At 44.5% G+C, this 72,089-nt stretch overlaps 2 protein-coding genes and 5 non-coding genes across 10 annotated transcripts; 3 read left to right on the top strand and 4 right to left on the bottom strand.

The window, feature by feature from the left end:
• Positions 1-31,920: 31,920 nt before the first annotated feature.
• Positions 31,921-49,625, top strand: KAT5 (lysine acetyltransferase 5). Of its 4 annotated transcripts, none has more exons than XM_088468345.1 (14): positions 31,921-32,022; positions 34,367-34,433; positions 34,714-34,782; positions 34,926-35,062; positions 36,797-36,868; positions 36,995-37,075; positions 37,796-37,876; positions 39,220-39,468; positions 39,558-39,647; positions 46,578-46,718; positions 47,966-48,059; positions 48,158-48,317; positions 48,410-48,491; positions 48,609-49,625. In XM_088468345.1, the coding sequence occupies exons 1-14, from the start codon at positions 31,954-31,956 to the stop codon at positions 48,741-48,743; spliced, it is 1,527 nt and encodes a 508-aa protein (XP_088324471.1). In that variant the 5' UTR covers positions 31,921-31,953; the 3' UTR covers positions 48,744-49,625. The 4 variants fall into 4 exon arrangements, with proteins under 4 accessions (XP_088324471.1, XP_088324470.1, XP_088324469.1 ...); XM_088468344.1 differs by having other exon boundaries at positions 36,992-37,075; XM_088468343.1 differs by having other exon boundaries at positions 34,926-35,104.
• A 1,844-nt stretch (positions 49,626-51,469) lies between these two features.
• Positions 51,470-59,787, bottom strand: RNASEH2C (ribonuclease H2 subunit C). The gene is made up of 5 exons (XM_088468341.1): positions 59,685-59,787; positions 59,445-59,606; positions 55,122-55,234; positions 54,812-54,931; positions 51,470-52,170 (listed from the first exon to the last, which is right to left on the bottom strand). The coding sequence occupies exons 2-5, from the start codon at positions 59,602-59,604 to the stop codon at positions 52,150-52,152; spliced, it is 414 nt and encodes a 137-aa protein (XP_088324467.1). The 5' UTR covers positions 59,605-59,606; positions 59,685-59,787; the 3' UTR covers positions 51,470-52,149.
• Positions 59,788-59,960: 173 nt separating this feature from the next.
• TRNAL-CAG (transfer RNA leucine (anticodon CAG)) lies at positions 59,961-60,043 on the bottom strand. Its single transcript has one exon. It is a non-coding gene; the product is annotated as a tRNA-Leu (tRNA).
• Positions 60,044-61,272: 1,229 nt separating this feature from the next.
• Positions 61,273-61,379, top strand: TRNAL-CAA (transfer RNA leucine (anticodon CAA)). The gene is made up of 2 exons: positions 61,273-61,310; positions 61,334-61,379. It is a non-coding gene; the product is annotated as a tRNA-Leu (tRNA).
• Positions 61,380-61,770: 391 nt separating this feature from the next.
• On the top strand, positions 61,771-61,842 carry TRNAD-GUC (transfer RNA aspartic acid (anticodon GUC)). The gene has a single exon. It is a non-coding gene; the product is annotated as a tRNA-Asp (tRNA).
• A 373-nt stretch (positions 61,843-62,215) lies between these two features.
• Positions 62,216-62,287, bottom strand: TRNAQ-UUG (transfer RNA glutamine (anticodon UUG)). The gene has a single exon. It is a non-coding gene; the product is annotated as a tRNA-Gln (tRNA).
• A 2,400-nt stretch (positions 62,288-64,687) lies between these two features.
• On the bottom strand, positions 64,688-64,769 carry TRNAS-UGA (transfer RNA serine (anticodon UGA)). The gene has a single exon. It is a non-coding gene; the product is annotated as a tRNA-Ser (tRNA).
• Between the last annotated feature and the right edge of the window lie 7,320 nt (positions 64,770-72,089).

The raw sequence follows: 72,089 nt of genomic DNA, 5'->3' as shown, positions 1-72,089 counted from the left end.
GCTAATGGCGAACACTTTCAACACTTGCTATGACTTTTTCATGTTTCTCATAGGCCAAGGTATGTCTGTGTCAAATTTCACTAAATTACTATAATTACTTTAAATGTTATAAGAAAAACTTTGGGGCTAATAGCGAGTGAAACACCCTGTATAAATCCCCTGGATCATGGATGGAGACCATCTTGCCTTCACGAAGAACTTAGGGTCTGATTCAGAGATGGACGGATTTACACAGCCGCACACAAGCGACTGTTACAAATCCATCTATCTCCCATGCAAATGCAGAAGGAGGTGTCAGGCACCTCTTTGCTGCATTTGCGATCCCAGCACTGCGACCGACGTCACAAGCTGGGATCACCATCGTGACCGATGGTCGCAATGGTTGCTCCTTCAGTCAGGCTGCATGAGCTGAAGCCTCCAGCAGCCTGGCTAGTGCCTGGTCTCGCAGGAGGCCAGGAATCTGCGTTCACTGACGCAGACCCTGGCCACCTCCCCCCCAGAAAACGAAGGCGACACGCCTCCGTTTCCAGAAACGGCGTCCAGGCATGCCCCCTCTTCACCCCCTAAACGCTGCAGCATTTCAATCATGATGCTGCTTGGGGGGTCTGCAGGCGAGATTGCAGGACTTGTTCTGCAGATACGCAGAACGGGTCCTGCTCAGACGCAAACCTTTCTACATCGGAGATGTGCGTTCATCCTTGGATGAACATACATCTCTGAATCAGCCCCTTAATCCCGTCTCCATAGATCCTCTGTTAAAGGCAATGCAACCATACAGTTACAGAACCAAATACACAAGTAGGTACCTTACCAACAGCCTACCTTTAACAGGGGCCTGACTGCGGGACATTCAAGAACTTCTATAGCTAACCTTTAATGGGAGCCTGGCTGTGGGACTTACAGTGATTTACCAACAGCCTACAGTACCTTTCATGGGGGCTGGACTGATTAACCAATGAAGCCTGTAAGCCTATGATTAATACCACCCAACAATATGTTCCCTAAAGGGCCTAGTGCCCTCTATGGCTCTGCCTAATGCTACCTACGATGGGGCCAGAGCAAATCCTCTATAGGGCCTAATACCCTTCCTGCACAATCAGACCTAGCTCTCACCTAACATGTTGTTGACGGGACCCACTGCCTCGGCAGTCGTGGTTCATTCAGATCCCAGCTTGCCACCATATCCTGGGCTTCCTCCTAGCCCTGCTACAGGACATCCAGTTAGGGGAGGTGGTATGAGGGTCCAAACTGGAGGGCAGGAACCGGCTGGTACACGACCAATAGGCTCCACTGGAAGGTATCTTAGCCCTTACAGCTGCCAACTATAGTATACTCTATACTATATAGCACAAAGAACAATTCGCTATCTATACAGCAGAAAGCTTATGTTTTTGCTTAGAATTCTAGAAATAAGAGATGCAGTTAAGAATGAAGTTAGACGAGAAAGTCAGTAACCGCTTGTTCTACATATTTTATAGAAATATGAAAGAACAGGAGACGCTTCTGTACCCCTACAGCAATTACATGCCGCAAAATCCCTATCTATGTCTATTAAAATCTACCAGTGAGGTGTGGATTATTCCTTGCTTCTATGTCTGAAAGAGAATGGATGATATAAAGCAAGCATCTCTAATCCACAAGCCAAAAGAATAGAATTAGGTAAGGTGGTGGGCGGATGAGAACAGGTTACTCCTATATCTACACACCCCAGACAAGAGATGAAGAATGACTGCTAGTTTCACCTTGACAGGTGGGAAAGAGGAATGGGGCAGAGAGCCAGTTACTTCCATATATTTCATATACAATGGGAATGAGGGAGGTGGCAGTTACATGTAGTTCTGAAAAGCTGATAAATTTCAGGATAACAAAAAGGTGAGGTTGGTAGGGGGGCGTGGTAGCCCAAGGGGTAAAGGGTGTAGTGACTTGCGGAGGATGGAGCCGGTAATACCAGGACAGTGAAAGGGGGAGGTAGACATGTTAAAGAGAGCAAAGAAGAGGAATATACAAGAAATAATTTGTGAAATGCCGATGTCACACTGATTTTAGGAAAACACACAGGGTTGGGGTAAAATCTTTTCCACCTGAGGTAGGGGATGTGTCATTTAACAAAGTGATTTGTAATGAATTAGGCACACTGTAAATGTTTCTGCCTGTAAGTTAGGTAAAACAGTTATACAAAACAACTCTCACTTCTGTAAATAAAGTCTCATTTTCAGTATTTTCAGTTATAGATTCTGGTTGGAAACAAAGTGGACTGTCCTAGGAAAATTATGACGCATGGGATTCCCATCTGAGAGAGTATGCTTGCCTGGTCTCTGTGCTGACACTCCTTAGTGCTGACATGGGCAATACTGAAACCTTACAAAGCATCTCCAATCTATTCCCCAACTGTCTATCTACTAACTTGGCTCCTGATCTACAGTTTCACTTATTTTGTGTCCGTACTGTGGGCCTGATTCAGCAGCGGACGCAATTCTGTGATCTACGCAGATAGGGTGATTATTTGCCATTGCGCATGCATGTAATACGCATGTCATGATCGCTTTGCCATAACGTACGCACATAGGAATATTTCACACAGTAAATGTCATGTGGTCAGCGTTTTCGGGAGGTAACTGGGGATTATTAGGTGAACTCAGGCGTGTCTGACCGTTTAAACGCCGTTCCATGGGCGTGCATAAATTAGCCATTGCGATTGCTTTCGCAGCATGAGACCTCTCTGAGTGCGAGGATAGCTGCAGTATTAGAGACAGGACAGACCTGCCACAATGGGCGCATGGCTGTAAGATCTGTGTCGATGTTACCAATGTTTACGCAGGTACGCGATGTCAGATGCAGATGAGAAAGCAGCAGTGGGTGTCCCTATGTCTGGGTAAGCTTTTCAACTATTAGCATATTTTCGCAGCTGCATTCCGTGTGAAATCGCAGCTGCGATCGCATTAGCGTCCTTTAAGGAATCAGGCCCTGTACTCGTAAACAATCTATTGCAAAAGCTGAAACCTTACATGTAAATGTATGTGTCCCACACAGGGGTTGAAGTGGGCCGGAACGAGGCGGAACCGCATTCCATCAGTTCTATTTGTAGACGGCTCCAGCCCACCTTACCCGGCCAGTTAGCCCTATGCCGCAAGGAGTTGCCGGATGCCCGCTTAGATTTTGTTACCAGTGGGCGCCCGGCTCCTTCCCTACAGCGTCAGCCAGAGGCTGTAGTTTACTCCTGAGCTCCATCTTCTGGCTCCCACAGTGGGCACTATGTGAGAGACGTCATGACGTCATTCTCATAGTTCCGAGGAGCAGCCAGTCGGAGGCAGCGGACGTAGGAGCAGGGCCGTAGATAGTCTGGCCGGGCTCGGGTAAAGGAAGGGGTGTGGCCTAATCGCGGGAGCATGACCACGCCCCCTTAAAAATGAAAAAATATAACTTTTGCAGCGGCGCAGCCCCCCAGCCCTTCGCTAAGCAGGGGGGGCGCGATCAGCGTGATCGCTCCCCCCCACAGTCATAAGAGACTGCTACGGCAGCAGCCGCGACCAGTCACACAGCAGACCAGCACAAGCTATGTGCTGAGCTGCTGTGAGGGAGGGGGGGGCGACGCCAGACCCGGGCCTCTCTAACAAGCCCAGGCCCGGATAAACTGTACCTGCTCCCCCTCCCTTTCGGCGCCCATGCGTAGGAGTGGGGCTTAAGGTTATTTTGTGTAAGGGGCACTACTACTGGGGGCATTACTACTGGGGGCCTTACTACTGGGGGCATTACTGCTGGGAGAACTACTACTGGGGGCCTTATTACCAGGGGCATTATTACTGGGAGCACTACTAGTGGGGGCATTACTAGTGGGGCCATTACTAATGGGAGCACTACTACTGGGGGCATTACTACTAGAGGCCTTACTACCAGGGGCATTACTACTGGGGACATTACTACTGGGAGCACTACTACTGAGAGCACTACTACTGGGGGCACTACTACCGGGGGCACTACTACTGGGAGCACTACTACGGGGGGCACTAGGAGACATTACTACTGGAGGCATTACTATAGGGAGCACTACTACTATGGGCCTTACTACTGGGGACATTACTAGAGGGGGCACTACTACTGGGGGCACTAGGGGGAATTACTACTGGGGGCACTACTACTGGGGCATCACTACTGGTGGCACTACTACTAGGAGCCTTACTACTGGGGGCATTACTACAGGGGGCACTACTACTGGGGGCACTACTACAGGGGGCATTAGGGGGTGCTACTACTGGGGGTACTACTACTGGGGCATCACTACTGGGGGCACTAGGATGCACTACTACTGGGGGCACTACTAACAAGGGCATTACTACTGAGGGCACTACTAATGGGAGCATTACCACTGGGGACACTACTAATGGGGGCACTACCACTGTGGGCACTGCATAAGGGGCACTACTGCTGTGGGCATTGTATAAGGGGCACTAGTACTGTGGGCATTATGTGTATTAGGGGCACTACTACTGTGGGCATTATGTATAAGGGGCACTAATGCGGGATTTGTGTAAAAGGGATATAAACATAGTTTGTTTCCTTGCAGACTGGATGACAATGTTCTGTTGTGGGGTGTGCCGCAGGTAGGTGAGAGGTGCCTAATTCCTCAGTATAATCCGAAAAAATTAAGAACTTGCCGCGATCAACCCCTATATATAGTGTGTGGTGGTATATGTATTAACAGGCTAACCTAGTAATTGGGTAAATATCTATTAAATGGTTAAGCACAGTGTTAACCTTAAAATAAGTATTACAGGGTTAAATTACAGTATCTGACATATAATTACACTGTCGAAATGTGGCAACATAAGGCACAGGTTATACATACAGGGTGAAAACTACTGCCCAGTACTAAGGTATATGTGCTGATACAGTTAGAGATAACTAGTAAATTCAACAAAGTCCAGTATTATAGGGGGGATGATGAGTCCATGTGTGTGTAGCATCCTAAACAGTGCATATAAGAGTCAATCACAGAGAGCGGCGTCCCGCTGTCCTGCTTTAGGTTCCGTTTAGTAGACAGTGTTGGGCAAGAAAAAAGAGAAAAAATATATATCTAGATCGTCCACAGACACTTCAGTCTATGTCGTGATTTTGGTTTGACAGTACTAATAAATGTGAAAGTCACATTATACAATATAATGTAATGAAGTGTCCTATACATAAAAGAGAATAATATGCTGACAGTGTTATTAATAAATGCGAAAGTTGTATTTTCCATATAAAATTAGACACCCATGCATCTGTCTTTATGAATCTGATTCTAAATTGGGAGCAAAGCAAAAAAAAAAAAAAGCAAGTAACTTTGTACCTGGACAAAACATATTACAATGTAAGGGGTGCAAATACATTTTCTTTTTATGTATGCAGTGTAAATACTGGCTTCCGTTGCATGCACCCCACAAATGCTGGAAACTTTTATTTTTACACTGCAATTTAGAATTGATTTTAGACATGCCCCTCTAAATCTAAATTTCACTGCACTTTTAAATCTCTCCCACCTGCAGTGCAATATGGTTTGGCCTATATCAGGCAGGGGGTACAATGGGGACACTTGTATGGGGCCCCGAGCTTCAGAGGGGCCCTGCTCCACAGGAATCTCGAGAGTCCAGTTCACCAGTCCACTCTGGACCATTCAGGCTGTTGTCAGCCTGGCATCTAGCGCAGTAAAGATTTTCTTTTAGTTCTTGGCACAATGTGCAAGTTGACATTGCGTTGCTGGATGGCAGAGGAGCCATGAAGAGGAGCAGGCAGAAGAAAGTAAGTGTGGTCTGGAGAGTCACAGAGAGGGTGGCTAGAAAGACGTGGGGAGGGAGTCTGTAGGGATGCAAGACTGGAGTAACACAGGATGGAGCCTGGAGATGCAGAGACACAATGGTTGATGGTGCTGAAGACACTGGGCTAGAGAGATACAGGGGAATGGGGCTGAAAAACACGGGGGGATGGGGCTGGGAGACATGGGCGGGATGTGCTGGAAAGACATGGGGAGATGTGCTAGAAAGACACAGGTGGATGAGGTTGAGTGTCATGGGGTGAATGAGGCTGAAAGACACAAGGGATGGATGAAGCTGAAAGACACAGGGGGTGGATAAGGCTGTCAGACAGGGTGCTGGTGGAGGAGCCTGAGAGACACAGGGGGTAGATAAGACTGAAAGACACAGGGAGGGAGATGAGACTGAGAGACACATGGGAGGTTGAGAGACATTGGGGGGAGGGGGTTGAGCCATTGGCTGGAAATGGAGAGACATGGGGGATGAGTGACATAAGTTTATACCAGGTGCCCGGGGGCAGAATAGACAGTGGTGTCCTTTCCCTTCTGTTTCTCCAGTCTCCCAGTGTCTCTCCAATTCCAGTCAGCCCCCCAGTGTCTCTCAAACCAGTCCCTCCTGTCTCTCCAGCCCCCCCAGCGTCTCTACAATCAGCCTTCTTCTATATCTCCAGCACCCCAGTGTCTCTCCAGCTCCATCCAGCCCTGCAGTGTCTCTCCAGCCCCTGCATCCATCCGACTTCAGCCCACAGACACTTACTTTCTTCTGGGTCTTCTGGCTGCTCTTGTTCATACCACAACTCCTCTGCCTTTCAGTGGTACAGTGCCCCCTGAAAGCTGGAGCATGGAGACCAATGTCTCCACTGCCGCTAGGAGCTCCACCACTGATGATTCTGAAAACACAGGGCCGGAAAGACATGGCAGGGATGGTGCTGGAGAGACACAGTTGGGAAGGTCCTGGAAAGAAACAGCGAGGATAGTGCTGGATAGACACAAGCAAGGATGAGGCTAGAAAGACACAGTGGAAATCATGCTGGAGAGACAGCGAGAATAGTGCTGGAAAGACACAGCTGGGATAGTGCTGGAAAGACACAGCAGGGATAGTACTGGATATACACCGGTGAGGATGAGGATAAAGAGACACAGGTAAGGATGAGGCTAGAGAGACACAGCGGGGATCGTGCTGAAAAGACACAGGTCCTGATTCAGAGCCGGACGCTCTTTCAGAGCGCTCGCTCTGAATCAGTGCCCTCCCTCTCCTTTTTTAAAGCGGCCTCCTGGCCGCTCGCATTGCTGTGGGTGACCGCCCACAGCTATAGCGAGCGGCCAAAAAGATGGTCGCGATGGTCAAGACCATCGTGACCATCAGGCTTGCGACGAGACCCTTGTGCCGCAAGCCCTGCAGTGCTTTTGGCTCTATCAGAGCCAAAAGCACTCCCATTGACATCATTTGTGATGTCAGTGGGGCCGGCCCCAGACGGTAGGCGTTCCCATGGGAACGCCTTCGTCTGGGCAGCAACGCCCCCGCACGCCCACCAAAGGGGGCGTGCTGTCACTCAACATCGACAGCACGCCCCCTTTGTTGCGAGACCCATAGCGACGGCTTGCCCGTCGCTATGCGGATCTCGCGCATGCGTACGACGGAGCCGGCTCCCTCATGCACATGCGCACTTGGCCAACATCGACCCGCTTGCGAGCGCTCGCGAGCGGGTCTGAATCAGGCCCACAGTGGGGATAGTGCTGGAGAGACACCTCTGGGATAATGCTGGAGAGACACAGCGGGGATAATGCTGGAGAGACACAGGGGAAGATGAAGCTGAAAAGACCCAAGCAAGGATGAGGCTTGAGAAACACGGCGGGTGGTGTATACTCAAATCTAAATATAGATGCAATTTGATATTTATGTACAGGACAGAATTGCTTGTATACTGTAGATATTCATGCTCCACAAATGGCCTTTCAATGAATTCTGGGGTATTTAGTGAATAAAATCAAGTGTTTCACTGCATATTCAAATCATTCAAATTTTTCCATGTACTCACTGTTAGCTAAAGAGGTATGCAGCCTCATAATTATTCACATAATGTAAAATTAGATGGGCAAAGACATTGGGGGACAGTTATGAAGATTTAGGTAAAGGAAAAATTGTGTGTGTTACCCATACCAACCAACCAGTGTAGTATTAAAAATTACATCAAATGCGCGCAGCATCCATTCAGACTCTGGGATCCACCCACCGCCGCACAGCTGCGGCGGTGGGGGTTCCCAACTTCCCGATTTGACCACCTGCGGGCCACTTTGGGATGTTGGGGAGTGGTGCGCCCCTTTTCGACCACACCTGCAAGGGACTCTGGGCCTGATTCATCTTTGGGAATAGAGTGAGAAAGAGCACGTGACTGTGAACCAGGACAAACCATGTTGCAATGCAAAGGGTGTAAATACATACATTTTATTTTGCATGTAGGGTAAATACTGGCTGCTTTTGCATGTAGCCCACAAATACTGCACAGCTTTATTATTACTCTACAATTTAGATGTCAGTTTACATCTGCCCCACCTGCAGTGCAGCATGGTTTCACCAAGATGATCAGTTACGTGCTGTTTCTCACTCTGGGGCCTATTCATCATACCTAAACTTTCTCTGGAGGTAATTAGGTTTAGAACCTGCATGGAGTTCTACCTAATTACCAGAGGAATTCATCATTGCTCCTTTCCATAACTATCTATTTAGAAAAGCTGTCAGTTTTGCGATGACAGCTTTTCAGGAAATAGATAGTTTTCCCTATCTACTCTATCTTACCGCAGCTGTAATCTGTGCTGTGCATGCGCTGTTACATTCATTAACCCAGCGCATGTGCAGCACTACCTACAGCTGTGGTAACCTCCGCTCACCTCTCCCCCATCCCCGACTTACTTGCTCGCGCAGCAGCCTAAGGCTCCGTCTGCTATGCTGTCATGTGTTCTCCCCAGCAGAACTCAGTAGTTTAGAAAAAAAAAAAAACTTTTTTTTTTTTCTAAACTTTATTGTGTTCTGCTGGGGAGAACACAACACAGCATAGCAGACGGAGCCAGAGGAGAGTCCAGAGCGATGGAGGAAGACGCCGGGGGACATGCCCAGCTGAAAGCAGGTGTTACCTACTATATGCCACCTCACAGTGGCGTATGGTAATACCATCAAATTCCGAAAATACATAATTTTCAGAATTTGATGAATAGCCTAATTTCCATGCATGTGGAAATGAACGCAGGAGGACTTAGCAAGGAGATATCAGTGATATCCCCTGTGTTAAGTATCTTCATGAATACTAAAATAACGTTAATTAAGGAAAATGTCCTTAAAAACGTTATTTTAGTGTTGATGAATAGAACCCTCTATTCCCAAAGCTGAATCAGGTCATCTGTGAGCAACACACTGCAACTTGTGGACACTCTGGGCAGTATTTTACTACGAAGAGTCATCACCCCCCCATCATGACATCACAGGTTTAGAGGCCAGGCCGACACTGGGCGCACTGCCGCCCTGTTACGGCATTGGGCAACACCACCCCACCGTAGCAATGTTACCTACACACTGACATTCTTACTGATCAGTACCAGTTACTCTGCATCAAAGTTGTGCTGTTCCATGCTCCAAAGCAAATGCCATAAGAGATTGCAGGCGTGTGTGTATCTAGCACTTGAGACTTTTTACGACAGCAATGGTGGAACAGGGGAGGGAAGGGGCAAAATGATGTAGACTGAGAAAAATATAGACGAGTTCACACAAATGCGGCTCATGCAGACTTACAGTAACACATTTTTAAACACACTTTTAAGTCTTCTAGGAAGTCAATGACTACTCTCCCAGAAGTTTCAGGAGGCTCTCGAATTTTTGGGTAGCCCCCCCGCACACCTGGAGGAGTGTCCCGATCTCCCGTATCCCACCCACTTCCTAGTGAATTGGGGAGATAATTGCCAGAAATCACAGCTCCGTATGGAGGAGGTGGGGCTAAATGCAGCGAAACCGCGTCATTTAGCTTTGTCCCTTCTCATGGCCTCACGATTCGTGGAAGCTAGCCGTGATGGGAGTGGGGCCTAATAACATATGAGTCCAGCCCCCACCCCCCGAAGTGGCCAAATGTGTCTCCTCTCCGGAGATTTCTTCTGGAGAGGACATATAAAAGTTGGCACGTATGCTTGGAGTATTTGAGCAGAAAGACACTACAGGCATGATACAGAGGTGGGTGCATTTGCAGCGGTGACGGCGTCTTTTGCCGTAGCTATAACTGCGTCTTTATGCTAATGCCACGGCCGATGGTCTTCCTACTGAGACGCCCACTGGCTGTGGCACTAATCCACCAATATGGGTTTTAAGACACATCACCATTTGCAACACTTAAGATTGCACCAGCCCTATGGAGGCACGGAATCTCCATCTGAACATGGACGCCTGTGTCATTGCAACTGCATCCTTAGACTCCTGTTACCACCCAGAAACACCCACTGAAAATCACTCTCTTTGCGTCCAAATTTGTCTCAGAGAGGTAGCCATGAGGACGCATGCACAGCGTGATTCAGATGCATGCGCAGACATAAAACATCGTCTGTAACAGCGCATCCACCAGTGGTCAATGGTTGCGATGGTTATACCAGCCTGCGAACCTCCGTCGTAGTGCTGGGATCGCAAATACAGCAGGGGGTGTCATACACTTCCTGCTGCGTTTGCATATCTGCAAGGACGTAATTACAAAGCTGCCTGAGTGCGATCCTTGCTGAATCAGGCCCTTTGTTTCCAAGGACAAAAGACACCGTGGACAAAACTTTAAAATTTTAAAAATAACCTTTATAATATGGATTGTGCCTGTATTATAATCTATACAATTAATTTAACTCTACTATTGCTGGCCATACACGCTACAATTATCGCCCCGATAATTGTAGCATGTGTGCGGGCGACCGAGGGTTAAATATTGCTCGGTCATGCATGCCGGATTGTCCAGCATGCCCGTCCGATTCGATATTTCCCAGTAAACTGTCGGCCGCATCGGGCAGTGTATGCCCAGCCGCGGCCGACAGACAGACATTTCCTGTGTTCCTTCCTACGGAAGGAACAGGGAAATGTCTCCTCCCCCGGGGGCGGAGCGCAAATGTCGGGCTAATACACTATAAGAAATCTGACAGTGTATGCCGTGAACATCTGCGGCTGGCAGGCTGCCACATAAAATGTCTGTCGGTCTGACACGCATTTTATCTGGACGTGTATTCCCAGCTTTAGTCATTGCAAATAGTTGAGCCAGAGCTATATAAATCACAGACATAAATGTGAGCTTTAGCTGATAGATTGGATAAATGAATTGACTACAGTAAGTATATGGTAGACAGAAAATCAACGTTCTATCTAGAATTAATCACAGTGGTAAAATAATGGATCCTGGAATTTGATGGTCTATGATGCATCAGTGGAGCACGCTATTTACAATACCACTTTCAGCAACACGCTAGCAACACTCCAAAAACACACCCATACTACACAGGGGCGTCACAAAGCGGGTGAGAGGGGTGCGGGCTGAACCTGGATGTCACACCCCCAGGTCCGGCCTGAGCGGATATAGATTTTGGCGCCCTTCAGTGGACCTTCATCTCAGCTCACTCATTCCCCCCCCATGGAGCCCCTCACAGCCCAGCACCACTCATCACAGCCCCTCACAGCACTCCCCATCATAGCACCCCTCATCACAGCTCCTCGCCACAGCCCCAGTCATCACAGCACCCCTCACCACAGCCCCCCACACTCCCCTCATTACAGCCCTTAATATCCCCCTCATCACAGCCCCTCCATCACAGCCCCTCATATCCCCTCTTCCCAGGCCCTCAATCATAGCTCCTCTCACTCCCCCTCATCATATCCCCTCCATCATAGCCCCTCTCACTCCCCCTCATCATAGCCCCTCTCACTCCCCCTCATCATAGTCACCTCCATCACAGCCCCCTACTCAGATTTACCTGCTGGCTCCAGGCTGTCCTTAACAGCGGCAGCAGAGCACTGGAGGCAGGGGACTGGTCTGGCAGCGACATCGGCGAGCGCCCTCCTGAGCACTGCGTCGCGCCTGTGCAGGCAGCTGTGTCAGTGACACATTCTGCCCGGAGGTCGCTTTGCATGTCACTGACCGCGGCCGGGTCAGGGTGCCCTCCTCTATGTGGCGCCCTACTCTGCTGCGTAACCAGCTTATATGTAAATTGTAAAACTGGCCCTGCACACGCCGAGGGTGATACCAAAATGCAGACTCCTCAGTGACAGGAGCCGGGTGCTGCACTGTAGGATTACGTACAATACTCGGCTCCTGACACAGTGAGGGAGCAGGCACTGCACACAGATCCGTCACCGGGGGCAGTCCGCACCTCTTGGACCCCCGGAGTGATTACATTGGGGGTTAGGGCTGTGAGGCTATGCCCCCTACACTCCCCCAACCTTGAAATTATTGCAAAAAAATACAAAATAGCAATTACCATTGAAAAAATGAACATTCTGTCTGGCATTGATTTGTTAGTGGTTAGCAGCTGGTGTGACTTTATGGTGAACATCACACCAAACCCGCTGCAGCATACTACATCATGTACGGTAAATACGTATCATTTTCTTCTATAGATTTATATAGGCCATCTATATAAGAAAAATATAAATATTGTAACACGACCGGATTAGGGTTCCCTCTCCTGGGGTAGATGGACTCCCTCTTCACACACACAGCAGCCGGAAAAATAGTACACCAGTCTGGGGTCTCGTACTAGCTGGACGGCACCAGTCTTTATTGTGCAACGTAAAGGAAAACAAAACATAAAAGTAAACGCTAGCCCATCTAGGCGCTAACTAGACAAGAGATTCCCTCTCTAAAGAAATAGTGGGGCCTACTGCCTCCACCATCAACACAAGCGTATGCACAAGACTAAAGCTGCATACACACACAACGATTTTGTTACCAACGATTTTATGAACGATTATCTGTCAGATTTTTTAAAGTGTAATGAACAATTTTTTTGAACTACAAACTATTTTTGCATATTAACTTAATGAAAATCGTTGAGTTAACAAGTCTGACTGAACTACAAACTAGAACGCGCATGAACGATAATCGTTCATCGTTTGACTCAGAAAGTGAACGATTTTTTCAAACGATTATCGTTAAACTATCGTTTAACGATAATCGTTCAGAAAAAAATCGTTTTGTGTGTATGCAGCTTTACAGGTAGTTTTCACTAAGTGTCTCTGAGCCAGCCAGTCTGCTTGCTCTCCCAGGTATGAGACACTAGCTTAAAATCACACACAGCCTATATCAGCCAGTTCCAGGTGCAGACCCTAATGAGCCTGCTAACAGGCCAAAAAGGCCAACACCTGGAGTGGGTTGTGGATGGAGCCCTCCCTCTCCTCACATCCACACCCCCAAGACCCAAACCGGCTTTTCAAAAAGCCGACACTCAAATCTGCTTCACTGCAGACTTTTCTCCTGGGGTTTTTTAGGACATAGGTCAAAAACCTAGGACAAATGTATCTACCACTGACCACTTTACCAGTGTTCCTATCACAATATATATAAAGAGAGAGAGTGTGAGAGAGAGAGAGTAGATTATATACAGCAGCACAACGCCATCTTCATATGGAGTAAGTTGTGGGGACCAAACTCCAGAATTGCTTCGCATTCCAGAGCTTGGTAGATCTGACATCATCGCATCCCCTATAAAAACCTATGATTAACTGGGATTATCTGCCAACACGAAGATTGTCGTCAATGTTCTTTTTGGCATAATTTACCACACCTGCCAGGAAAGACCTTGGAGCATGACAATAATCATATCATGTCTCTCTATGGGCCCGATTCAGATATGTACGTAGACCCCATGGTTTACGTATATATCCGATTGTTATGGGTCTAAGCATGCGTTAAACCTGTTCTGTGCATGTGCAGGATGGGTCCTGCGTGATCGCTCGCAGTCCCCCCTTAGCTTTTGGGGGTCGGAGCAGAGGCGGTAACTAGGACCGTTGTACAAAACAGGAAAGTGTTGCACCCATTTTGTAGGTGGGCCAAGCCCAGGGTCTGTGTCGTCAGATGTAGACTTCCTGGACCTAGCAGAGTGGTTCTGATGGCCAGGCTGGGCAAGCTTCAGCTTACACAGAGTGGCCGAGGGCAGCGACCAATCGTGACTTTCATAATTCAGAGCAGCGTCTATGGATGCTGCACTTGGGTCGCAGATGCATGCAGGAGGTGTCTGTTTCCTACAGACACCTACTACATTTCCTACAGACACCTACTGCATTACCTACAGACACCTACTGCATTACCTACAGAAACCTTCTGCATTACCTACAAACACCTACTGCATTACCTACAGACACCTACTGCATTACCTACAGAAACCTTCTGCATTACCTACAAACACCTACTGCATTACCTACAGACACCTACTGCATTACCTAGACACCTACTGCATTACCTACAGACACCTACTGCATTACCTACAGACACCAACTGCATTACCTAGACACCTAATGCATTTCCTACAGACACCTACTGCATTACCTAGACACCTACTGCATTACCTACAGACACCTACTGCATTACCTACAGACACCTACTGCATTACCCAGACACCTACTGCATTACCTACAGAAACCTTCTGCATTACCTACAAACACCTACTGCATTACCTACAAACACCTACTGCATTACCTACAGACACCTACTGCATTACCTAGACACCTACTGCATTACCTACAGACACCTACTACATTACCTACAGACATCAACTGCATTACCTAGACACCTAATGCATTACCTACAGAAACCTTCTGCATTACCTACAGACACCTACTGCATTACCTACAGACACCTACTGCATTACCTAGACACCTACTGCATTACCTACAGACACCTACTGCATTACCTAGACACCTACTGCATTACCTAGACACCTAATGCATTTCCTACAGACACCTACTGCATTAGCTAGACACCTACTGCATTTCCTACAGACACCTACTGCATTACCTAGACACCTAATGCATTACCTACAGACACCTACTGCATTACCTAGACACCTACTGGATTACCTACAGAAACCTTCTGCATTACCTACAGAAACCTACTGCATTACCTACAGACAACTACTGCATTACCTACAGACACCTACTGCATTACCTAGACACCTACTGCATTACCTAGACACCTAATGCATTTCCTACAGATACCTACTGCATTACCTAGACACCTACTGCATTTCCTACAGACACCTACTGCATTACCTAGACACCTAATGCATTACCTACAGACACCTACTGCATTACCTAGACACCTACTGGATTACCTACAGAAACCTTCTGCATTACCTACAGAAACCTACTGCATTACCTACAGACACCAACTGCATTACCTACAGACAACTACTGCATTACCTACAGACACCTACTGCATTACCTACAGAAACCTTCTGCATTACCTACAGACACCTACTGCATTACCTACAGACACCTACTGCATTACCTAGACACCTGCAGCATTACCTATTACTACAGACACCTACTGCATTACCTACAGACACCTACTGCATTACCCACAGGCACCTACTGCATTACCTACAGACACATACTGCATTACCTACAGACACTTACTGCATTACCTACAGACACCTACTGCATTACCTACAGACACCTTCTGCATTACCTACAGACACCTACTGCATTACCTACAGACACATACTGCATTACCTACAGACACCTACTGCATTACCTACAGACAGCTACTGCATTACCTACAGACACCTACTGCATTACCTACAGAAACCTTCTGCATTACCTACAGACACCTACTGCATTACCTACAGAAACATACTGCATTACCTACAGACACCTACTGCATTACCTACAGACACATACTGCATTACCTACAGACACCTACTGCATTACCTACAGAAACCTTCTGCATTACCACCAGACACCTACTGCATTACCTACAGACACATACTGCATTACCTACAGACACATACTGCATTTGCATTTTAGTTGAATGGTATTGCACAGCCGCTTCACTGATGCCGTACAATACCGACCAAATCGGAATCATGCCCTATATTAGGACCAATAGTGGTAAAAGTGAGACTGATAGATCAGACAAAGGTATATAGCTTCCGAAAATATTTATTTATTCCAAAATAAAGGTATTATGATGGGTATGATACCCACACCACACAGGACTGCTAGCAAACAGGACATGTGCTGCTGCAACAAATAGAAACTGCTGGATACCTAATTCTGCCACACAACAAGCTCTGTCACTTTTATCATCAGCACGTTTTAGGATCTGTAGAAGTGGGCAGCGACCCATGAAACGCATAATACTTTGGAAACAGACATTAGCCTATGAGATGTTATCTGCTTATAGTACCTCCATTTTGGAAATAAATATTTTTGGAAGATGTATTATACCTTTGTTGGAGTATTCACTTTTATTACTATTGGTCTTTACAGTAAAACAGATATCAGGATAATTGATATTTAATATAAATTAATATAGCCAACCTACGCCCAAGAGTTAATTCCTTTTTTACATTGTTACCCCCAAGGGGATTCTAGATTCCCCTTACAACTCACAGTGGCAGCAACATGGACTAGATAACCTCTAGAGTAGTGGCACAGACCTTACCTCTACCAGTTCATACCACACATATGAAATATACCTTTAAAAAATATATCAATGAACAAAGCCTACAAAATAAGAAAACTTGTAAAAAACACATAACGAAACTGGATCAGAACCTTTATATACCCCTGCCTATACCTTCTAAATATCCTTCCTATAAACCTCTAAGAATAACGCTAATTTGCGTACGCAGTCTGACCGCAAATAAAGATAGGAGTGGAATCTGTGGTTCCAACGCACAAGTATTATTCAGGTAAAAGTACAGTCAGTTACACGCAATTGATACATACACAATTTAGGCATAAAAGGAAATATTACAGACCCAAGTACAGTATACATACACTGCGCCTCCAGACCCAGAGATAGACCTCAGACTAGAGACCCTCAGTTCATACAACCTTCAGCATGGACCAACTAACCAGTATTCGGACACATGTATTTATCCCCCCCAGACTAAAACAGGATAAAGGAGAAATTTCCTTGCTGATATCATTGGTTCCCAGAGGAGAAGCATACGTTACAGTACATTTAATAGGCTGGTTCAAATCGACTCTCCCTGCCTCTAACAGCAGGGGAATCTTTCTAGTAACACCTTCTGTACATTCCAACAGTTTAAACATTTTGTTGCTTGTAGGTTCTGCGATCCATAACTTGAGTTTGCATGATGCGATCTCTCCACCGATAATACCGGAATGCTGGAAAAAACGTATGCATCAGAACAAGACCAAACACAACTTGCTTATCATGTATAATACCTTAGTTATCAAAAACCTTTATTTCTCAGCGTTGAAACTAACTTAACCAACTTAGGCCCTCATTCAGAGCCGTACGCTATTTGCGTTCGTTCGTTCAAAAACAAGGGGTGGCTATTCAAATGATCCGTACGCACATTGCAGTCTGTTCCCACCTCTAAGTCTGAACGAGCGTGCAAAACATACGCTCGTTTATTTGTTAAAAACGCCCCCTGGCCGCTCGCACCATACGTCATGTCCGCTATTTATTAGATTAATCGAGTACATCGACCAGCGTATGAACTGCTCGCTATTCTTGTGGTTGGTTTTTGCTACCACAAATTTGCGAGCAGTTCTGGCTATAAAATAACCCAGTGACGTGGTCAATGACGCTGCTGTATTAATTATGCACACCCTTAAAACGCCCGTTTTGACCTTTAGGCACGCCTGCGTTCGGATCTCCACTCCCCGTTTTCAAGCACCTTCCCCTGTTACCACCCACATACGCCTCATTCTGTCACTCAAAATAGCAGGCCCTCGCTATATTGCGTACCAACGATTTTCGGCCGCACTGACTGGTTCGCGCATGCGTACTAAAATCCGTACGCATGCGCAGATGTGCAAACATCGCTCGGAACGAGCGTACTGCCGCTAACGAGCGGCTCTGAATGAGGGCCTTAGATCATACATTTTGATGCTTATGGAACCTTATGAGTGAATATGAAATGTGTGGGTATTCAGGGTTTGGTATAAAGACATATTTAATGTGTGTATGAAGATGAGTGCATTTGTCTCTAACATTTTAGCATGCTTGGCCAGATAGTTCTACATGTCCTGTCAACAGGCCCTCCCACCTTTCCTGTGTTCAAAGGGAAAAACCTATTTTGTTCTCCTAGACTCTTGTGTGGAATGCAAATGTATTATCACCTCAAGCTGTGAAATTTGGGGCCATCCTGTCTAGGATTTGGACAAATCCAATTGTGTATATCAATGCCCGGATTATATTACAATTGCCACAACTTTACTTTATCTGCATCCAGGGATTCCCAATTTGTATGTAAAACTACCCATTGTCTATTTCTATTTACTTTTACTCAGAAAGCTTGTTTTTCCAGTTGCCCTTGATAGATTAACATTTCCATCTGTTCTTAGCTCCTGAATTGTAACTTGAAATGACATTGGTCATAAAATGGCGTCTTGCAGATTCTTGTTTCTAAAATGGAGTCTAGCTGCCATTTGCAAGTTGGTGTCACGCACGCTTCAATTGTAAACTGATCTTGTCTCAGCTAATAAGCCAGTTTTGACAGTCCACCCTTTGATAGCGAACAACATGCTATCACAATCGGCTATTTAAATTTGATTTACGCTTACATTTACATATTATTTAGTGTTATTATGGGATGGCACAAGATGGTTCTTAATCCATCAATAATGTGTCTCTGGGTGGGGACATAAAACTACTATTATAACCACACCGCGGATCTTGGAAGATCATGTGACAGGTGTGGGAATGCACTAGTCTTATAACAGCAGTCTTGAAGGGGAATTGAGACTTTACATTGTCTGAGGTGTTCTATAAATAACATTTCAATAATATATTCTATGCATGTCTAAATATAATACATTAAATGATGGTACTTCCTAGCTCAGGGTTGTAATACAGTTCTGTGTCTACCTCGGTATACATATTATCATTTCTGACCACCATCATAGTTTCATTCTTTCGTTTCACTCTGTTTTTACATTTTCCACACTTCAACACAATAGGAACACACCGGACGCATATGCCAATTACTATGATGACAATCAGTATAAGGATGAAGAATTTGCCTATGCTGGTGATCACTTCCTGGACCCATTCCCCTAGACCTGAGAACCATTTCACTGGGTTCAGCCATGACACCCATCCTTCTATCTTTTCCCCTGCTTCAGCCACTGATGCGTTATGGTTCTTATGAAATTCCCACTTTAGCTGCAGAATCTCATCCATCTTCTTGGTCTATCACCTCCTTAGGGTCACTGGTATCATTGGTGACATAAGTGCAACATTTTACTCCAAATTGGATGGCTAACGTTACCCTCCAGTAACAGCAGTTAAATAATTCAACACTAGCCTGTGTTGCACTAGTTCTTTCTTGTATCACCAGATATCATATTTCTCTTGCCTCTGTGTTCATATTGTGTGTGAAGATATGGTGACGGTGTGTTTTTATGTATTCCCAACATTTCAACATGTGTGAGGGTCATAACTTCTGGGACTACTCTTCCCAGATAACACAAACCTTCGGAACTCGGGGAGAGCCATTTATACGCTTTTCTTCCACATATAAAATATACATTATCAGGGAGAACATAAGGAATGGTATGCATCATTATCATTAAAAACATTTCTCTTGCAAACAATCCTTTCTCAGGCTCTTCCATCTGGTATATGCAAGTTTCTGGTTGTATTATTTTAGCACAATAACCATCTGGTACTTTACCAATCATTTCTTTGGTGGAACTCAATGTATACCGGTACCTAAAATGTTTCCCACTGGATTTAATTGAGCGTAACAGATCATAGTTTATGGACTCATTATCAGCTCTTTGTGAGAAGGTCATCGTCTGATTATTCCCCGTCACTTCCCAACCTCCGGGTTTATTGGGGATGGTTATGTTTAAACACAAAAGTGATCTATCTACTTGGAATTGATAGAGTTTGAAATGAGGTGGTTTGGATGAGAGGAATTTTCCATCCAATGTTTTCCCTTTTTGTAATTCTAAAATTTCCGTGGTATTCAGCGGAAATGGCACCAACCCTACATTATGCTGTCCCTGTGGCACATGTGAACATACCCAGCAATCAATTTGATTTAACACTTTGCCTACCATGCTATGATAATCCTCTAGAGGATACCCACCCCAGTACGGATTATATTTAGGTTAGCACCGTTGGATACAGTTCTCATCAACTAGGGACCCACAAAGCTCACAAATACCGGAATCCTCAGACGATAACCCTCCACACCTTCCCCGAGGATCCGGAATGACAGCTCTTTTAACAATAACAGTACTAAGATTGGAAAGACACTCCCCTGATTGGCATTGCACTCCTCCTTTCTCCACTCCATCAGCACTGCCATCAGCTCCCGTTTCCTCAATCGGTCCCCCATCACAGAAACTGGATATTCCCGAACCGACCAGGATGGTGAACACTCTAAAAGAGAATATGAGAATGAATACAGCAGGCCCGTCCATTTTAACATCAAGTCCTGCAAAAATTTATCTCGGTTCAGGTATCTCACTACGACCTTTTCAATCCTCCCGGAACAAGCTTGTGAGTGACAGGTCCACACTATCAGCCTTGTCTCCGCCTTGTTTCTCCACTGGTTGATCGACCTTTTTGCAGTGAGTGGAATGGATCCAGGTATCTCTCTCTGCCACCTTCAAAGATGTAGTACTCATCAGCAGGGTATGGACCTTCCCACCAATCAGTCAAACAACCTGAACGCAAGAAATTTCTGATCATTACATATTCTCCTGGTTCAACATCATGACAGTTAGTTTCAGGCATATCATGAGACAACAATTTCAGTTTCTGCTGCTGTTGCTTTAACTGCCTACTCATTGATATAAGATACTTTACAGTTACCTCGTTGTTACCCTTCAAGTCTTCCTGGGGACTTATAATCAAATGAGGTTGTCTGCCGAATAGTATTTCAAATGGGGACAGATTCAGAGGAGGTCTAGGAGTGGTCCTTATGCTATGTAGGACCAAAGGTAACGCTTCTGTCCATCCTAGTCCAGTTTCTGCCATAATTTTACTTAATTTATTTTTAATAGTCCCGTTCATTCTCTCCACCTTGGCACTGGCTTGCGGTCGGTAGGGGGTATGAAGTCGGCTATTAATACCCATCAGCTTACACATATTTTGAAAAACATCACCTGTGAAATGGGTACCCCTATCACTCTCGATGATTCTAGGGATACCGTACCTGCATACAAATTCCTGAACTATTTTCTTGGCAGTAAACGCAGCAGTATTAGTGGCCGCTGGGTAGGCCTCAACCCAATTGGAAAATACGTCTGTGCACACTAATACATACTTAAGGTTCCTGCAGGGTGGTAATTGGATTAAATCAATTTGTATCACCTGGAAAGGTCCATCAGTCGGTGGAATGTGGGACGGTTCGGTAGGGATCGCTTTCCCTATGTTCTTTCTTAAGCAGGTCAGACAGGACATTGCTATCTTCTCTGCTTGTGAAGAAAAACCTGGTGCGCACCAGTATGCCCTCACCAACTTGCACATACCCTGTTTACCTAGGTGAGTTAGACCATGTGCTGCCTCAGCCAGGCTGGGGTAATATGCCTTGGGGGCTACTGGCTTATCATGTCAGTCCCTCCAGAGCCCAGAGGACTCTTGCCCACACCCCTTGGACTTCCAAATGGATTTTTCCTGAATTCAACACAAATTTTGCATCTCAATTAATTTCAGCATATCAATGGTTTGGAATGACATAATTGTTTCAATTGGGGAAGACATTTTTAACCCTGCTGCCCATTTTGCAGCTTCTTTGGCTCTGTTGTTGCCCAGTGACACCGGGTCATCCTCACATGTGTGGGCTTTGCATTTAAATACTGCCACTGCTTTGGGCAGTTGGATTGCTTCTAAGAGATGTTTTATGTGTCGGGAATGTGCAACTGGTGTGCCTGCTGCTGTCATAAAATTTCTCAGACGTCATAGAGCCCCAAAATCGTGCACCACCCTGAACGCGTACCTTGAGTCAGTGTAAATGTTAGCAGATTTGCCTGCTGCCAGTTCACATGCTCTAGTCAGTGCTACTAACTCTGCCACCTGGGCTGAGTGAGGAGGACCGAGAGGTTTAGCTTCCATGATGTCTGTGTCATTTACAACAGCATAACCTGTACAGAATTCACCTGTGTCTGTTTGTCTATGACAACTCCCATCTGTACAGAAAGTTACATCCACATTCTCTAAAGGTGTGTCATGTATGTCAGGTCTAGCAGTAAAGGTCTGATTCAGATATGTCATACAATCATGAGTATCATCATGTCTGCCGAACTCACCTCCCGCCAGCAACTCTTCTCCTTCCACCCTTTGTACATCATGTTGTACATATGGTAGGTATGTTGCTAGATTCAGCGTACTGCAACGTTTGACAGTAATATTTGCAGGAGCGATTAGAGCTAGTTCCCATTTGGTGAACCTAGCCGAGGAGACGTGTCTGGTTTGAGCTGAGTTCAACAGAGCAGATACAGCATGGGGAGTGTAGACAATCATATCATGGCCCAATACTACGTCCTCACATTTATTCACCAATAAAGTGGTAGCTGCTACACTTCTCAAACAGGTGGGGAGTGATCTTGCTACCGTGTCCAATTGGGCACTGTAGTATGCTACGGGCCTACTGGCATCACCATGTTTTTGTGTAAGGACACCTGCAGCACAACCATCGGCTTCCGTACAATATAAATCAAAAGGTTTTTCATAATCGGGTATTCCCAATGCAGGAGCTTTTGTCAGACTATCCTTAAGATTAAGAAAAGCCTGTTCTGATTCCTCAGTGTGTATGACGCGATCGGACTTTGAGGAAGAGACTAGTTCCTGTAAAGGCAAGGCCAAAATAGAAAAACCTGGGATCCACATTCGGCAATATCCACACATTCCCAAGAAGGTACGAATTTGCTGTTGATTCTGCGGAAGTGTCATGTTTTGTATGGCCTGGATTCTATCATTTGTGAGATGTTGTAACCCCTGGGTTAGGCAGTGTCCCAAATATTTTACTCTGGGCTGGCACGGCTGTAACTTGTCCTTAGCCACTTTGTGTCCTGTATGCGAGAGATGAAGTAACAAAAGTTTAGTATCATTCACATGACATAAGAGTCAGAACATAGCAATAAATCGTCCACATATTGAATTAGAACTGATCCATTGGCAGGTTGAAAAGCTTGTAAACAGTCATGCAATGCCTGGGAGAAAATACTGGGGCTGTCTATGAAACCTTGGGGCAATCGTGTCCATGTATATTGCACACCTCTGTATGTGAATAGATACTGACAGTCAGGGTGGAGAGGCACAGAGAAGCAGAACAGCGGTCAATGACAGTGAAATGGGTTGCATTTGGTGGGATCTGCATCAGGATGACAGCTGGATTTGGCACTACAGGGAATTGGCTCTCTACTACCTTATTAACACCTCTAAGGTCTTGCAAGAGCCTATAACCCCTCCCACCACTCTTCTTTACTGGAAGGATGGGACTGTTGGCTGCACTAGCTGTACGAACTAAAATTCCTTGTTGCAATAATCGCTCAATTATTGGAAACACCCCTAGTTGTACTTCCTGTTTTAGTGGGTACTGAGGAATTTTTGGAGCTTGCCTACCGCCTTTTAAGTTTACCATTACTGGGCTTACGTTTGCCATTAATCCAGTGTCCTGTCCATCTTTTGTCCAAAGGGAATCTGGAATTTGGGACATTTCATCTACTTGTGATGGATTTTCTTTTAAAACGGTAGATACATTATCCTTTGAGGAGTGTCTAACATATCCCGCACCTCGTATACCATTCTCTCTGGGATATCTAAATATACACCATCAGGGGTGCAATATATGACACATCCCATTTTACATAACAAGTCTCTGCCCTGCAGGTTAGTAGGAGCCGCAGCAGCCAGGAGAAAAGAATGTCTGGTATGCAATGGCCCAATACTAACCTCTGCGGACTTTGTTAAAGGATAACGTTCCACTTTACCTGTCACACCCATTGTTGGTATTGTCTCGTTGGTCACCTGTAAATTAATGGGAGATTTCATCACTGACTTGGTCGCCCCTGTGTCTACAATAAAAAGATATTCAGTACCAGCTACATCAACCATCAAGACCGGTTCTTCCCTAGTACTTCCCGTTAACCTGACTATCGGTAGACTACAGGTATGACCTGACCCCTAGCGTTGGCTACCATTCTCCAATAAAGCATTTACGGCTACAATTGGAGCTGGTGCTTGCTGAACATTTGCTGGCCTCTGTGCATATCCCTTATGGGGATATCTAGGTTTGCCCTGATGCAGGGTCCATACTCTTTTTACTGTGCAGTTTCTACTTAAGTGTCCTGTTTGTTTGCAATTAAAACATGTCCGTGATTCAGGTGAAAGCATGTGTTGTTGTGAAGTTTGAGCAGAGGGTAAAGGTGGTGATATGGGTAAGGATAGGGAGGGTAAGGGTATTGTGGGGGATAAGAAGTAGGTGGATATCCTGGGACCAGTGGTTGCATTGGGTCAGTGGGATAGAGTTGTGTTTGTTGATGAGTGGGGTTAGTGAGAGCAACTTGTTCTGACATGAGTGTGTGTGCAAGCGTGTATGTTGGCTGTGATGTTACCGTCATTCCCTCCAGAGCTTGTATACTGACAGCCATTAATTTTTCGCTCTGGGTCTCCCTTTTTTTTTAGATGTATTTGTCATGTTCTATGGCAGACTCTATGAGGTTATCTATTGTAAGTCCCCTCCAGCCAGGCTGTGAGGTCTGAACCCGAGTTTTTAAATTCTCTTTTAAACCGTCCATCAATATCGTGACTATCATTCCCCTGTGGTGAATGCTATCTTTAATATCTTCTATCCCAGTGTACTGGGCGATAGCCTGCAGAGCCCTGTCGCAATAGTCTTCTGCAGTTTCACTCTCCTTTTGTTTGATTGTGAAGATTTTGTTCCAGTTAACTGCTACTGGAAAATATACACCCAATTGAGTCACAATGCGGGAAATGTTACCTTGGTTTACTTGGTCTGTTAAGGGAACGTCGCCATCCAATACACAATCCGTGATAAATTTTGTCACGTCGGTATTGCGTGGTAGACAAGCCCTTAACACCACACGCCAATCTTTATTAGTGGGCTCATGAGAACTACCCAACTTTCTCAAAAAGTTTTGACATTTGGCTAATTCCTTTTTTGGATCAGGGAAATCATTTATGATGGAATTTAGGGCCTGATTCAGACCCACTCGCGAGCGGCTGTCCGCTCGCAAGTGGGTCGATCGTGTGCACTGAGCATGCGCACGACAGAGGGAGCTCTCCGTTGTGCGCATGCGCGAGACGCGACGAGCGAAGGACTTTCCTTCGCTCGTTGTGTCTGATCAAAGGGGGCGTGCTGTAGATGTTGATTGACAGCACGCCCCCTTTGGTGGGCATGCCGGGGGCGTGCCTCCCAGACGGGGGCATTCCCAAGGGAACGCCTACCGTCAGAAGCCGGCCCACTGATAGAGCCAAAATCACTCCGGGCCTTGCGGTTGAGAAACTCAACCGCAGGCTCCGGCTCGCAGTGGTGATGGTCAAGACCATCGCGACCATCAACCTGCACGCTCGTATAGGCTGTGGGTGGTGACCCACAGCTATACGAGCGTCCAGAAGGACGCTCCATAATTATGGAGGTGGGCCCTGATTCAGAGCGAGCGCTCTGGTCAGAGCGTCCGGCTCTGAATCAGGGCCTTAGTTCTGCCCTTGTCCATGGACAATGCATTACTACTTCCCTCGTGGGCACTACACCGTTTGCATCCGCATTTCCATTCAGAACAGTTATTGTCAGAATGGGATGCAGACCGGCAGCGTTGCTACCTCTGACCTGGTTACCTGGCTGGGGGTTTAATATGCTGTTGCTACGTATGGTATTAACAACTTCCTCAATGGGTGCAGAGTGTATTAACACTTCCCTTGCTGTTACCAATGGAGATGACGGTACCACCCGTGATTGTGGTGATGCAGCATCTATCATTTGCACAGCATGGGAAATGGCAGACATTGCAATAGGCTCATCATCTACATCATAAACATTTTCTTTATGGTTACTTAAGAGGGGGTACAAATTACTTGTTACATTTTTATGGGTATTTTTGGTAACTGTACTTGCACCTCCATCCACATAAGGTGGGGGAGGTGAGCGTGAACAGCTGGCAATACTCTCCACGACGCTACCTTGCTGCACGTGCGCGCCAATTTGCGGCTCGCCCGTATTGCAACTCAGCGTCGCGGACGTATTTTCTGGCAATGCACTCGCAACACTAGTTTGCGTCGTTTGCACATTCTTAAGCCAAGCATCCCCTTCATGCTGCCATAGTTTTAAACATTCAAAATACTTAATATTTTTCTCTCGGGATCGCACCATACTGATCCTGGACATTGTCTAACACACTTTTGTCAAAACTACCAATTCTGGGAAACGGTCTAACACTCTTCCTCGTCATATTAAACCATAAATCACAATACCTTATTGCATAAGTACCGTACTTAGTATGCATAATACGACGGGCTGATCCAATCGGAGCCTCCTTTAGCAGCACATCATTGCCTAACATCTCTACTGTTTGCGTGGCTCCCATTCTGAGACAACTCCTACGCTTTTCAATAAAGATTTAAGCCGGTGAAAGACAATCAAGACACTTTCACTTACCTGTGAACAATTTAAGTCGGCGGTGCCCACACACCTGGATAAGATTTAGTAAGGCCACTTCCACACCTAGATAAGATTTGAAACAGGCAACTTCCACACCCGGATAAGTTTTAGTAAGGTAACTTCCAAACCTATGAGAGTTTATATGTCGGCTACTCTCACGCACCTCTATACAACAAATTCAACATGTACACCTGCTACTGTGTATAGAACGGTAAAGCTGCTTACCGAGCGGCTAGGCTAACCCTTGCACCTAGCCCTTAAGGATCATACGATACCCTTAACTTTGTTCAACAAGTATTCACTGTTATACACTTTTTTCCTGCGCAGAAAAATACACGTTTAACCCAGATATAGGTAATAGAAAAAAAATGTAAACCTCAATGGCTTTGTTCAAACACGTGGCAGCAGAACCGGAAGTGGGTATACGCTATTGTGCGACCAGCCGCATACACATTAATGCGACTACCACACAACCGTATGACTTTTTAACTGCGTACTCAAAAATGCGCTTTAGCCGCGTACGCAATACTGCGGCACCCCTCTAAACGCAAGGTTCTATCAACAGAGGAAAACAAACTTTTTCCTCTCTTGTCCCTGGATTCTAGTCAGCTTCCTTAATTCACACGGAGACGGATAGCGATCTTTCAGCACAAAGCGGTTGCAGGCAAACCCTGCATGTGGCCTCTCCACCCTTTGCTGAAATATCGATGACCGTATGAGCAGGTAAGTGACTTCTTTACGAGCCCCCAACTAACGAAACTGGATCAGAACCTTTATATACCCCTGCCTATACCTTCTAAATATCCTTCCTATAAACCTCTAAGAATAACGCTAATTTGCGTACGCAGTCTGACTGCAAATAAAGACAGGAGTGGAATCTGTGGTTCCAACGCACAAGTATTATTCAGGTAAAAGTACAGTCAGTTACACACAATTGATACATACACAATTTAGGTGTAAAAGGAAATATTACAGACCCAAGTACAGTATACATACGCTGCGCCTCCGGACCCAGAGATAGACCTCAGACTAGAGACCCTCAGTTCATACAACCTTCAGCATGGACCAACTAACCAGTATTCGGACACATGTATTTATCCCCCCAGACTAAAACAGGACAAAGGAGAAATTTCCTTGCTGATATCATTGGTTCCCAGAGAAGCATATGTTACAGTACATTTAACAGGCTGGTTCAAATTGACTCTCCCTGCCTCTAACAGCAGGGGAATCTTTCTAGTAACACCTTCTGTACATTCCAACAGTTTAAACATTTTGTTGCTTGTAGGTTCTGCGATCCATAACTTGAGTTTGCATGATGCGATCTCTCCACCGATAATACCGGAATGCTGGAAAAAAACGTATGCATCAGAACAAGACCAAACACAACTTGCTTATCATGTATAATACCTTAGTTATCAAAAACCTTTATTTCTCAGCGTTGAAACTAACTTAACCAACTTAGATCATACATTTTGATGCTTATGGAACCTTATGAGTGAATATAAAATGTGTGGGTATTCAGGGTTTGGTATAAAGACATATTTAATGTGTGTATGAAGATGAGTGCATTTGTCTCTAACATTTTAGCATGCTGGGCCAGATAGTTCTACATGTCCTGTCAACAGGCCCTCCCACCTTTCCTGTGTTCAAAGGGAAAAACCTATTTTGTTCTCCTAGACTCTTGTGTGGAATGCAAATGTATTATCACCTCAAGCTGTGAAATTTGGGGCCATCCTGTCTAGGATTCGGAGACAAATCCAATTGTGTATATCAATGCCCGCATTATATTACAATTGCCACAACTTTACTTTATCTGCATCCAGGGATTCCCAATTTGTATGTAAAACTACCCATTGTCTATTTCTATTTACTTTTACTCAGAAAGCTTGTTTTTCCAGTTGCCCTTGATAGATTAACATTTCCATCTGTTCTTAGCTCCTGAATTGTAACTTGAAATGACATTGGTCATAAAATGGCGTCTTGCAGATTCTTGTTTCTAAAATGGAGTCTAGCTGCCATTTGCAAGATGGCGTCGCGCACGCTTCAATTTTAAACTGATCTTGTCTCAGCTAATAATCCAGTTTTGACACACATTACATTAACCTCTCCTCACCACCTTATAGATGAAAGGCGTGGAAACTCTGGAGTATAATATGTAATGTTCTGGTATCTATATAATGATCCAGAATGGCATGTCCTGAGATGGCCATGTGTATTCTGAGCCTGTAGCCTGTGCCGCTCCCCCTTCTATTGGCTTCCACAGCAGTTCAGAGAACGAAATTGCGGCATGGGTAAGTGCAGTGGGGCTTAGGTGACCCGGTATATGCCAGGTCCATTTTACTACTCTATAATAATTCTGGTAGGCTGATCATATAGTACATGTGCAGGGAGAGCTAGATTGTGGCACATGCCTACATTACCCTTGCTCATGGCTCCAACTGCCACTAATGTCACACAATGCTGACTACCCTGGGCTAACTAACATCATTCATCAGTCACAGTGGCTAGAGACTGGCACCCTATCCGGATGCCCCAAGCCTCATCAAAGAGGCAGCGGTGGAGTGAGTGAGAGATTGTTGGAGATAGAGGTGAGTGGAAGTGAGTCATAAAAAGAGGGCTGAAACAGAGAGAAATAGAGGGAGAATGAGTGCAGGAGAAGAGAAAGGATAAGATAGGAGAGAGAGAGATGGGGAAGAGAGATGGGAAGAGAAATAGGGGATAAGAAAAAACTGGCAGCGCTGGCAAAACAGCTTGCAACCCGGCTAATGATGGGTTCGTAATACCAGTGTCATATACAGCGGTCATACATGCTAACCACAGGGCACAGTGCAACCCCCTGCCACTTGTGCTGACCGAGGGAGGTAAAGGTGGCAGGGTGTGGCACCATGAATCGTGATTGTGGTCCCATCGACCACTGCACAATGCCACGATTCATGTCACCAAGGTCCGGGAGGCTGGTCTATTCTCTCAGGAGTACAGCAGAAGCTCCGTTATATTCAGGGAGAGTAGGTATGTTGTAAGTTATACACAGTTTTTGAGAATATTTGTACGACCCACTCCATTTTTTCCTTTGCTTCTTTTCCTGCTACCTTACTAATATTGGCTATGAAAATTAATACATAAATTGTAAAGCTGGGTACACAATAAATGATGTGTGTACCCAGCGATGTTGCCGATGATCCAAGCAACGACGGGCCAACATATCGGGCGGTCCATACACACTGGGCGATCTGGTGCCCAACATGCTGGCCCCCCCGCATAGCGCTGCATGGGATCGTCAGCTGCATCGCCTGATCTTACATAAGATCAGGCGATGAGACTGACGACCCCACGGAAGCGCGGACTACATACACACTACCGTAGGTGCAGGGGGTGCGGTTGCTATGAGGCCCGCAGCACCTCCAAAGCCCGCCTCCCCCTGCACCCAGCTCACCTCAGCGGCATTACAAGAAGAGAAGCCACTGATGATCCATGCAGCAGCCTGTGACTAGGAAGCAGTTTGATGCATGGATCATCAGCGCTGCGGGCCCCCCTTCTCTGATACATCTCTCACTAACTCATGTTGGGAGGAGGCGTGGATCCCCGGACCACGGCCACACTTCCTCCCAGCTCCAGTGAGGAGAAATGGAGCGGCGCGATTGGCTCTGTAGGTAAGGAGAGCAAGGCTGAAATACAGGGACATTTACAATAACACATTTTGAAAATCTGGGACTGTCCCTAGAAGTTAGGAACAGATGGAAACTAGTCACATGGAATGCATACCTCCCAACAGTCCCGATTCTAACGGGACAGTCCCGTTTTAGAGGCACTGTCCCGCCGTCCCACCCGTGGACCGCAGTGTCCCGCAGGCTAGGGAAAGTTGGGGAGAGCACTGTCACTCCGCTGCTCTGCATAGCTGAGCAGCGATGACTGGAGCGTGCATCATCCATATACACAATGCCAGCTCCTGAAGAAGCTGGGGACCTGTCCATGGGGATGGCCATCGACCATCATAATCATCGGTGGTTTATGGCCGTTGTCGAATGCTTTTTGTCATCGATGGGGGAGAACCAGATGGTTTCCCTACATCAATGTCTAAGCATAACAGAATGTTTTTTTTTTTTTTTTTACAAGGTCCCGGAACTTGGAGCGTAGCTTCGCCCCCGGCACCCGCGAAGCCCTGCCACCAAGTTCTGATTGGCCCAAGGGCCAGTCAGTCACAAAACAGAGGGCCATATTCAATTTGAGGCGAAAAGTTCGTTGCCTGACTTTTCGCTGTCATCGGAGGTATTGCAGGTGTAAAGTTATCGCGCGCGTCCCTGCGTATCCCCGTATTCAATTTGGATTTGGCGAAAACAGGACTCGGCGAAAAGGTTAAGTAGCGAAACGTCCTGTCACTTTTGGGGAAATCAGCCTGTCACCCCCCAAAAGATGGTCTGACATGGGGGATCATTATGGGTACCCCCAAATTGCCATGCTAAAGGTATTTGGGGCTTTTAAATGGTCTCTCAATTGGTGCTTTTTTGCGCCTTTGAGATAGCGGTGAAGAATAGCATTTAGCAATGTAAAAAAAAAAAACAACTAGTCCCTTCAAATTTGGGGTACACAAAAATGGGTGCAATCATATTCTTTAGTGGCTAAAGTGAACTTGTATAAATCGTGAAAAATCCACCTGCAATCAAAAAAACACCGGGGGGGGGCATACTTGGGGACCCCCCTGGAGTCTATTTCGCTAGTTTAAAAGTGTGTCCCCCAATTTTTTTTTTTACGCCCCCAAAATGAAAGTACCTTTTTTGGGGTGTCCTGTGGTATTTTTCAAATATTTTCTGACACAGAATACCTTTAGGGGCCTGTCCTAGGGGTGCACGGTGTTTTTTTTTAAGTCTGAACCCCAAAACTCCAATTCTGCACTTGTTCTCGCCACCTATTCAATGGGGACTTTTTAGCTCGGTTCGAACTTCTGACCTTCCGCACCTGCGAAAAGTCATCCAAATTGAATACGGGGATAAGTGAGACTAGCGATAAGACGTCATCGGCGATAAAATTTTCGATCCAAATTGAATAGGATCAGGCTATAGGACGCATGCGCAGTATATGGGTCTTGCTATTGGAACGCATCTTGCGTGTCAAATCGCCGAAGCAAGCCTGACGTCTTTCCGTTAAGGCTGCCCTCTGTAGTGCCTGACTACTCACTCTCTTTGTCGAAGAGAACTATAGTTGGGTCATTACCATCTATTACTCATTCGGTAGATTGTGATTTAAAATCTATTTTTTTCTGTAGGTGAACAGACGTTTTGTTGCTTGCAGGCGCGCTATAGAATAATCTGAAGAAGGGGACCTAGCCAGCCAGGTCCATGTCGTATCTAGGAAGAGGAGGAGAGAGAGGAGGGGCAGGAGGAGGAGTGAGAAGAATCATGGCGGAGGTGAGGGCTGTTAGATAGGGAACATGGCCTATGTCTGTCTTTTTGTCCTTTTTAGTATATAAACCCTCCACACAGCTTGGGGTAGCACACGCGTTGTAAGCCTATGCATGCAAAATGTCTAACTGTGTAGTGTGTGATATTCGTATTTACCATTATTGTTACTGTATCCCTATACAAATACATAAATCTCATCCATTTCCAGTGAGGCATTGCATGTTTCCTGCAGGCTCCTTATTGCACAGTCACTCCTGCCCATGGTAACACTAAAGATATTGGGAAATAAGCAGTACAGGGTGGTTGGGATGAGCAGATTAGTGCAGGCTTTACACCTTCCCAGGACAATGCATGGGATCCTTTAGTATCTCCTTGCATGCCTCTATGGAACCATTGTGGTGCCTAATAAATAAAAGAATCTCCATGCAGGATGTGTGTGCGGTTCATATGGACAACCTCTGAAAGTATATGTACACATTTGTGTGACTATCATGCATTTACAGTATCTCTATTTATTTTGTTGCTATTGTAAATCACACATGTCGTCTCCTTTGGGATCTGTTATCATTTTCCGGAATCTTTATTTTTCCCCAGAGTTCTATGTGTCGGCTGCACCCAGAATGCAGCCTGTAAGGTGGATTGCTCAGGGGTGTATTACCAGCATGGCTTTTTAATGCCACCATAGTGACAGCTAGCAGTGCAAGAGCATTGTATTCCCTCTGTTGCAAGGAAGCAATTTATTATAATGCAGTCATTTTGTCCAGTATTTCTGAAGTACTGTTTGTGGCATTATACATATTGTAAGCGATGCACATACATTACATACTAACACTGTGCAAACCAAAATAATACAGTGAAGGGGACAGATTTAAATAGCCAAAATGTTCTGTTCATGTTAAGTAAGCCCAGGTTTTCCATGTAATGCTGTTTTACTACTGGAACTTCAGAATTGCAAGCTTTTCTTATAGTGACATTATCTTAGATTGCTGGGTCCTATATAGTGTTGGTATTCACTTTTAACATCTATTCAGTTTAACAAATAAAGCCTCAATTTAAAGTTTATGGGCAGTATTCAATTGTTATAGCGCGCTTGATCTCCCGTCTAAAGTGATGGGAGATCGTGGGCGCTATTCAATTTGTTGCTGTTTTTCACGCTGATCGCGCCCAAAGTGGTCGGGTTTAGTCGCGTAAAACGGCTACCCCCGACCAAAGTGCTAGGCGCGATCGTAGAAAGAGCTGTTTGGACGCCCAAACAGGTCACTTTTTGCCCATTTCAGCTCGCACCCCCCTGGGGCTGCGAGATGAAATGGTACGGTGGCATCTGATCGCGGCCGACAGGAGCAACAATTGAATAGCTCCTGTCGGGCGCGTAAAGGTGTGAAACGATAAAATACTGCCCTATATCGTATAAAGCATTAGTGAGTGAATAATAGTACTAGAAATAACTGGAGCATTTAGGCTGAACTTAATGTCTATCATACAATACATCCTGAGTGTGTGATTGAGTCCCTTATGCTAATGCAAGGATCCGTGTGTCTGTAAGTCACATAGCATGTCCTGTTTAGTTTTGCCCCATGCTAGGTGCAGGAGATCTGTCAGAAACCGGAATCCATTTCCTGTATACATGACGCAGAATCACACAGAGCTATCGATACTAGCTAGACAGCCATGACTGTCCCATCTCCCACAAATCCGGTTCCGTGCTATAGCATTCCCGCCGTTCAGTGTCTGCCACGAAACGCCTATTTTTACAGAAATAGAGATCCAGCCATGTTCTGTACGCTTCAGAATACAATGGACATATTAAAAATGTGTAAATATGCATTTGCTTATGTGCTGTATGCAGCAACTCGCCATTTACATCCATACACTGAGATCGTCTGAATCAGAATGAGCCCTTTTCTGTGTAGAAAAGCACTGGGTAGTGTTATATTTGGGCATAGCAAGTGATGTCACATTTACTGAAATAACTCCGTTCCCAGTAGTTTGATCTGTATGAGATCTCTCCAGGACACTGCAAATGATATAGATGGAACATCCTCATCTGCAGTGTAGTGGGGAGGTAATATTTTACTCTTCAGTTCTGCTATAAAATAAAGTAAGCTGAACAGTATATATATTTATTTCCACTGCCCTTCTGCTCCACGGGAAGTTTCTGTCCTCCCTGAGCTCTCCTTAGGACACCTGTTTTACGGTTTGACAGGTGTACCGCAAAATGATACAGCAAAATGGTGCATGTCGGTCAGGTACTGCACCAGCATCTCCCGCTTGCTTAACTCAGACTTCTGTTCCACTACATTTTTATTTTGGGTATAAAGGTCCTTTTTTATTTATTTATTTTTTCTTTCAGGCAGAAATTGTGGAGGGATGCAGACTGCCTGTCCTTCGCAAGAACCAAGACAATGAAGTGGAGTGGCGTAAGTGTTCCAGATAGTCTTTCTATATTCAGATGCAGTGTTTGTTCTATTCTTTATCTAAGTCCTAGAAATCAGTCTTTACAAGTTGATGCTTATGAGTTTCCATTAATTGACTAGTAAGTGGTGAAGTTTATGAATGTATTTTTGTCTGATATAATAATGCTCAGATGAATATCCAAATTTAGAAATAAAGGAAATATTTCCTCCTTTGAATAGAATTATTGAGGTAAGTACAGAGTTTGATTTGCTATTTCTTATTTATCTGTACATTCCGTTTCAGCACTGGCAGAAATACTGAGCGTCAAAGACCTGACCGGGAAGAAACTCTTCTATGTTCATTACATAGACTGTAAGTAAGACTGGAGCTTGCCAAGGTGAAAATGACTTGGTACAGTGAATATCAATTCTCTGCTCTACAGTACTGTGTTGTAAAAAAAAATGCTGGTGTCTGACTTTATATTATTTTTCTTTTTGTGCCATTCCTTTGTTCAGTTAATAAGCGATTAGATGAATGGGTCACCCATGATCGTTTAGATTTAAAGAAGATTCAGTTTCCAAAAAAAGAGGCAAAAACACCAACAAAGAATGGACTTTCTGGGTCCAGACCCAGCTCTCCAGAGCGAGAGGTGGTGAGTAATCTGAGAATACCCAGCTCACCAGAGAGAGAGGTGGTGAGTAATCTGAGAATATATATACGTATATACAGAAGCAATATTTGTACTTGTATCCCTGTGCAAAAGGTGCAACATAACTAGGATTGCCTAGTCAGCTGTTTTATGCTTAAACTAAATATATCCAACATGCACTGTTTCACTTTTTGGCATTAGGTTCCTGTGTTTGCAGACTTGAATGTATATGTACTGATGCTAACTTCTGTGAAGCGGTGAAATTTCTGCTGTAGTTTTAAAGCGTCAATCATTTAAAAGGTGCAACCAAGTTGGTTTTGCTTTTTAAATGATTGCTGGTTTAAACCTAAAGCTAAGATTGTGCAAACTGCACTGAGTCAAAGAACTTGAAACCTATTACATATACCGCTTGATTGCAGCACTTATAAACAAGGATTAGGCTTGTCATATCATCACTTTAATTCAGGACATGTGAATTACACAGGCAGGTTACAACCAGGTGAAATTTAGACTTGAAGTCAGCCAGCCACAGAATCTATGTAATTCATATGTGTCCCGAGTTAAAGGGATTATATAACAAGCCTAACTAGGATGGACCTGTAATGTAACAGCAATTTAACTTACTGAAGTTTCCTTTTTTTTTGACCTGTATCAGATCCCATTAGGGTCTTCCAGACACCTGCAGCCACACATCTTTAATGGAGTGGATCTTATATGCTCAAACGTTACTTTCCTAACAAATCTGCAGTAGAATGCCAGTTTAACACTGTAAATGCAATTTACCAGTTTTCATAAGTAGTCCTGTGATTTACTTATTGGGTCAAATAGGTCCAATAAGGTGGCAATATAATGCATCAAAATGAAATATAATCTTGGTATATTGATAGAGAATGTCTACAATAATATAAATATCACGCACCCTCTATCTGTGATTGTTATGCATTGTAGCAGAACTGGCTAACTAGTCCTAAAATAATACGAGTGCTATGTAAAGTGTAATCCGGCCTGTGGGTAACCATACAGCTATAATGGTGGCAACACAACCTTTTAAATCCCTAATTTGGCCTGTAAGCATTAATCTGTAAAAGTTACTTTGTTTGAAACTGGTAAAAGCATATTTTTTTTCTTTGGTATAGGAATTATACCCTATGGTATGAAATGTAATAGAGGAATCTTTCTTTATTTTAGGTTTTCTAAATTCTTAGTCTCTCAGTCAGTATATGTAAATGTGATAACAACCTTGAAATTTAAAAAAAAAAAAAAGTTTGTTCAGATTTCTTTTTTTTTTGTAACTTTTTGACCTATTTTGCCATAGTTGATTTAAAATGTTTCTCATACTAAATTAGTTCTGAATAGGAAAACACCTTTATAGAAAGTAAATTTAGTATAATACACAAGTTTTCCCCTATGTATGGCCATGGTTATGTTTTTGTATTTTATCAAACCTTGCAGCTGTGAAAGCCCCTCTCATTATGGACTATCATTTTTGGCATAGTGTTTATTTTAATGATTTAAAACTGAAACTTGGTACCTTGAGTCATGTATGAAGACACGGGCAGATTCTTGGTACCTTGAGTCATGTATGAAGACACGGGCAGATTCTGTGTGACCCTCGGTATTGGCATGTGGAGGGTAATAAGTTAATATTTGAGATCACACAGCGGTGAAGTAAACCATGAGTCTAACTCTCCCAGTGTAATGGGGAAAGGTAACAAGTCTGTGTCATTCCTTTCACAGAGGAAGATTCCTGAACTCATTCTACCTCCAGTCGCAGCCCCTGCGGGAGGAGGAAAATCTCTCCCTGTTCCAGTAAGATTGTCTCCCATTTATATACGTTCCTGTCTGTCCCCCTACTTTCACTATTCTTTATACAGTATATTTCCTCTGCTACCTCATCAACAAAGTTTCTGCGCGCCACTTTCCTTCTTTCAGCAGAAGCGTAAGGTTGAAGTAGTATCGCCAGCAACTCCGGTCCCCCCAGCACCTGAGACCACACAAGCCTCTGTCTTCCCACAGGTACAACATGGGATGATTGTTCAATTTGTCATCTCTAACATGTCTCTTGTAATCATGTGTAAAGTATTGTCAGAGTATCATTTTACAGTCATTAGCCACTACAATGGAGTTCTGACTGCACTATGTATATCATGTACAAAGGGAGCCGATTATCTGTGTAGGAAGACTCCAATTTCACTTAATTCCCTCTCTGTGCCAGTAGTCACTTGGCTTGTCATGTTGTGCAGACTGTCTTCTACTACAACCTCCCGGCAGGCTGGCACTGCTAGTTTACAAGACTGTACATGACATGAAGTATAAATACAGGTGCCACATAAGACACACTGACATAGTATTTACGTTGATGCATTAAAAAAAGTGAAAATATAAAATAAAATCCCATATACACTGCTTGTTACAGCAATAAAGCTGCACTGTCACCTGACTAAGAGAATATTTAAAGTTGCCATTTTAAAATGTCAGCGGAGGGGTGTGTGAGCGGGAGGACTAATTAGGAGTCACAGTCTCTGGGATTTTGACAGGGGCTGTGAGATGAACCAGGAGCCCCATAGTGCAGCCCCGGCACTGGGTGCAAACCTGTTTCTACATAATGATATTGCAGCTTTAAGCTTCTGTTGCTTTTTCAGTGTATTTAGGCTATGGAATATGTGACGTTTATGGTTATGAAAACCAGAACTGATAGAAAGTTGTGGCTAATTTAATGTGGGTATTTCTCTGTAGAATGGAGCAGCCCGCAGGCCAAGTGCACCGGCTGTACCTCCTGGACGGAAGCGGAAATCTAACTGCCTGAGTGCAGATGAGGTGAGGACAAAGGATGCTCACTAGCTATTTACCTGACCAGAATTAGCCCTTCAGCACTGACCACAGCACATTAGACCATGCCATTGTCATGAGGTCTCTTAGTTCCTACATAGGATTAATCCCGCTAACCATAATACATCACTGTGATTGGGAGGTATTTGTCCAGTGGGAGCCTGGCCCTTTACTCCATCAGATCTCACATACCTGACTAATATGCTTTTGTTTTTTTCCCTTCTTTTTTTCTTAGCCACCTTTTGGTGCAGCTAAACATAAAATGTGGCTTTAGCAAAGTGTAAAAACATTTTGTCACATTTCGGTTTTATTTGTGTATTCATCCATACACTGAAAAGGGTTTAAAGGCAATGAATGGTATCTTTTTCTCATGGTATTTATCTATACAGGGCTAAATGTACAAAATATTCTTGTAAGTCCTTTTAATGAGGCTAGTAAGTCTCCTTGCAAAGCCCATAGTTGTCCTTAATGGTCTTCTCTTCCCCTATTATCTGCTCCCTGAGCTCTCCTGTCACTTAAGGTGTGCTATTACTCTCGCAGTACAATGGCTTGGGGACTGTGGCCTTCATGTTATGAGTTGGAGAGTTGTCACTAGGGACATGACCAGGTCAGGAAAGAACTGATATGACGGCCGCCAAAGCGGTACCAGACGCAATCCTCTTTGCTCGTAGCACATATGTCTATTATAAGTATAGTGTAAACTATAAATTGCATATATTAATATTCAATCCTACTGGATTGCAAACTAAGATGCACTATTAAGGGACTATATTACAAGTGATTCTGTTGTCAATGTTCCAACGGCACATGAACCCTAATTGTATCAACCGCTATGTACAATTAAATAAAGAAATTGTTTTGAATTGAGTCCTTATGATATATTTGACAATACTCCGTTAAGATTAATGCAACTATAATCTGTTATTAGCTACTTTTGTAAGGATAGGCTGATTGCAAAGTAATTACATGGGCTAGTAATCAGTAAGTCTGGTATGCATAGGAAAGAAATGCCTACCCTGTGCCAATACATTACCAATTAGAACGCAAAGGCTATTTTTCGGTAATCAGATGTTTCCTGTGAGGATATTTATACCCATCACCAATGTGTGCCCCTCACCTCCTTCTAGCGCAGGAGATATTGATATATTTTGGCGAATGAAGCAGCCTTTACCTGTGGATGAACTTTAAATGCCAGCAAGCAATGTCTATATGTAATTATCAAACATTTTCCTTTGTGTGACGAGCACTAGAATGACAATTGTTTCTATCATTTTGCACTTTTAATTTGTGTCAATATAGTGCTCAATGCCTTCCATCACCTATACTTTCAGGATTCTCAGGACAGCTCAGATGGAATCCCTTCTGCTCCTCGAATGACTGGCAGCTTGGTGTCTGACCGCAGCCATGACGATATCATTACCCGCATGAAAAACATAGAATGCATTGAGCTGGGCCGTCACCGCCTCAAGCCTTGGTACTTCTCACCTTACCCGCAAGAGCTGACTGTGTTACCTGTCCTATACTTATGTGAATTCTGTCTCAAGTATCTTAAGAGTCTTAAATGTCTACAGAGACACCTGGTACGTGTGATTTGCACTGCAGAAAGATTCATAAGAATGATGTGCTTATGTTGTTACAGAGTGGTGATGTTCTCTCCTTTTCTTCCCAGACTAAATGTAATTTGCGACATCCCCCAGGAAATGAAATCTACAGGAAAGGAACCATCTCTTTCTTTGAAATAGATGGACGCAAAAATAAGGTAAGTGTAGGCTCACATTAAGGGAACGCAAAGAGAGGTTTTTCTCTGTAAATGTAATTTGTAATCCTTCAATTACGTATCTGTACTGGAGCCTGTATATTGTTTTTTCTTTTGCCAAACTTGCTTCGTTCCGATTAATGTGTCTTGTAGTTCGTTCAATGTATTGGACCACATATTGGTTCATCCATACCATTCAGTCTTATTACTGTAGTTCGATTCTTGATGATTTTTTGCTCCTGGCAAGCTGGTAATGCTTAATAATTCAGGCGTGTTATGGGACCTGACAGAGCTTACATGAGCGAATGTACAGTATGACCCCTCACATATGTCTTCTAAAAAGGATCCCCATTATGTACTAGTCTTTTGATTAAGTCCATCTAAAGCATGGATGGAGAATTGTAGTGGGCACATCGTGGCATCTGATTCCTAAGACAAGACCTGCTGTGTAACTCCTGGTACGTTTCATCACCAAGGCTTGCATTAATGGCAAGTTTCATCAAATTATAACAGAGTATGGATGACTTTCATCTCCTGGAGAGAAAAGAAAAAGGGTTTCCTATCCCTTCCTTTCAGTCAGCCCATCTACAGCTATTTGTGCAGGAAGACCTGGATGGCAGTTTGAGACTTGGCTCCCTAGTGCATACTTATTTTTCTGGGAGTGCTGTACATGCAACCTCTGTGCACCACCCTCCTTCCAAAAAAAAAAAATAGCTATTTCGGATCTCAACTTAGTAGTGACAGCCTTACAGCACCCTCCTTTCGAAACCTTGGAAAGCTTTTTTTTTTTCTACTGCAGGGTCCATAGGACTCCACAGGAGACCTTGGGGTATAGGTTGATTACGCAGTCGTCAGGCACCTCAATAGTTAAAGCTGTCCTCCCAGGATGCACCAGGCCCCTCTCCTATACCACACCCCCAGGCCAACCCACCTCAGTTTCGTAGGTGTCCAGCCGGAGTCGGTTCACTTCAAGAAATGGTTCCTGCTGAGTGGTCAACATGGTCAGTCCGGAGGACGTCCATGTTGCCACTCCGACACCCCACCGACGCTGGAACTGTGCTAGGGATCGTGGCAGGAGTCTAGGGGTTTTGGCTAGCAAAAACTCCTACACGCCCAGGACTGTGGCCGGATTTCATGGGGGACATGGCAAGTAAGCAGCGGGCGTCCGCACTGGCGCCCACTGATGGCACAGTTCAGTTTTTCACTTCCATGGGCTGGGGGCTCCCTGGGAAGAGGCGGCAATTGATAACAGGCACTGCGCCTGCGTCCCACTAGACCACCAGGGATACGGGGCTGTAGCGCTAGGTGTGCGCCGGCATCCCAGGACTTAATTGCATGCCAGGGAAGCTCCTCCCTCGCTGCACTACGCGCCTTTCCACTGCGGTCTGGCGGTTGTGGTCAGCGCTTCTCCCACAGGGCCTCCTCCTCTGAGTCCTCTGGCAGCCATCTTGATGTGCAGTAACACTGGTCTCACCCGGTGTTGCTGTGCCTGAGCTCCCTTACATACCTCTCCTCCAAGCAGGTTGGTGTATGTAGCACTGTTCCTACTAGACTGTAGGTCTAGTAGTTGATTAAGGTGCAATATAGTGCAGATTTTATTCTTGCATTGTATATGTCTGATGCTAGAGCTGTCTGACTGTATTTCTTTCCTCTGTCAGCCATTTTACTATCCCTGTACTTTCTGTTCTCACTAGCCCTTGCGGTGACCGATGCTGTCAGGGTGTTAGTTTACTTCACAGTTCAGTTTGTTTATTGATCTGCGGAGTGTGACACATACATTCATCATGTCTGGAAGTGATTCTGGACAGGCTGATATTCCCCTCACGCAGTCCTGTACTAAATGTTTTGCAGGTCTACAGGAAGGGGAGATTATTGTGGGAGGATTGTGTACCCTGTGTGCCAGGAATGCAGGTTTACCTGCTGGGCTCAGCTCTTCACAAGAGCCGCCCTGGGCTTGTTTTGCACAAGCGTTAATTACCCTGGTGGGAAGGCTTGCAGCACCTCCAGTGTCCCCACAATTGGGGTACGCTCCGCAGGTTGCTATGCCATCTTCTTTAAAGGGGGACAGCTGGTTGTGGCTCAAAATATGCCTTCACAATCTAAACCTTTATCAGGTGTCACCTGAACCTGTTTGGGTTAATACACTCTCCACCACGGTGCAAAACCTGAGAGATTTTACAGGGTGACTCTCTCCTGCATTCAGCTAGAGGTGCTGTCTTCTCAGTCCATGTACTATCAGGATGATGGGTCCACTGATGGGGAAATTCAGGACTTATCTGAGTCAGAGCTCCCTCATTCGTGCAGTCCATGTGGCTATGGATATTGGGGATGAGGATACCTCGGCCGCCAAATCCAAACATGCCTTCTTTTAAGGAAGTTAAAAGTTCACCGACAGCTTTTCCTCTGTCTGATCAGCTGGTTGAACACTTGGAAGAGGCCTGGAACACACCAGGCAGGAGATTTCAACCGCAGAAACGGTTGGAGGCCGCTTATCCGTTTGAGGAAAAGTATTTCTCTAAGTGGGAAACTCCTCCTCAGGTCGATTCTCATATTACTCGCTTAGTTAAAAGTGCGACCCTTCCTATGCCATCCATGTCATCATTAAAGGATGTTACGTACAGAAAAGTGGAGGTGTGTCTAAAGTCCATTTATTTCCTCTCTGGGGTGGTTCGCTAGGCCAGCTATGGCTATCTGCTGGGTGGCCAGGGCCATGGAACAATGGGCAAATGCTTTGGAAGCGTCCTTGCCCTTGGAAACTACCAGTGAACAGCTTGAACTGGTGGGTTACCTCAGAGACTCTGCTACATATGTTAACGAGGCTGCTTTGGATGTTAGTCTTTTTAACATCTCCCATTTCGGCGGCTGCGGTGTCAGCCAGGCGCTCTCTTTGGTTGCGATCTTGGAGAGCGGATGCAGAGTCCAAAAAAAGGGTTAGAGAGTTTACCTTTCAATGGCCAGGTCTTGTTTGGTCCGGATTTGGACAAAATTGTAGACACATTTGGCGGCTGCCAAGTCTGCTTGTTTGCCCCGGTGCCGTCGGGATCTGGAACTTTGTCCTTTCGGACCTTCTGTCCTCAGGGTAAGTCAAAGGTCCAGTCCATTCCCAGACCTTCCGGAACGAAGAAGGTCACAAAGCCCAAGAAACAGGCTTGGAGTACCAGACATCCAGCTACCAAGCCTGACGTAAATCCTTCAGCCTGACAGGGCGGGCCTCTCCTTGGGGGACTTTAAGGTAGGAGGCCGACTTCTTCAGTTCACCCAGTGCTGGTGTCACACCACCACAGACACTTGAGTAAGGGAAGTGGTCTCTCACGGATACACCCTCTCCTTCCACAGCAGACCACCTCATCAATTCTTCCCTACTGGACTTCAGATGGATTAGGACAAGGCATTGGAAGTTCAGAAAGTTATACGTTCTATGCTCCTGGCGAGAGTTATAGTTTCGGTACCTACTTCCCAGAGGGGAATGGGGTATTATTCCAATCTCTTTCTGGTTCCGAAACCAAATGGTTCATACAGGCCTATCCTAAACCTTAAGTCCCTGAACAAGTTTCTCCGAGTGCCTCGGTTCAAGATGGAAGCCCTGCGGTCTATTATACTGGCTATGGAACCTGGGGATTTTATTGTGTGTCTGGACATTCAGGTCCCGATAGCTTCGGCTCACCAGAGTTACCTCAGGTTCGCAGTATTACAACAAAACTTCCAGTTTCAGGCCCTGCCCTTTGGGCTGTCCACGGCACCCAGGGTGTTTACCAAACTTATGGCAGTTATGGCGGCCCAGCTGTGGCTGCAGGGGGTCCGTCTGTTGCCTTACCTGGACGACCTGCTGTTGCTAGCCAGGTCTCATGAATTACTTCTTCAGCATCTACAGCTGACAATCACAGTGCTACAAAGTCACGGGTGGTTGATCAACTGGAAGAAGTCCTCTCCGACGCCCTCACAGCGGATGCTTCATCTCGGAGCATTGTTGGATTCTCAACAACAGAGGATCTTCTTGACCAAGGACAAGATATCCACCTTGCAGCAGCGGGTTCGCAGCTCCCTGCACAGTCGCCAAGTATCGATTCACTCGGCAATGCAGTTACTGGGCTCCATGGTGTCGACATGGTGGAGTATGGCCAGTTTCATTCCCGGCCTCTACAGTCTCTGATCCTCTCCAGGTGGGACGGATCTTCACGCCAGATACGAACCCAGACATTGTAGCTTTTTTCGTAGGTGCGTCTGTCTCTGACTTGGTGGCTTCACACAAGTCACCTTACCAAGGGCCGCCCTTTTTGGATCCCGGATTGGGTCCTCCTGACAATGGACGCCAGTCCCCGGGGTTGGGGCGCAGTGATGGGTCCTCACTACTTTCAGGGAAGGTGGACGACAGAGGAATTTGTCCTTCCAATAAACATATTGGAACTCAGGGCGGTTCTCAGGGCTATTCAGCACGCAAGACTACTTCTTCGCGGAAAAGTCCAGTCAGACAACGCCACCACGGTGGCATACATAAATCGCCAAGGAGGAACTCTAAGTCAGGCGGCACTGGTAGAGGTGTCCCGCGTTCTGACTTGGGCGTAAGGCAATGTCACAGCCATATCGGCAATGTTCATTCCAGGGGTCCTCACCTGGGAAGCGGACTTCCTCAGCCGTCAAGACGTGCATCCAGGGGAATGGTCTCTTCACCAGAAAGTGTCCCAACTTTTAGTGGACAGGTGGGGCCTTCCCGAAATAGAGCTCATGGCATCCCGACACAACCACATGTTGCCAGTGTATGGGTCAAGAACAAGAGATGTAGAGGCTCTTCTGGTAGACGCTCTGTCGGTCAGTTGGACCTTCCAGTTTGCGTACCTGTTCCTCCATTCTCCCTTCTTCCTCGAGTGATTTGAAAGTTCAAGCAAGAAGGAGGCATGTTGTTGCCGGTGGCATCAGCATGGCCCAGACGACACTGGTACTCAGAACTTCGGAGTCTCTTATAGACACTCCGATGCTCTTGCCTCAAGGTCCTTGCTATTACCCGGACCTTAGTCGTCTGTCTTTGATGGTGTGGCTGTTGAGACAGCCTTCTTAAGGTCCAGGGGTTTTTCCAGCTCTGTGGTTAACACCATGCTCAGAGCTCGGAAGCCTGTTTCTGCGAGAATTTATCACAGTGTGTGGCACACCTTCTTTGAATGGTGTCGCCCTAGACGTTATGATCCTCAGGTATTTGGGATATCCAGGGTTTTGGCTTTCCTACAAGCGGGCTTCGATCACGGTCTTCGCCTTGCTTCTCTGAAGGTGCAGGTTTCTGCCCTGACCGTGTGGTTTCAGCGTAGGATTGCTACTCTTCCTGATGTCCACACCTTTATGCAAGGTGTGTTTCATATTCAGCCTACCTTTGTCCCACCTGTGGTTCTGAGGGCTCTCCAAGGACTGCCATTTGAACTGCTGGGCTCAGTGGATTTAAAATGTCTTACAACTAAGACTGTTTGTTTCTTCTGGCCATTGCCAGAAGGGTGTCAGATTTGGGGGCTCCCTCATGTAGCCCTCCCTTTCTGATTTTTCATAGTGACAGGGCGGTGCTTCAGACTCGCCCTGGTTTTCTACCTAAGGTAGTATTTAGTTTCCACAGTAAAGAGGAAATTATAGTGCCGGCCTTTAATTCCCCAGACCTCTCAGCTGTTGAGGCCTCCTTGGATGTAGTATGTGCGCTAAAGATATTTATGTTGACCGTACCAATTAATTTCGGAAGTCGGACTCCTTGTTTGTCCTCTCTGGTTTCTGTAAGAAGGGATGGCCTGCCACTAAGCAAACTTTGGCAGGATGGATTCGAATGGCGATTTCTGAGGCTTGCACTCATGAGGGCCTTCCTGTTCCGGCCTCTGTTAAGGCTCATTCTACTCGTGTGGGTCCTTCATGGTCAGCTCGCCGTGGCGCCTTGGCTGTTCAGCTTTGCAAGGCGGTCTTCTTTCCATATCTTTTTAAGGTATTATGCATTTGATACCTTTGCCTCTCAGGATGCTTCCTTCGGGCGGCGGATTCTCCTTTCTGCACAGGAGCGTCCCCACCCTTAAGGAGACTGCTTTGGGAACTTCCGAAGGTCTCCTCTGGAGCCCTATGGACCCTGCAGTAGAAAATAAGAGATATGGTAAGAACTCACCTTTGTTATCTCTATTTCTAAGTCCATAGGGTCCACAGGACTCCCACCCTGTCGCACCTGTGCTGCAGATGGGCTGTGTTCTGGTCACCGGTTTTTCCGTCTCCTTCTTTGTGAGTGTGTGATACTAGTGTGTCCCAGAATTTCTTCTGTCTCCTCCTCCGGCCATTGACTTGTTACGTAACTGAGGTGCCTTGGCCTGGGGGCGGGGTATAGGAGAGGGGCCCGGTGCATCCTGGGAGAACAGCTTTAACTATTGAGGTGCCAGACGACTGCATCATCAACCTTATACCCCAATGTCTCCTGTGGACCCTATGGACTTCATAGCGATAACAAAGGTAAGTTCTTACCATATCTCTTATTTTTTTTATCGTATCTTACAAAAGATAGAAATGTTTCGTAGTTGGGGCTCTGTCTTGTAGGTCTCCATATATCATAAAGACTGTTCTTTGCACTAAACCTTCCTTTTAGTTGTCTCCCAAGTTCCATATAAATCGGGATATTAGGATTCCAGTCATAGACTTAGTAGATCTCCAGAAGATGGCTTTTCATTCTCTGGATCAAGAGAGGTTTAGAGGAGACTCCAATTTAGGCTTGGCTAGAAAAAAAAAAGCACAGACTTCACAGCAGAATGTGGGGGTATAGAAGTGGAGTTCAGTCTTTTCTGATAAAATGTATGTGCCCAAACTGCAGAATGAACCTCCTATACCCCATTTGTTCCAGTGTCCACCAATGGATTCAGAGAAAATAAATCAACCAGAATTTAATTTTTTATTGTATAAAAAGTCTGAAAATATCTCCTCCTTTCTTCTCAGAGTTACTCTCAGAATTTATGTCTCTTGGCCAAATGCTTCTTGGACCACAAGACGTTATACTATGACACGGATCCTTTCCTATTTTACATCATGACTGAATATGACTCCAAGGGATTCCACATTGTTGGCTATTTTTCCAAGGTGTGTTTTTTTTTTTTTCCTGTTGTGGAACTTTAATGATTTGCTATATAATGCACTGATTTACTTATTGTATGACCAAGCCAGCTACAGCTCTTTTGTTTGCCAATTTAGGAGAATTTCAAACCGTTTTCTGCCGCCCAGAATACTAAAATGTGGACCTTTGTCGTTTGTACACACATTCGGTATCTGAACTGGCTGATTTATATTTCAGACAGAATATTTTCTAGTTTTGTAAAAAGTGACTAGGATGCAAGCCGACTAATTCTAAACATCATGCATCTAAATTAGATAGAATGGTGAATAGCATTAAACCCTCAATGTCTGTTTTTATAGTTGTTAAAAGTAAGTCCTTATTAAACAGCAGTGTTTAATGGTCCCAAAAACATTCCCCTAGTTTCAAGTGGCTGCTGTTTCTCTAATTCCGGTAGCTCCCAGCGGTGTAAATCTATAAAAATAATGGAGAGAAGGCGCCCTCTAGTGCAGTAATTATTAGTACATATGCAGTGTAAACATGTCTCCCAACAAAGTGCACATGAACTATTAAATTCAGGTGGCAGAGTGGATCGGAACTGTATTAAAACATTAGCTGTATTGATAAACTCCAGTGAATTTAATCTCTGGTACAAGCTGCAGTTACCAGAACATCCCTTTAAGAGGGAATTATGCAGCTTCTGTGGCTGCTGACTTTTTTTTTAAAGGAATATTCAAATACATGAGCACACATGTTACAATGGATGTGTACTGTTAATTATGACACTAGAGGGGTTCTTCTATCTATTGTTTTACAGACATACTTTTTTTTTTATTTTATATTTAGTAATAAGGAATAAAGTTCTCTGTTAAACCAGCCCATAGCCTTAAGGTGAAATTAGTCTAAGGGGAAATCATCCAGGTTTGACGTAGTTAACAAGATAAATGTTTATTAATGTTGTGTCCTGGCCTATGAGACTAACATTACCTGCGTACTGATGTCAGTATGGGAGGGGCTATCTATAAATCTATAAAGCACCTTCATAGTACGACTTTGACTAATTGCATTGTGCCAATGAATGCGGTATACAGTTTGTTTTTTTTGTTTTGTTTTTTTCCCTGCTTGTCAAATCTGTGTTGTTTTTTTTTGTTTTGTTTTTTAAATGTAACCGCAAATGTGGATGATATAAATATGAAATTCATGTACAATACTTTCCAGGTCCAATAATATGGTAAAATTAGATTAAATGTTCTGGCCATTTTTCCCACATGCACAGGAGAAGGAGTCAACAGAGGATTATAATGTTGCTTGTATCCTGACCTTGCCGCCCTATCAAAGAAGAGGATATGGCAAACTTCTTATTGAGTTCAGTAAGTCTGTGGCTAGGCTCTTGCAGTTCCTATGTGTGCCTTCTGTCCTATTCCCTTTCATGTCCCTAACTGGTTCATCACCTGCTATTTCTTGTAAGGTTATGAGCTGTCTAAGGTGGAGGGGAAGACTGGTACACCAGAGAAGCCTCTCTCAGATTTGGGCCTTCTCTCCTACCGAAGTTACTGGTCTCAGACAATCTTGGAGATCCTAATGGAACTTAAGACAGAGACTGGGGAGAGACCACAGATCACCATTAAGTAAGATTCAAAAGGTTAAGATGGTAATACATATGGCTAAAATAAGAGATTATAGTGAGCATGTGTGCTGATACTGACTTTTATATCCTTAGTGAAATTAGTGAGATCACCAGCATCAAGAAGGAAGATGTCATCTCTACATTGCAGTACCTGAACCTAATCAATTACTATAAGGTAATAATCTCAAAGATAGAAACTACCCAGCTGTCACTGTTCTGTCCTTATGCAGAGTAGTAGTAGAACATTTAGATTACCATGCCGCTTTAATGATGTTAGGTGCTTCTCTTATAGGGACAGTACATCCTGACCCTCTCAGAAGACATTGTTGAAGGCCATGAAAGGGCAATGCTGAAAAGGATTCTTAGAATAGACTCCAAATGTCTGCACTTTACACCCAAGGACTGGAGTAAAAGAGGGAAGTGGTAGGATGCATACATTGCACATAAAGTATCAAGGAGGACTGGCACAAAATTAAGATTGTTGGGTTTAAAAGACATTATTGGACTCTTGTTATCATTTCATATGGTCTTTTAAGGACATCTGTCAAAACAATTGATGCTTATCTGTCATTGTGGATAATGAGCAAATGCTGGATGTATGGGCAAAGATGGTCTTTGTGCAGAAGTGGTAATGTATGGAAGAGTGCCAGTAATACCAAATCTAAAGGTAGAGCGCTGTAACGTGTCACCTTGAGCTGTGGGACCCTACATGTGTATCAGCTGCCTCTGAGATGGTATTCCAGAACAACTTTTATAAATGGACAAAAGTTTCACCAACCCTTTTTTTTTTTTTAGCTGGATGTACAGTCAAATAGCCTTCTCTGCCATTTTCGGGTGTGGTTTCCACAATCATACAAAATTGGCTGACTTAGTTATGTTGGTACCTACTGTACATAAAGGAATTGTGAAAATGCCACCAGCTACAGTGATCTAATGTGTTGGATTGTGGAGTCTGTCCAGGATCACTGACCAGAAAAATGACTGCATGGTAGAGCTGCGATGTAACACACTGCTGCTGCTCAGTGTGAGGGTTGTCTACACGACGTCTATTATGTAATATTGTGTAAATAGTGTTTCATACCACATGTACAAAGCATTTTATTAATATAGACTGACTATTTCCACTCCATAAAAGTTGTTTTCATTATTGTAATGTAATTATAATTGATGAAACTTGCAACTAGCCTGTATCTGCTCTTACAATCTAATGTTCTTCTTCAGGGTCCATAGGGAGACAATGATGGGGGTGTGTGTAAGTGGTGTCCAGTCTTCCTATCCACCAAACAGTTAAATTTTGTCCTAAATACAATGAACTGTTTCTTGTCTGTCTGGAATAGTGTATGACTATCCTGCCTGCTATCTTAAACTGTTCATAAAATCCATATAAAACAAATGTCACTACATTCAGAGTGATATCCTCTAAGAATATAGTCTGACCTGCAGCATGCTAGGATATAGTTTAGACTTATGGGGGGCATCCTCTTAACGATTTTCCCTTGAAATTTGATCTTCCACTCAGATCTTTTGCAAATTGTTCAAACGATAAACTATGTTGTTTCAATCTGTGATTGAGAGCTTTCAGCTATAGTGGGCAGATAGTGGTTCATCGTTTGATCGTTCAGCGTAAACGATTTGTAAGCAATCAAGTGAAATTGACCTACATGTTCAGTCGATGGAGGAGACGATCAAATGACCAGCGGGAGCGCGCATTGTACATCGTTTGAACATCGTTTGCAAATTGTGCAGTAATTGTTTCTAACGATGTACAATGCGCGCTCCCGCTGGTCATTTGATAGTCTCCTCCATCGACTGAACATGCAGGTCAATTTCACTTGATTGGTCGTTCAGCGTAAACGATTTGTAAGCAAACTATGAACCACTATCTGCCCACTATAGCTGAAAGCTCTCAATCACAGATTGAAACAACATAGTTTATCGTTTGAACAATTTGCAAAAGATCTGAGTGGAAGATCATATTTCAAGGGAAAATCGTTAAGAGGTTGGATAGGGATAAAATCGTCTAGTGGATGCCCCCCTTAAGGCTGTGCGCTCTTCAGGACAAGTTCCTTGTTTGGTTGTTATCAGCTGATTAATAATGGGGTCCTGCTCCAGTAGTGTGCCATCCTGTTGCTGAGTGGGTTCTCTATCGCACAAGATTATTAGCTGCATAAGTGCAGTTTTCCTGGGATGCCCTACCTGTAAATTGTAGCATTGGGCCTACATTTCCTAACAAACACTTGTTAGTGACATGATGAAATTTCAGATGTACAACATTCACCACACAATTCCATAGCTTAGAATGTGTTTAAAATATAATTTATGTAGTTCACTCAGACACAAGTTAGTGGTTTCCAGTAATAACTGCTTTAAAGGTCACTGTGCGCTGAAGTAGACCCCATTCTTTATTACTGTATAGTCTGTAGAAAATAATGTAAATGCATGAGATAGGCAAAGCCTTATACCCATTGAATTGCTGAAGCAACTGGTGAGTAGACCAGGGCTGATTTTACCTAGGGGCTGCAGCCCCCTCCCCCTCCAAGTTATATCTGCCACTTCAGTGAGCCAGTTGCAGTCTGTGAATACACTGTGACTGGCAGTGGCTTCCCATTGGTAGCGCTACCTTCCAGGCACACAGGGCAGGCAGCCCCAGGGGGGAGGTGTTCTCCCTCTTGACAATGCCAGTCCTGGCTGTGATTAGCAGAGTGGCTTCCATTGGAAACCACTGCTCTGCTATTCAGGCAGCCCTGCATGGCTTCTAGGAGCTGCAGCTAGTGTTATGCGCAGTGCCAGTCCCTGCAAGATCTATTGCACAGGCGCCACTACTCGGTTGGCCAGCCCATCAGCGGCAGTGCCCCTGCTGCAAACAGGTAGGAGCTGCTGTTGGAAAACACTGAATTTAGCTATAAAGCTACATTCCAATAACAGTAATTATTTATGCAGTACCCACACAAATTATACCAGTTGTGTTACTTCAGAAAACAATGTGTGATTTTGCTGCATGAGAAGAAACTGTCCAAGAAGTGTTTTTTTTATAATTGGAAGCTAATAAAGCAAAAGGTATTTTATTTTTTTTCTTTATAACCCCTAACAAGACTATGGTTCTTTAGGCTTAAATCAGCAAAAAATCAACACACAGGTTTTCATAACAGAATCTGCCTTTGAAAATAATAATAATAATGCATTTTATTTTAAAGTTTGAACAAGCCAAATGTGTAGGAATAATGTTGTACCTCAAAAAGACATGCCATTTTGAAAATAGACAATCACCTAAAGGGACCATTGTCTTTGATGCCAGGATGGCATGTATAAATGTGTCTTACCTGGGAGGGGTGGGATCATCACATTTTCAGAATGACAACTTCAAGCCCCACTGGGCCTGACTAATATAAACTATAAGGGTGTGACGTTTAGGTAAGAGTCCATCCCCATTTGAACACCTGTAAGTGCTTAGGCCAAGTCTGTAGCAGCTAAGAGGCTAACACAGCATAAATAAGAGACAGGACCAGTATTCCTATTTATGCAGCAGTGCCCTCATTCCATGGCACTACCACAAATCTTTCAATGGTCAAATATATGGTAATACTGGAACTGCAGACATTTTCTTGATAACATGCAGGAATAAGCCAATTCTATGATTACATTTTCATCTTATTTCACTGTAGCAAAGAGAAGCAGAACTACTGCATACATATAATCTATCACTGAGTGCAAAATGTGATATGGAGCAAGTTTTACAGAAAAGTTGTGATGGAGACACATGAATGAGCAATACTATTTTAACAAAAATATACCGAAACCCAATTCATCCATATAGTAATCAGAAGTGTCCCATTCTAATCAACTGGTGCATGAACCTGAAAAAGAAGGCAGAATCCAATTAGAAAGACAAAACCTAAAACCATAGTGATAGAGCCATGTCTCAGATAGCAAATGTCCAACAATCACTTAGTGTGTTTAGAATTAAGCCATCCTATTAAGTTCATTTTCAGGTCTATATGGTACCAACAGTGCCTCAAGCTTACTGACTGATCATGTAATATATCTAGCCGTTTCTACAGTCTTTAACAAATTATGCAATTAGGTGCCTCACAGAACATTTTTCCTGTCCGATCCAACTGTAAAGTGCAACAGAATATGCTGGCACTGTATAAATGTTTATCGATGTTACTAAGAGGCCATTTTTTAAGTACCAGGGAGCTATCACAGGGAAGGCTTTACAGGGTGTTTCCCTAAGCTGACTTCTCTTCAGAGCCTATAGTAGGGATGAGCAACAATCAGGCTACCATAACTGTGTTTGTGCTCCGCACGAGCTGCCACAGGCATTTCATATCTATTGCAGTCTGCCCCTAAGTGGCATTTCATATCTATTGCAGTCTGCCCCTAAGTGTCTCACCAGCACTCCACTTGTAGTAGCAGCTATTGCGGAACCTGTGTTGGAATACATGTCTAAATGGAGAACCAATATATTGTTTTACAGTCTCTCTTGTTGCAGTTTAGCATCAGCTGCTCACTCTTTACTTGTCTGAATTCCTGCACAATAATCAATACACCATCCCCCATTAAATCCTTGTGATGTCAGTCATATATATGCCCCTTTTTACTAAGTGGTGATGTAAGGGGCTACACAAAAAAAAAAAAAGCATTTTGATGTTCAAAGATATTTAAATGAAACAAGTAAAAAAGGTTTATTGATGTAATAATGGTTTGTAGACATTTTGTATTTTCAAGAAAGAATTGTTTTGATGCATCTACAGATGTGTCAAATTACTGCCGGCATGCCAGGTCCAGAGCTACTATTTTTTTGCTCGAATGTGTATCTTAGTCACAACGCAAAAGAAAAAAAGGCTTCACGAGACTGCACCGATCTGATATGCTACACTTTCATATCTGCGTGCAACGGAGTCTGAATACAACGTGCTACGATGTAGCTGCTGCATTGTTTTCTCAGTCCCGCTGTATAGAGTCACTCAGTAGCACACAAGTATCATATCAAATTGATCAGTGCAGTCTTGTGAAGTGGTTTTTAAGATGCACAGTCCAGCAAAAAAGACGCAACACTGCGCGGCGCTCGGAGTCATGCTGCATGGCATAGAGGCTAGGCGTATGAGGACACATCTGTACTATGGCTGGAGGCACTGGTTGTGAGAGTTGCTATGGTAACTGCTGGGTACAGATAGATGCTGGGTGAGTAATTGTGAGGTAACAGAATGAGAATCTGTACTATGGCTGAAGGCACTGTGTGTGTGAGTTGCTATGGTAACTGCTGGGTACAGAGAGATGCTGGGGGAGTAATTGTGAGGTAACAGAATGAGAATCTGTACTAGGGCTGGAGGCACTGGCTGTGTGAGTTGCTATGGTAACTGCTGGGTACAGAGAGATGCTGAGAGTAATTGTGAGGTAACAGAATGAGAATCTGTACTATGGCTGGAGGCACTGGCTGTGTGAGTTGCTATGGTAACTGCTGGGTACAGAGAGATGCTGGGTGAGTAATTGTGAGGTAACAGAATGAGAATCTGTACTATGGCTGGAGGCACTGGCTGTGTGAGTTGCTATGGTAACTGCTGGGTACAGAGAGATGCTGGGTGAGTAATTGTGAGGTAACAGAATGAGAACTGATGCATCACAATTACCTGACAGGAAAGAAAAGGAGAAAGCAAATGCTGACAGGAGGCAGCTGAGGAGAGAAGTGAGATTGGAGAGGACACAGCAATAAGACGCACACCAGCAGGGGAGGAAGATGTCACTTCTTATTGGGTCCTGTGTAAATCTAGATCTCCTCAGAAGGAAACTTAAGATAAGTTGCTCTTTCCAAAATTAAGAACTATTATTAGATTGCTGAGGCAGTATTGGAGTTAGGGATAGTTCATCTACGAACAATCTAGTCTTATAAAGAGTATTGGCATGTTTAAAACGTTTGTTCATAAGCGTGACGTCAGGTCAGAACTGTGATTAAAAAAATATGTTCTCCTAATTACACAATATTTTATAATGCTTTACGTATATGACCGTTCAGCAGTTTTCTAGCTGTTGCTGTGTTACTTCTAGTCTTTACATAAGTGTTTATAGAAGTAATAATACAGTTTAATAATAATAAAAGTCTAGGCCAGTTAAAGTTTATGTTTAGCATCTAAACCTTTATGAAGTAACCAATGTGTAAATGTGGAATCTAGAATAGTACTTCATCAATTGTAGCACAATCCTGAATCCCCCTCTGGAGACTGCTACACTAATCAGGTGTAACACAATATATTTTTAGTAACAATAAGCCACAGTAAATAAACAGCGTACCTATATATTTACATAGTAAAACACCCTCTATTAAATGATGGTATCACAAATTAGGCCTGTCAGCGTCATTATAGGCAAAAACCCATTTGGAGTGTAGCAATTGTCATTGTTCTAAGCAACATTTTGGGAGTCCCTTCCTACAGTACATATATTTTAGGAACATTGAGGCTTTAAAGAGAAGCTGGTACTAGGTTTAGAGGATCTTACCATAGAAGCTATTTTTGGCCATGCCAGTGACATTACCAAAACATCATCTGCTGAGGGTACTGTCTCCAGGTTCCATTGTGTGAGGGATTGAAAAGTGGACCTGACAGTCAGAGTACGATCCTATAACCAGGAGAATGAACAGTGTAAATGGCAGCGAGCCACAAATGTTTCAGAAGTTTACGATTAAATGTATATGAAAGAACTTTTTTATAATTTTAGCATAATTAATATCTGATACTTGAGAGAAAAAATAACTAGTAATCCCAAAACAGGAGTATACATTAGAAATCATACGTAAATATGCCATTACCTCTTCTTCAGAACAGGGTTTGTGATCTTCCTTCAGGACGACCCCCATATAGCCTGCAGGAACAGTGACTTCCTGTCCTCTAAGTATTCTGCCTCTGAAGGAAACTTCTTTTCCTAGGTCATAATGGATACTAACAGAAATGAAGTGCAGTACTAAGAGACATTGGAGTGGTCTATGAGAAGGAAAACAATGCATAGAATACACTGGTAGCTGCCTGTTCTAGCCATGATATTATTCCTTTCACATAATGCCAGGATAACATAGTAAATCTGCCCCTAAGACTACAAAACTGTCAGTTTTTCAAAGTTGCTGATGATTGACAGCTTTGATTGATGGGTTTCAAATAAGCCTGATTTAACTTTACTATTGCCCTTTGAAAACCATTGGTCAAACCAGATGATCAGCAGATTTGAAAACCAGATAGTAAATTTGCACCCTAAAGCTGGGTACACACTATATGATGTTAGTAAATTTTGCGATCCACGATGAATTGCAACGAGCATCGTACAGTGTGTACCCCCCAACTCATTGATGGTGTGGTCACATCTTCCCATCTGATGTGCTGCACATCAAATGGGACGATGAGGTGTAGTTCAATTAAGCATGTAACAATATATTGCGTTACTTTGGGAACCACTGCATTACACGATCTGTGGCACCCTGTGGTGCCTGGGGACACTTGCAGGGGTGCCTCAGGTTGGTGACCTAGCACCAAATTATTTATGATCAATGTAATGTAAATATTTGGACAAACAGAAGCGCAAACCTGTCCACAACCACATGACTGAACCTAAGGATGACAGGGAAGCTCAATTTACTTAATCAAATTTTTCTCAATAACAAACTTTTGGCTCGGGTGCCGTGAAAACAATGCCGATACTCTAGGGCAGGAGTAGCCAACCTGCGGCTCTCGAGCCGCGTGCAGTAAAAAGGCGGCTCCTCCACACTGGAACTGGGATCACTGGTCTCTAAAGGGATGCTTCAGAGGCCAGCGTTCCCAGTGATGCATTGCACGGGTGACATCACCCGCGATGTGAGGAGCCTACCCTGTGCGCCTGCTGGATCTAGTTAGATCCAGTCAGAGCGAGGCAGCGTCAGCCAGAGCAAGCGTGGTCAGGTAAGTACTGGGCTAGGGGTACTGCTTAAGGGGCACTACTTTAGGCAGCACAAATACAAGGGGCACTGCCTAAGGAGCACAACTACTGGGGGCATTGCATAAGGGGCACAACTACAGGGGAGCACTGCATATGGGGCACAGCATAATGGGCACTGGCTAAAGCTGGCCACACACTAGACCAACTTACATCCAACCAGCCAACTTGTTGATTGGTTGGAATGAAAATCTGGTAACGTATGGGAGTAAATAATGAAAAGCAATTTGCTCCTAAATGCCAGAAAACAGATTAAAATGGTAATTCAAACAAGCTTGTTAAATGTTTGATCTAAACTATTTGTTCAAACAACAGTTTTGGTCCATTTTCCAGTGTTTGGGAGCAAATTGCTGATTGTATACCTTACCGGATTTTCATTCCAACCAATCAACTAGTTGGCTGGTTGGACAGATAATCTTTAGATGTGTGGCCAGCTTTACTCAATGTATTTTATATGGATCTGACTTGTTTGTGTATTTTTTGTTGAACGTGGCTATTTCAATGTTTTCTATATTGCTCTGGCTTTTTCTTTCACTTAAACTTTCCAATATATTTTCACTGTTAATGTAAGTTGTGTATTTTCAATGTTGTTGGGCTCACCATCAGCATGACTAAAAACGGGGGTGTGACAAGGTCATGCTCCTGCGAATGTCATACCAAAGGCGTGTGCACAAAATGGGGTGTGGCCTTGTGACAGCTAGGCCACGGCCCATTTTTGCACACGCGCCTTTCATCAGCTCTTCAACTTGACCATACATATTTTTTGGCTCTTTGCCTCTGACTGGTTTGTCACCCCTGCTCTAGGACACCATGATTCAAAAAAAGTTTGGGAACCACTGGTGTAATGTACACGGTAATGCAACATACCAATACATTACATTGTGGCTGCACTTGGGTCGGTGCATCGTGGAATGTGTACCCAGCTTTAGTGTTCAAAATGTAATGATGGTTCAAGCCAAAATGGCATTTAAAAAAAACATTATCCTGAGCTAGGTACCTGCCAGGCATTGCAGAAATTTTATGTAAAGACAAAAGCAAAGCAGTCTTAATTATTTGTATATGTTGGCATTTTACAAATTATTATCAACTAACTAAGCATGTTCTCTAATGCAATTTTGAGCAGTATTATGATTTAATCAGGGAATTTGGGGTCAATTAGTTTCAGGATTCAGCTTTCCTTTCGCTGCAACTATTTATGTACAATTTGCAGAAATACAGTGAGGGTTTTGGAGATAGATGTGCTAACTTAACACTTACAGCAGTATCCAATTAGTCCCATACTTTGTTCGGACGCTAATGGATCCCCCAGGGCTATCCATTTAGCCCCGAAGTCCAGGTCGACGTGGCACTTTTCTGGGGATTTTTTTTTCTTCTGCCAGCGCAATGGCGAAAACACATAGGTCTGTGAACTTATCACGGATCCTATGTGGCTTCAGGCGAATTATCTTATTTGTTTGTCCGCAACAAATAAGATGGGGTGAAAAACAAGTTGGCGAAAAATGTAGATTATTGCTGAAAAATCCCTGGTTTTCGCCCCCCACACACACACAAAAAATAAAAAAAACAGGGCTAATTAGATAACCCCCCTTAGTGAAAATTCCAAATAAAAGTTTTGTAGGTACTTTTATCGAGTACACAGGAGGTCCTGAATGGTGTTACATTTGTAAAAATTTATTTTTTTTATTATGCATGGAAAATCAACAGTCTAAGCCAGTGGTTCCCAAACTGTGCGCTTAGGCACCCTGGGGTGCCTCAGGTTGTTGGTCCAGCACCAAGTCAAATTATTTATATTCAATGTAATGTAAAATATGTGGACAAGCAGAAGCGCAAACCTGTCCACAACCACATAACTGACCCTAAGACTTAACAGGTCAGCACAATTTACTTCACTACATTTTTTTCTGAATTTCTCAATAACAAACTTTTGGATTAGGGGTGCCGTGCAAACAATGCCGATACTCTAGGGCACCGTGATTTAAAAAAAGTTTGGGAACCACTGGTCTAAGCGAATACAACACTACTGCATAAATGTAACAGGAACTTCATACTGCTTGAGAGCAACATTACCTAATGAATGGTTGCATCTTACAAAGTCTCTCACATATATTTTAACAAGCTTTTTTAGGCACACTATCATTTTATTAGTGTGGCAATATATTATTTAAGAATTTCTTACCGGAACACAGGTTCCAGAACAGTAAATCCTTGCACTACCACTTTACTTCTGGGTTTGGGCCCAGCTTGCCTAGTGTTCGTGTGCAAATACAGGCTAATGGTGATGGATACTTAAGATCCCTCAGAGAAAAAATTGCTAAATTGTAGCCCACAGGCCACAGCTCCAAAGCTATCGGGAACAAATTCTGAGAAGCTAAGCATTCAAAGCTTAGTAAATTGGGCATTTTTGCCTTGTAGAAAGCCATGGGAACTGCTTTTGTGATCAGAAACAGGTTCTGTCCCAGATTAGGGATGGCCAATGAAGGATCTACCATTTATTGCAGAAGCCCCCCCCCCCAGTTTGTCCACTTAAGGTGCCCACACACATACCGATCTGCACACGATCCCACGATGTGTGCGATTTCCCCTGAACTCTCCCCCGGCAGCTCCTACACACGATTTGGAGTAAAAAGCATTAAGATCTATCGTGCGTCTTAACTTTTTTTTTTTTTTCCGCCAGTGCATTTTGTCCCAGATTGTCAGATCTGCCCTACTGCACGGCAGATCTGATGATGCGATGTGCGACCAGTGGGGATGCGCATCGCATCGTGAGTTAGGACTCACGATTTGGCCATATTTTACACGATCTGTTGTCACAATTTGTCGGAATCAGCCAGATCGTGTAAAATATCGCTGTGTGTGGGCACCTTTAGTCCCAGTCCTTCTCCTGTCATCGTTCCTTAGCCCCATCCTCTCCTCTGACTGACCCACCCTATTACATATACACATTGTGCCACTCACTGATGGCTCAGACCATCAATGGTTTCCTGCGATTTGTGGACAGTACCGATGGTGCCTCTCCCTGGTGAAACCATTCAATGTCCATTTCAAGCGTGGATCTTGTTGATGGGTTTATAGTGAGTGATTTCTGACTAGTCTAGTGTTATGATACTAATAACTCACTGCAGAAGGTCATGTTGGGAGTTGTAGTACACGGCCCCCAGGCCAAGCAACTCACCTCCCAAGGACTCCCTCACGGCAGGTACAAAGAACTCATTGACTTTAGCGGCCCCTTGGCTCTGGATGTGGAAGGGCAGGAGGTGCAGGGGCTCCTGGGCAGCGGAGTGCAGGGTGCTGAGCACCAGCCGGGCACATGGGTTACTGCGGCTCTCTGTCATACCTGCGGGAGACATAGTATTGCTGTCTGTGTATACAGTCACATAGCGGCATTATGCACCCTCAGCCTCCCAGCACTCACCTCCTGCAGTGCTACCTACACGGCGGCTCACACAGCTGTGCCTCTATTCTCCCGCCGCCGCCAGAGCGGAAACTAAGCAGGAAGTGACGTTGTCGATCTCGCTATGTATGCTGGGAATTGTAGTTGCCGCACATCGTGTGCAGGCAAAGTAAGACAGGACTAGAATGTGTGTAGATGTGATGCAGAAGCCACACGCCTAGAGCAGATAGCGGCTAATGTAGCGCTATATAATGTCAGTTAGCAGCTACGGGGAAAAAAGAAAAAAAAAAAATCATTTGTCAGAAGTGGGATTCGAACCCACGCCTCCAGAGGAGACTGCGACCTGAACGCAGCGCCTTAGACCGCTCGGCCATCCTGACAGATACTTGGAGGAAGGCGCTGGTTAGTACTCAGTCACCTCCGAGTGTCCCTGTGTAACATCATTGTATATAGCGCTACATCGTTATATATGTGGCTCCATGGCTGCTCTTCCCACCTCCCTCTTACAGTCCAGGTTTTCCGGATCCCCATGTGTGATCACATCACAGGTGTTTGAATTAAAACGACTGAGGCTGTAGTGACATCGCCTGCCCTGGCCAGCATAGGTGACCTACAACTAAGGGTGGGAAAGGGGGGGGGGGGAGGAAACATTATATCAAAGTATTGTTCCAGCCACTGCCCCAACCTATATCCCGGTGTAAGCTGCCCACTATGCCCCCCGGGAAAGCCAAATTCACAGTGAGTCTCAGTGCATGAGACTAGCCCCCCCAGCACACACACACACATCTTCTTATGGGTCACACATTCCCTCACCCATTTATATACCTCCTCCCTCATCTATCTATATATATATATATATATATATATATATATATATATATATATATATATATATATATGCCTTCTCCCTCACCCATATATACCTATGCTTTCTCCCTCACCTATATATATATGTGTATATATATATGTATGTATGCCTTCTCCCTCACCCATATATACCTATGCTTTCTCCCTCACCTATATACATATGTATATATATCTATCTATGCCTTCTCCCTCACCCATGTATACCTATGCTTTCTCCCTCACCTATATATATATATGTATATATATATATATATATATATATCTATGCCTTCCCCCTCACCCATATATACCTATGCTTTCTCCCTCACCTATATATATATATATATATATATATATATATATATATATATATATATATATATGCCTTCTCCCTCCCCCATATACACCTATGCTTTCTCCCTCACCTATATATATGTATATATATGCCTTCTCCCTCCCCCATATACACCTATGCTTTCTCCCTCACCTATATATATGTATATATATGCCTTCTCCCTCACCAATATACACCTATGCTTTCTCCCTCACCTATATATATATATATCTATGCCTTCTCCCTCACCCATATACACCTATGCTTTCTCCCTCACCTATATATACCTATGCTTTCTCCCTCACCTATATATATATATGTATATATATGCCTTCTCCCTCACCCATATACACCTATGCTTTCTCCCTCACCGTCACGCTCTGTCCGTCCTAAAGCCGAGTAGAGAGTGTGCATGAGGTGACATCAAGTGTCAGGATGGCCGAGCGGTCTAAGGCGCCAGACTCAAGATTATAACTTCCCTACATGGGTGTTCTGGTCTCCGTATGGAGGCGTGGGTTCAAATCCCACTTCTGACATCACTTTTTTTTTTGTTGTGTTTTATTGTTATCTTCAAAATATCTCTGATTTATTATTAAACAGTATAGATAAAGCTTAGCATTCCCATTATCCTGCGTTATTTGTCTCTGTACATGTTCCCACAGTATACCTGCTAGCGGCTGCTATAGAGCAAGGAGCTGGCTGATACCATTAGTGGGCACATAGGGCCCCCATCACCCCTGCTGCTGGAATTAAGCGTTGCCACAAGCTGGTTGACCTGATGGCCCTAACTCAGTCAATATGCTGCTTGTTGGAAGCGCCCCCACCCCCTTACATTACTCTATGCCGGGGAGAGGAGTTGGAGTAACATACCGATAGCAAGCACCTGATACTGCCTAATGCTGTCTGATTACGTGTAGAGCAGGTCAATCCTCGTTAGTATAGTGGTAAGTATCCCCGCCTGTCACGCGGGAGACCGGGGTTCGATTCCCCGACGGGGAGGTCATGATTTTTCCCCCCCCCCCACAGTCTTTAGTATAAATATTTTCTTTTTAAATAAAACCAGACACAGCGCGCAATATATTTCCAATACTTTTATTATATTTCTCCTTATATAATCATGCCATCCTCTTCTGTAAGTATAGCAGGTCCCATAACATTTGTTTTGTTTCTTTTGCTTTTTGAGTTGTCTAGATATAGTGTTATAGGTGTTGGCATTACCCATTATTGCAAAAAAAAAAAAAAAAGAATTCCTATAAAGAGGTATGGTGTCACATGCTGTGGCTGGAGGGAATGCCTGAAGAAAACCTATTGCGTGAGTTGCACAGATCTGGCAGGAAACTAGTGTGTGCAACTGTATGGCCTGAGCAAAACAAGGTCCCACCGAGATTTGAACTCGGATCGCTGGATTCAAAGTCCAGAGTGCTAACCATTACACCATGGAACCAAACATGGAAGCCAGGCTGACACATTTCTATTATAATGTACCATAATATTCAGAATTTGAGTTCCTTGAAGATAAATGACTAATTATGTTAAAAATGTATTACGGTCTACTTTGTTTTACACTTATATATTCACTCTGATAAGCAAAGTAAAGCTAAAATATCGAACTAAAATTATTAGGTCCATTAATGGACATTATTCATAGTAAAAAAAATGTGCACAAACTAATGGGAGTCCTGTCAGTAGAGGAGCTGAATACCACCTTATGGGCCTGAACCAGAGATGTATGCTAATGCCACCACAGCTACGAATTTCTAGGCAGTGGCTGTGCGAAACTATGCAGATGTCGCAGGCGCTGGGATTTGTTTTGAAATGCCCAGCAATGGCTTTGGAAATCCAAGCAAATGTGTAGAAAGACCCAGCATCGCTGGCAGATCAGTCAGTAATCAGTCTTCTGATTAACCCTATGGTCACGGGAACTGAGATGCCTTAGCCATTTGTAGTGCGTACGGGAACGCTGCCGCATGCCAAGACACTCCCCTAAACTGCTTAATACATGCCTTCCTTTGAGTCACCATACCCACATTGCTGCCCACAAACAGTGCCTGCATGTCTAGTACATCCTCACTGCGAGCAACAACGGTAATGATATTGGACGCATGCGCAGTGCGTCTCAGTCACATGTGCAGATTACCGATATTCATTTAAATGCGTAAACACCATCATTGTGTCCATCTCTGAATCAGGCTCTATATCAAAATCACCGATCACTACTCCATACCCCAGTGTTTTACAAATCCAGTCCTCAGGTAGAGACAGCCATTGACCATCGATGGTTAGCAACCATTGATGGTTTACAACCTATGGTTGATGGTTTCGCCATCTAATACAGAGATACAACGGTTCCCCACCAGAAAAGAGTGCAGCAATATCTTCCTAAGAGCTGTAACTACAGGTTTCAAACTCCAGTATATCATATGAAACATTCTCTACCTAATGTTATATTTTATTCCATGCAGTAAGTAACCAAACATTACAGTGGGCGCTTGTGCCCCCTTATCACTAGAAAAGAAATAATGGTGCCGTCATATGCACAGTACATCTCAAAGACTCTGCCCTGTGCCAGGTTCTTGTGCGCATGAGCAATAATCTGGCATTATATTCGGAAATATGGAGTTGGTGCTAAATTTCATGTGATTACTTCTGGAATATGGGGACGGCACCATATTTCTGGAGATATTAGAGGAATAATGCCAGGGGATGCCCAGGACGTAAGTAACAGATATAGGTGTAGGGTGTGCGGTGGGGGCCCTACTGGACCCAGGGGCCTGTGTGTACCGCATACCCTACACCCATTATAGACACGACACTGAGCTACAGTATGAACTTTGGCCCTCATTCAGAGCCACTCGCTAGCGGCAGTACGCTCGTTCCGAGCGATGTTCGCACATCTGCGCATGCGTACGGATCGTTATACGCATGCGCGAACCAGTCAGTGCGGCTGAAATTCATGTGCTCGCAATATAGCGAATGCCTGCTATTTTGAGTGACAGAATGAGGCGTATGTGGGTGGTAACAGGGGAAGGTGCTTGAAAATGGGGAGTGGAGATCCGATCGCAGGCGTGCTTAAAGGTCAAAACGGGCGTTTTATGGGTGTGCATAATTAATACAGCAGCGTCATTGACCACGTCACTGGGTTATTTTATAGCCAGAACTGCTCGCAAGATTGTGGTAGCAAAAACCAACCACAAGAATAGCGAGCAGTTCATACGCTGGTCGATGTACTCGATTAATCTAATAAATAGCGGACATGACGTATGGTGCGAGGGGCCAGGGGGCGTTTTTAACAAATAAACGAGCGTATGTTTTGCTCGCTCGTTCAGACTTAGAGGTGTGAACAGACTGCAATTTGCGAACGGATCATTTGAATAGCCACCCCTTGTTTTTGAACGAACGACCGCAAATAGCGAACGGCTCTGAATCAGGCCCTTTGTTCCTACCTTTGGAGGAGGGTCTGAGTTAACAGGTGCCTCTGCTCTATATTAGTACATTACCTAGAATCCTGATATATGAGTTATGTCCCCATACTGAGCTATACTGGGAATCTTGTCTTGAGAACTGCTAAATATTTGAAGAAATTATGTTTGGCTGTTAAGCCCAGCTTTATGGAAAAGCCATTAGGGCCACACCTAGGGTGGAGAATTGATAAAGATTAACAGGAAAAAGTTAAACACTTTGATTCTATATTTGTTCATAATAATATTCTTGTACAATATCCCTTTAAGTATATTTTCTCTGCTACTGGTTCATATCTGTACTTGTTATGATGAGCAGTCAAAGGTTTCAGATTTTTTTCCCAAATGTCTATTTAAAATTCTGATAGCCCTTACAAAACACATGACGTAGTCGGCAGGATTTGAACCTGCGCGGGGAAACCCCAATGGATTTCAAGTCCATCGCCATAACCACTCGGCCACGACTACCTACCGAAAACTAATATATGTAACAACAAGGTCTACAAAATGATTCATAATTACAAGGAGAGTTGGTTGCATAGAGGTACACAAGCAAAAACAATATGTTTTAAGCTGTATTTTTTCTGTCTTGAAACACACAGGAAGTACACAATTGTGATTAGGAGACTTGGGATACCAGGTCTGCAAGAGCGGTGAATGTACGGAGAGATCTGTCTGATTTCAGATGGATCTCTTGTATCAGGAGTAGTTCTGGTGTATATGTGCACTGATACAATCTACCTTCACAAGTGGATGTATGGTATAGGTAAAGATTTGCATTTGTTTCTGAGCAGGTAATATGGCCACAGATGCAGCTGAAATGTGTGCAACTCTGAATCAGATCGAAAGTAGTGTCAGCCTCAACTACACTTCAATATTAAAGTGTCTTAATTGTTTCATAGGGAACAATTTATGACACTGGGCAGAATTTTCTACAACACAAAAGACATTTAGGCAGTAAGCTTTACATCCTGGAGCCTGTTAGTGAAATCTAATAACAGGTTAAGAGCAGGGGTGTATCTAGGGATCCGAGCGCCCCTGGCAGTGTAATGGACTGGCACCCCCCTCCCCTCATACTTTCAGGCAGTGCCCCCAGTAGTAGTCCCCCCAGTGCAGTGCCCCCAGTAAAAGTCCCCCCCGATGCAGTGCCCCAGTTGTAGTCCCCAATATGCTGTGCCCCCAGTAGTAGTCCCCCCTATGCAGTGCCTCCAGTAGCAGCCACTCCCCTATGCATTGCCCCCAGTAGTAATCCCCCTTATGCTGCATTGCCCCCAGTAGTAATCCCCCCTATGCTGCATTGTCCCCAGTAGTAATCCCCCCTATGCTGCATTGCTCCCAGTAGTAGTCCCCCCTATACAGTGCCCCTAGTAGTAATCTCCCCTATGCTACAGTGCCCCCAGTAGTAGCCCCCCCTATACAGTGCCCCCAGTAGTAGTCCCCCCTATAAAGTGCCCCCAGTAGCAGGCCCCCCCAATAAAGTGCACCCAGTAGCGGCCACCCCCTAAACAGTGCCCCCCTCCCCCCATGCCAGGCTTACACACACACACACAGAAAAAAAACAACTTACCTGATCCCCGCTCCTGCCGACGACCACCGCTGCCCACTCCTCCGGGCCCGCTCTCGCTCTGCACTATGGGATGGGAGAGACGTCATGACGTCCCTCCCATCACCCGCTGTGGGGGAAGCCGGAAGACGGAGCTCATGAGTGAGCTCCAGCCGACTCCCTCCGTGGACGACGCAGCAGCCAATGAAAGTCTGTCTGACTCTAATTGGCTGGCTGCTATAACACACAGCCACCGCTGTGTGTTTGTAACTGTGTAGGGCAGACCGCTCTCACTGCAGTCTGCCCTACACTTGTGGGGCCTGGGGCACTAGCAGTGGGTGCGGTGCAAGGCACCGGCTGCACCGCCGCTAGCCCCGGCCTGATTTTACCCCTTGGCTGCTGGTGGCACTGCCGGATGGTGCCCCATTTGCTGGTGCCCCTGGCGAGTGCCATCCTGGCCAATGGGTAGATACGCCCCTGGTCAAGAGCAACAAACCATCAAGACTCTACCATATTAGAGAAAGTGCTGGAAACCATTTTTTTGGACTAGCCAGCTGGCCCAGGCATGCCAGAGTTTATATTTTAGATTGCACTTTCTATCCCTATGCAATCATTGTCAGCTTGATTTTGTGAAGTGTGAAGTAAACAACATCCTCGGTGCCTGCACACAGTTACACCTCTCCGTTAATGTATCAAGGGGAAATAGAACATTTATATAAGTAATTGCTACAATTGGCAGCATGCTGTGTGGGAGATAGAAGGGGCCACACTGCTGCTTGTGTGCTATAAAGAGTCTACATTTACTACAAAAGGCCCATGCTGCTGCATGTGGGAAACAAAGGAGCTATGCTTCTGTGTGTGGGCTATAAAGGAGCCATGCTGCTCTGTGCGGGCTATAAAGGAACCAAGCTACTATTTGTGGGCTATAAAGGAGCCATACTGCTGTTTGTGTACTATTAAAGGGCCATGCTGCTGTGTGTGGGCTATAGAGGGGCCATGCTGCTGTGTGTGGGCTATAAAGGAGCCATGCTGCTCTGTGCGGGCTATATAGGAACCAAGCTACTATTTGTGGGCTATAAAGGAGCCATACTGCTGTTTGTGTACTATTAAAGGGCCATGCTGCTGTGTGTGGGCTATAGAGGAGCCATGCTGCTGTGTGTGGGCTATAAAGGGGCCATGCTGCTCTGTGCGGGCTATAGAGGAACCGAGTTACTATTTGTGGGCTATAAAGGAGCCATACTGCTGTTTGTGTACTATTAAAGGGCCATGCTGCTGTGTGTGGGCTATAGAGGGGACATGCTGCTGTGTGTGGGCTATAAAGGGGCCATGCTGCTCTGTGCGGGCTATAGAGGAACCGAGCTACTATTTGTGGGCTATAAAGGAGCCATACTGCTGTTTGTGTACTATTAAAGGGCCATGCTGCTGTGTGTGGGCCACAAATCACCCAGGCCTATTTACAATGGGTCAGGGTGTGCGGTACAGGGTTGCCCGGCACCACACACCCTGCACCCAGAGTTATACTAACTTTGTTCCTGTAAGTAGATCCCTCCTCTTCCGCTGCGCCATCTAATTACTGATGAGTGGCCAACATAACTTTTAGCAAAGTGCTGCAGACTGCAGAGGGTCACATACAGAGTAAGCAATGAGAAAGGGATTCAGATGGTTCCAAACAAGAGTTTTAAAGGAAAGGAGAAGAGAGAAATAGGGAGGTAGTTGGAGAGAGTAGTGGGGTGAAGAGAAGATTTTTGGAGAAGAGATGTTTGGTTCTTAATTAGAGATGTTTGGTTCTTGATTAGAGATATTTGGAGCCGGAGGAGATAAATCTGGTGGAGAGGGATGAATAGAATGGGTTAGCAGAAGGAATGACAAATCTGATACCTAGTTGCTAATAGTTTTGTCAATAGCTTTGTATTTTTATTGATTAAACTTATTGGTCTGTGAACTTCCGGTGGGCGTGGCATCCAGCATGGCCGCACTTTTACCACTCTCCTTACAAAGGCTTTTATAATCTTTCATAACCCTCTGATTATACTGCCTTTTGATACTCCATCTAAGAAATAGCACCTGAAGAAAGTGTGGAGGAATATCTTGCTGCTTTTACAGTGTGGGGAGATTTTTAAACGACCGGAGTTCAGCCATTAATAGCAGTGGCGTATTGGAGCAGAGGACGGCGCGTTGCTGTCCGCGGCGCTGTCCCTACATTGCCCAGCCAGAATTTTATTTGGCTTGGATATTTGATCTCCGGAGTGGATATTGGAGACAAACACCCCTTCCTCACACAACACCAGTGACTTATCTGGAGGCTGCATAGCCCCGCACATCGGCAGTCTGCTGCCGAAAACGGAGAGTTGCTCTGAAGGATCCCCGCAAACCTACTTGCCTCATCGGAGCTGGTGGCGTCGGCTGAGCCATTGCAGGGCTGTGGACGCTGTGAGCCTGCTTCTGGCTGCTGTCCTGATGGCCGTCTGACAATGCGGACTGGGCTGCTGTCACCGCGGACTCCCAGGTCTCCTGTGCCTTCAGCCGCTGTGAGGAGATTTACTGCCGCGAGGTGCGAGGCATCCTGCACCCGGCTTCCCCCCCCTGTGACCCGCTTTGCTCTGCGTCCCTTGCGGAACTTTGTCCACCTGCTGCAGTGCAGAGGCCCAAAGTGCTCTCCCCCGTGGTGAGTGTGTACCCGGACTGCTTCACATTCGGAGGACGCACAGCTGACTGCTGTAGATCTGGCTGTTGGGTGGAGTGGCTTGTCACTCCTTGCCGATGGAGCGCCTGTACCCAGCCCCCCTTTACACTACAAGATACTGCATGGTGACCCTCTTATCTGCATCTTGTGAAGCACAGTTCTTCCCCCTGTGCCCCGTGCCCCCTGCTTCACTGGTACTCTACCTGCGAGGGCTGAAGACGGCTGCTGATTGTCGGTTGATGCCTGGCTCTGCTGTGTATCCAGTTGCCTCACATTAATAGGAGATCACACTGGAAACTTTGTGACTGTGCTATTGAGGCTGCAATGGGGAGACTGAGAAATTGACCTCTCACTATTGCTGATCAACCCCTGTGTGTTCTGCTCCCTCATACTTCTCATTTACATTTTGTGTTTCCTTTAATCCCCTAATCTCTGTCCCACTCTACCTAACCTGCTCACCCTCCTCTACTCCCATTTTTTTTTTCTCTTAACAAACCAATCCATTTAAAAAAATTATCGTTAATGTAGAAGAACAGAAAGTAATGGTGGGTACACACTGGGCGATATTACTGAGCGATTGCACGATTACGACATCGTAATCGTGCAATCGCTCAGTAATCGTGCACAAATCGTGCACTTGTATGTCGGAAACGACCAGCGATGCGCACTCCCGCTGGTCGTTTCCGACATTGTCCATCGCCTGAACATGCAGCACAATCTGACGATGTCGTCAGGTTGCTGCATGTTCGGGAATGGGGGAAGAGAGCTCGGCGCTGAACGATATCGTTAATGATATCGTTCAGCGGCTGTGCTCAATGTCATGAACGACATTGAGCACAGCCTGCCAGGGGGACACTACACGATATCGCTCAGGGAGCATATCGTGTAGTGCGTACGCACCTTTACTGGTTGTTTTCGGTCAAGTAGTCAAAGTATCACAACACATTAACAGTACTGAGATTGCCACCTCCTGGTCGATTTTTTATAATTGAGATTGTGATAGAATAATTATTCAGTATAGCTTGATTTTTCTTGCAACACAGTAAGAGGTATCACGACTGCCATCTAGTGTCTGATGCTGGAATAATTTAGTTTGTTAATACACTAGAAACAACCACTGTAAATTTACTTTACTATTTCATATCAAAATATTTGGATAACATTTACTATTCCAATGTAGACTAATGTAATAATTGTTGGGTGCTACCTCTAGGAACTATTGAAATGTTATATTAATCAATGATAATGCAAACCCTACCCAGGTAATCATTTATCACAATTTCGCTTAGGTGACCACTACTAGTTGTTAATCTATTGCAGTCCGAAGGGTATGGACAGATTTGTTGATAGAATCATGCCTCCCAAACAACCTAACGCATCAAATAAGAATGGTAAGGCAAAAGGTTCTTCCCAGAAATCAGGGCCACCTTCACCATCTCTCTCTGAATCTGGGTCCTCAGAAATCCCACCCGATAAGACCACCCCTTTGATGGCACGGGAAATATCAGATTTTATGATCTTCTTATAGACAAGCGGTTTGAGGATCTCCAAATGTGTTTAGAGTCTGGTCTAGCTAGGATCGACTCTCATGCATCACGTATTGTAGCACTGGAGACGAGAGTGAGTGATGCAGAGGACCATGTGCAGGCTTGTCAGTCTGGAGTAGATTCTCATGCTAGATCAATTCAACAAATGCAAGATAAAATCGATGACCTTGAGATTCGATCCAGACGCAATAACCTGCGTTTCATAGGCATTCCAGAATCAGTGTCAGGGGCAGATTTAATGTCTTTTCTAACAACTGATCTCCCAAATGCTCTGGAATTAGATGTCAACATCGAAGTTCCCGATATTGAAAGAGCTCATAGAATAGGAATTGAGCAGAAGGGAGCAAGAAGGAGATCTCGACCAGTTTTGGCGAGATATTTAGATTTTAGAACAAAAGAAAAAATTCTGGCTGCCTATCGCAAAAATAAGGAACTGCTAATAAATGACAACAAAGTTTTAATATTTCAGGATTTCTCAACCACTGTCACCCAAAAGCGCAAGGAATTCTCAGAGATTTGTACTTTTCTGTTTAATAAAAAGGTGAGATTCGCTTTGCTTTATCCGGCAAAGTTGAGAGTGGTAGAGGTGGTGCCACACTCTTCTTTACTGACCCAGAAAGGGCAAAATCACATTTTATGAATCCACGGTCACCATCCAGATCCCCTCGCTGAGAATATTATTATTGATTATTAATGCTAGCTACATAATTAGGGGTTACTACACCTGGATGGGGAGTGTTACGTTCTATACTCCTGGGGGCCGACGACCCAAAGTAATTCATATTTAGTCTATATTTTGTTATTCTATTTGTGTGCACACCTCTATTGATAGATGGTGTCCACCATCAGTTTGAGTTTAGTGGAAAAATGTTGAATTGAGATGTTATGTATCAAATAAGTTTTGTCTTCAACAATGGGTACAAAAAATAAGAGATAAACGTAACCATATTTTTCAAACTTTTTGTATTATCGATGTATTTTGAATGTGATTACCTGAGACCTGGAGAGAGAGAGGCCAATTTAAGTAAGGAGGGAGTCCTGCCGGATTCTGCCTGTGTTGTTTGGGTGAGTAGCCATGCCGTCACTTTTAAGTGAGCAAGTAACCACGCTTCCCCCTAAACCTCTGCAGTTCATTTCTTGGAATGTAGGTGGTTTGAATACCCCCATTAAGCGGAAAAAGGTCCTCACCCACCTTAAACGATTTAATCCGGACGTAATATTTTTACAAGAAACCCATTGGCTTTCATCTGCAGAACATACCTTGAAAGCTAATTGGTTAGGCTCCTGCTATTCAGCTTCTTATAGAAACAAAACAAGCGGGGTGGCCATACTTTTTCGAAGGGATTTACCAATCTCTATATTGTCCCAAACGGCTGACCCAGAAAGAAGGTACATAATCCTAGATGTTGAACTATATCAGACCGCATATACTCTAATGAATGTTTATGCCCCAAATGTTAACACCCATATGTACATTCAGGATTTAGGTCATGTGCTCCAAAGTAGGCTTACTCATCCGCTCATAATGGGGGGGACTTTAATATGGTGGAAGACCCCTCACTTGAGAAATCACCAATGACACAGAGATCTCCGATATCGAGCAATCGAATACTCACCACATTTAGACATAATTTAAATATGTCCGACCCGTGGCGACTATTGAACCCCACTGATAAAACACATACCTATTTATCCATGGTACATGGATCAATGTCAAGAATCTATAAAATATTGATCTCTGATGGTTTGATGTCTGAGATACAGGGAGTGGATGTATATGATATACTTGTTTCAGATCATGCCCCTGTTTCACTGGCTCTTTCTCATCCACACATGAAACAAATAGATTATGTTTGGCGCTTTCCACATTATCTGGCTCAATCTGATGAGTTTAAAACATACCTTACTCACCACTGGACAAACTACGTGGATGATAATTTGTCCTCTTGGGACAATCCTATTATTTTTTGGTGAGCCTCAAAGGCCGTAATGAGGGGTCATATTATAAGCTACTT

This window comes from Taudactylus pleione, unplaced genomic scaffold, assembly GCF_031769625.1.
Source record: "Taudactylus pleione unplaced genomic scaffold, aTauple2 ptg000085l, whole genome shotgun sequence".
Lineage (NCBI taxonomy): Eukaryota > Metazoa > Chordata > Amphibia > Anura > Myobatrachidae > Taudactylus > Taudactylus pleione.
The sequence above is the reverse complement of the archived record's forward strand: the minus strand, read 5'-3'. Positions and strand labels throughout refer to the sequence as shown.

Excerpts from the sequence above, each read along its gene's own strand:
- KAT5 (XM_088468342.1), top strand. The coding sequence starts at position 31,954 with ATGTCGTATCTAGGAAGAGGAGGAGAGAGAGGAGGGGCAGGAGGAGGA. Across the intron at positions 34,783-34,925 it reads CTATGTTCATTACATAGACT|TTAATAAGCGATTAGATGAA; the intron begins GTAAGTAAGACT and ends TCCTTTGTTCAG. Across the intron at positions 39,469-39,557 it reads AATGTCTACAGAGACACCTG|ACTAAATGTAATTTGCGACA; the intron begins GTACGTGTGATT and ends TTTTCTTCCCAG.
- RNASEH2C (XM_088468341.1), bottom strand. The coding sequence starts at position 59,604 with ATGACAGAGAGCCGCAGTAACCCATGTGCCCGGCTGGTGCTCAGCACC. Across the intron at positions 55,235-59,444 it reads CGTGAGGGAGTCCTTGGGAG|GAAAAGAAGTTTCCTTCAGA; the intron begins GTGAGTTGCTTG and ends ATTATGACCTAG. Across the intron at positions 54,932-55,121 it reads AACCCTGTTCTGAAGAAGAG|GATCGTACTCTGACTGTCAG; the intron begins GTAATGGCATAT and ends TCCTGGTTATAG.